Genomic DNA, 60,948 nt, shown 5'->3' with positions numbered 1-60,948 from the left:
CCAATGCCAGGTATTTTGTTCAAAATTTTAAATTATTTTATAACATAATTATGCGTATATCTGGGACAAAATATCCTACTATGAACATGTATTTCAAGGAGCTCTCGGGGTTTTATGATCACTTGCAACAGAGTTTTGCTGACAGTGTGAGTTTGTTGAATGCAATGACTATGAGGATGAAATATAAATATAATAAATATTGAGGGATGTGAAGAAGATAATAGATTATTATTTGTGGCTGTGATCTTTGACCCCGAAATAAGTTGACTGTTGTAGAATTTTGGATTAGGGATGTCCTCGATGATGAGGACGCTGATAAGTTTATTAGATCGCTTAAATGTGATATTATTGATTTATATAGCGATTACAACAACAATGGTAAGTCTTCAACCGAAGGTGGTAGCTCCTCACGCCCGATTGGCTCGACATCTTCTTGGGATGACACACATGCACAGAGTTCAAATGTTTTGATGCTACAATGGTTTCATCAAAACCGTGCATCAAGGAATATTATGTAGTGTAAGTCAAAGTTTGAGCATTACTTTATGGAAGATGTTGAGACACCCAGTGATACATTCTAGATATTAACTAGGTGGAAGGTGAATTCTGGCAAGTTTTCAGTCATTTCCTAAATAGTAAGGGATGTACTAGTCATTTCTATCACTACAGTTGTCTCTGACTCAGCATTTAGCACTGGAGATCGTGTCTTGAATGCTTATCGGAGTTCATTGTCTTTGACCACCGTCGAGATCCTCATTTGCACATATAACTAGTTAAGTTCAACGCCCATTGGAGTAGATATCATTGATGTCGAGAGCTATAAGCTTGAATCAGATAACGTTATAATTTTAAATGATTATTTACATAATTTTAATGTTTTCATTATTTAACTTATAATTTATATGATTTTATAGATTTAGCTATGAACCCCAGATTTCTTAATTGTGGATGACTGAGATGGATGCACCGTGGGATGACCCCTTTATTGGTGAGAAACTCAATACCATGATTAACCATCATACAAAAATCATCAGAGTTAGAGGTGGATGTGAGTTCATAATGAGTCATATTTTATGTTATATATCAATTGGCTGATGGTTTAGAAGACTATAGTTAAATAACTAAAGAAAAGATAATGCATCTGATCAATAAAACTTCATCTAGGAAAATTGGAAATCACTATCGAGTCATTGACTCAAATGCATGGACTGTCAAGATTGATGCGGGGGATTGTGGCTATTTGAATGAAATCTATGACATTATTAATATTTTGTTGCTGTAAATTTAAATTTATTGCGATTTGTAGTTTTAAATTTAAATTTATCATTTGCACACATTTGAATCACTTAATTTTGTATTATACATGATTTAGTCATTGTATTTAAATTTTAGTTTTTTAACTTATTTTTATAGTATTTTAGATTATTTTAATTATCTTTTTAGATTATTTTATTATTTTAAAATATTTAAACAATGGTGGTTCAATCTGAGTAGGACAACAGGGCAAGCCTACTTCAATTCCGATCGAAGCTTCGAGCTTCGAACTCTGACTCTGATCGAGTCGGAGTCGAAGCACATTTTGACCTCGAACCCCAATCGGAGTCGGAGGTTGGAGGTGGGCATTCCAACTCCGTCGGAGTCGGAGCCGGAGCCCACCCCTAATAAGATAATAAAGCAACAACTTAAAATTAAAATAAATGTAACACTTCTTGTCACAGTTAATGATCTTTTAAGCGCATATAATTCTCTAACCCAATCAGACCTACATAACAAAATTTGTGTAGTTTCAGTTGACAATGAAACTCAATAAGGATCAATAACTCTTCCACCTATGCTAAATGTTGAACCCTCTTCACACAAACACACACACACACACCCATATATATACACACACACTCTCCTTTAAATAATTTTTCAGTTCTTATTTGATTGCCTGCATTGTATCGATACTTCTAACAAAATATTTAAATAATTACTGGCCACTCTGCATGCTTCTCCCACCATTGGAGGAACTATTAGATAAGTTTGTTCGAGCATGTTCTTGCTCTGTTTATGCCTCAAGAGTTGAATTGTATTTTTTAACATACTTATCATACAACGCATGCAATACTTGAGATACATGCTCAACATTCTTGGAAGCTTTTAGCACCATATTGAATCTAGGGTCTAACACCACAGAAATTTTCATAAATAAATTACACTCCCACAATATTTTTCAAACTTAGAACTTATTTTTCTTATCACTGATTTCATGTACTCATTTTCATCTCTAGACTTCTTACTTAATATGTCTTTCATTCTTTCTATTTCATAAAGAAATATGTTTGTTGTTGGGCAATCACTTTCGGATACAATATTTTTTACTTTATTGAAAATAGCAAGTAGTTGACAGATATTTTCAACTTGCCCCAAATCTTCAATACTTAGAACCCATTCAAAACTATTATCTCTGTCACCATATTTGGGAAACACTTCTTTTAATTGAACAACAACATTCAACATTAAATGTGTTGTTACATCTTGTAGGCACATCTAAATTAGTATCTTTGAGGCAATTGCAACTGTTTTGCAACTTCACTAAACTGTTTTAGCCTACTCTTTGATGCTAATTTTATTCTTAATTTTCAATCTTGAAAACATTATTGTAAAATATCGGCAATAAGAAGGTCAGTATGTAAAGGTGTTACATTACAAAAGTTCAACATACGCCTATGAAGATTCCAATAAGATTTATAAAATGACATGTCACTATAATATATGAAAATTTTTTAGAAGAAGTCTACATGTCAGTTGTGATATGAACTTTGTTAACTAGTTTAAACAAAGCCTTTATCTTTATCTTTTCAGTCTCATAAGTTTTCATGCATTTATTCTTTGTAGCAATCTGAGACATTTTTTTTTCAATATGGAGTGTTTGCACTCATAAACTTATTAAATACCACATGCCCATAAAAGAGAATGGATATTCATGATAAAGTATCATATGAGAGGCAAGCTCTCTCACCCTATTACGATCAGAGGTAAAGTTTTATACCGTGAAGCTACCATTTGGCTCCTTAGACTTAACTGTTAAAACTTTCTACTTTTTCTTTGACCCTATGTATGACAAACAAGTTAATAAGTGGCAACGTAGTGTAGTCGTAGAACTTGGTCGAGATACTTTGAACAAAGTTTTACACCATTTGCATTGATGTTGTTTAGCACCATCTCATTCAATTTCAACAAAATCCTTCCATACAGTGGAAGTCCTATTTCTCTCATTTCTTTCATAAGCTACCGTTTGCACTTCTGTTGGGCCCTCATTAGTGATTATATTAGAGCATTCACATTCGATTCCCTGTAAATTTTCCTATAATTTAGCTAAAAAACACACTCCCTAAAATTTTTCCTTTAATTTTACTCATCTTTCAAAAACCTCCTACGTCATATTCCCTATTCCTTCTATATTATATTAAAATAATATTTCTCTATTTTGTCTTTATTACTTTTTTTTTTCTCTCACTTCCATTTACAAACTTAACTTCTCAATATTTTATATTTTTTCTTATGTTTTGAACTATTACTATCTAGTTGATCTTTTAAACAAAAATTTAAATTATTTTTTTTCGGGTACGATAATAATTTTAAAATTAGTTTTTTTACAACTTCGTAATTACTTAAATTATTTTTACAATTATTATTTAAAACTATAATAAATATAAGCATGAGAGAAAGTGTAAATAATTGGAAGAATAATTTATTTTATTTATTAGAATAAAATATTGATAAAAAATTATTTAAGGGATGAACAGTGGTTCAAATACTGTTCACATCCCAAAAACTTTCTCCAAAATAGGGATCCGGATGAAGGAGAGTTTGGGATGAAAACCTTAAACTTTCCTCCAAATTATAAGGGAAAAGAATGTTTAGGGCACCGAACGCGAATGCTCTTAAGGGCTTCAACATTTACAGTATCTCCATGATCATCAGATATGAGCTCTATTAAGCTAATCACAATGGAGTTTGCATTTTCATACTCCTCCACCGAGTCAAGTTCATTCATACGATCATCCATTTGCTAAAATAAATCATTTGTAAACACAAAACTAGAATGATTATATTAATAAATTAAATTATAAATTCCATTCAAACAAATTTGACCCAATACTTGTCAAAACAGCCTTGCCTCGATGGCTCGATGTGCCTCTAAAACCAAGGCACCTCCATAAACATAAAATAAGCATATAAATGTAGGACATATATTTTATATTAATCAACTAAAATAAAAAGTTAAACTCAAATCATCCTTGTCTCGATGACTCGATGTGCTTCCAGGAGCAAGGTTGATACTGTTTATACTAATCAACTAAAAGATATTATAGTCAAACAGATTTGACTTGAACAGTTTAAGCATACAACCTTGACTTGGTAGCTCGATGTGCCTCTAGAAGCAAGGCACCTCCAGAAACTTCAGCAAGAGTCCAAGATTATAATTTTTAAATGTAGAAGATTAATCAACCTAAATATGTTAAACAAAGCACCATTCGATACGTTAAGCAAGAATATACACATAGAACCATATAAGAAAAGATTAATCAATCCAAACACATTCAACTCAAACTGATTTTTAATTCTACTCATCAAAATAGAGCAAGAATATAAACACAAAATGAAATAAGAAAAGATTAATCATCGCAAACATATTAAACTCAAACTAATTTTATATGTTACTCATCAAAATAAAGCAAGAACATAAACATAGAACCAGATGGGATCAGATTAATCAATCCAAACATGTCAACTCGAACTGATTTCATATGCTACTCATCAAAACAGGGCAAGAATATAAACATAGAACCATATAGAAAAAGATTAATTAATCCAAACATGTTAAACTAAAACTGATTTTATATTTTGCTCATCAAAACAGAGAGTTGACTCTACGTGCCTCCATAAACAAAGCACCACTCGATACTTCAAGAAGAGCATGTTATAGAGAACCATATAGTTAATATTGTACAAACCAAAATCAATTAGGGATCAAATTGATTTTAGACAGCTTTATCAAAATAGAGCACCTCTGGTCCTTTATGTGTAGACATTGTCAACAAACACAACACCTCTAGAACTTCAAGCAAGAACATAAAATTGAAACCATATAGTTTATATTAATCAATAACAAATCTCTAGTCAACAATATGCACAAACAAGTCGAGAGAACTCATATAAGCAAATTAAATAAATTAAAATCTATATTAAAAAAAATATAAACATAGAATCAAGGAGGAGGAATGAGTGAAACTCACAGCACTATGGACTGGAGATTTTGCATCAAGCACAGATATGTAAATTCTTTCTTCTCACAAGGTTTTTTTTCCAAAATTTTTAGTATGAATAATAATAAGCTCGTGCAAGTAAAATATAGTTCAAACAATAGAGAGATCAAGGACTTATAAGACCATTTTCTGGCATTAGAAAAAAGAAAAAAAACTTTTATATCAATCATAGTGATAGATAGTCACAGAAGCATGCTTGGAGTTGTGACTGTTGATATATGCCAGCGCAGGGGTTGTATACTTCTCTTAGATGATTAGATCAACAAGAATACAATTTAGAAAGAGTTAGGAGAGAACCAGGGATGATGATTGGTACCAAATCTCCCAAATTCTATACAAAATGCTTAGAAACCTGAAAAGCTAGTTGCTACTCGACCGAGAGACGGATGATTCAACAAACAAGAGCACCAGAAACCAAAGAATCAAGGATTTAGTTGGTTGGGACTCATAAATGCTAGCATTTAATGACGTATATGCCGAGACCCAACTTCCATCTCTGAGACTGAAATTGCAACCACGACTCCTTGAAAATACAGCCGTCGGCTGCATTTGCTAGGGTTTCTCGTGGTCAGTATCAATCTCTCAAGACTCACTCTCAGTCTCTCGAGTTTTGACGGGCCAACGACTGCAAGCCTTCAAGAACTACAATTTTTTTTTATTATTTTTTTTAGAAAGAGTTAGGGTCATCTGTCCAAGAGTGACCCCTCCCCAAATTTATTAATAACCCTCACTTGTGGCGGAAGAAAACCGTGGTTATAAAAACAAGCATCTGGGGTACAAACAAAAAAACCCAGCATGCAGAAGAAAAACCAAGCTAGAATAAATAAAAAAATCATGGAAAACAAAATAAAACCCTAAAAAAAAAAACACATGAAACTAACTAAAACGAAACGAAGGCAACCCGGAGTAATCCATGCAGATAAGACCACACAGCGCTCGGGGAGTCTCCGTCAAATGGGAGACAACTAAATTGCTACCAGAAGCCCCATGTTTTGCTAACCAATCTGCAACTTTATTTTCCTCACGAAAAACATGATGAATCGACAAGTTATAGAGTTCATAATGTCCATAATTTCCTCCCATAAATCCTCCAGGTACCACACCCCACATCTTTTGCTCCTTCACTAGGAAATAACAGTCATAGAATCAAGTTCAATATCCACATAATTGAAAGATAAGGATTTACAAACCTGGAGTCCATGAAAAAGAGCTAAAAGTTCTGCCCGATTATTAGAACCTCAACCAATGAACGAAAAAAAAGCATGAATTAGCTTATCATGATTATTTCTAATAATCCCACCTATACCTGAGGCACCCGGATTACCCAAACTACTGCCATCTATGTTAAGCTTAACCCATCCTGCCGAAGGTCGTTGCCAAGCAATAACTTTGCAACACCGGATTGAGGGGAGATTGGGTTGGACATGCAAACTTTCAAGTACCTGCAGATCAAAACCATATATGTGAGAACTAGCATGCATATCGCGACAAATAAGACTAATCCACTGCCGAACAGAGTGAATAATGTTAGAGGCAGATTCAAAGTGACCCTCCAAACAGCGCCTCCGCCAGATTCTCCAAGTGATAATCACCGGGAGAATTCTCACAATAATGCCAACTTTAGACAGTAAAGCCCCACGACGAAACCAAATTTTCACCATGTCTTTCTAATTCCGGCCAATCGGGATCCCCAGGCTAGCCCCAAAATATCGTCAAGTGGTGTTCGCAATATCACCTGCAAAAAGAACATGATTTTGGTCCTCATAGTGACCGTTAGCACAACAATCACAATGAGAGATAATAGGAATGCCAATATGACGAAGATGATGATCGACACTAAGGGCCATATACCAAGCCGTCCACATATGGGTAGACATTTTAAGAGGAAGACTCTTATGCCACATCCAAGAGTGCCCCTTAATAGTATCATCCCTAATACGGACACAATCCCAAGCCGAGTTAGTGGAAATCAAACCATTATCATTATTGGTACAAATCAGAACATCCAAACCCGATTTAGCTTTACAAATATCCTCTAAAATACCATCAACGTGATCTAGCCCCACTAACTGTAGAATAAAATCACATCCCAATCATTATTTAATTTGTAATCCTTCACTTGAAGATGAGGATGCCCCACAATGTTCATATCATTAGCTAAAGGGCCTTTGTCCTACCATTTATCATACAAGAAGAAAACCTTACCATCTTTAATATGCCACTTAGAATTATCCAAGACCAAAGGAAGGGATTTAGCAATCATTTTCCAGAACCTTGTACCCTTAGTTGGATCAACCAAGGCCCAAGGTTTAGAACCCACATACTTACCCTTTAAAAAGTTAGCCCATAGAGAATTACCTTTAATAAGATTCCAAGCAAATCTAGCATGAAGGGCTTTTTGCATCGAGGTTCCTAAGAGCCAAGCCACCTTCCTCCACGAGACAGTAGATAGAATTCCAGGCCACCCATTTTTTCTTACCTTTGCTATTATCCTCCCCCCATAAGAAAGTACTCATCATACGATGAAGGGTTTTAATAGTAGATTGCGGAACCTGAAGAACGGCAAAAAGATGAAGAGCCATACTAGAAAGAACATGACAAAGTAAACTAAGATGTCCACCCGCCAAAAGAAATCTCATCTTCCACCCCGATATTTTCTTTTGAATATTAGACACCATATCTTCCTGATGCACCTGTTTGAGACAATCCAAAATAATAGGCACTCCAAGATATTTGAAAGGGAAAGATCCTTCTGAAAATCCAGTCTTCCGTAATAATAAGCTTTTCTGAGCAAAAGAAATTTTTTGAGAGCAGTGAATGGCAGATTTAGAGTGATTGATACACTGACCCGACCAATTCTCATATTTATGAAGCGTAGATAAAATCTCCCTTAGGGCTTTGAGAGCTACCATTAGAAAAAAGCACCACATCATCAGCATACATAAGATAAAACATTATGGGCGTACCTTGGGCATGTGAGAATTGACCAAATTTTCGAGCCTCCACACTTTGCTTGATCAATCTAGAGAGAATTTCTTAAAGGATAATAAAGAAATAGGGAGAAAGGGGATCACCTTGACGCAAGCCCCGGCCACTTTGAAAAAAACCTTTAATAGTGACATTCATCATAATAGAATACCAAGGAGTCGAGATCCATGTTCTGATAAGAGCATAAAAATTAGAGGAAAATCCAAAACAGCGAAAAACCTCCAGAAGAAATAGCCAGTCCACTTGATCATAAGCTTTAGCCATGTCTAGTTTAATCATGATATTACCACCATGGGCCTTCTTATTAATGAAGTCGACCACTTCTTGCATAATACTAATATTTTCAAAGATGCTTCTCCCCGAAATAAAAGCGCCTTGTTCCCATGAAATCATTCAAGAGAGGAGACCTGTCAAACAATTAACAACGATTTTGGAGCATATTTTATAGAACACCGAGCATAAACTGATAGGCCTAAACTTATCAAAACCAGAAGGTGTATCAACCTTTGGAATTAATACAAGAAAAGATGCAGTAAAAAATCTTGGAAGCTATCTAGAATTAAAAAAAATCAGATATGGCTTCCAAGACATCATCTTTCACAATGACACAATCTCCCAACAACTTTTGAAAAAACTAGAACCAAAGCAGGCCTTGGGGAGCTGTTAGAAGGAATAGAAGACAGAGCAGAGAACACTTCATTCATAGAAGGCACCGCACACAACATCGAGTTGTCAGAATCAGAAATAATAGGTGAGATAAGAGTCGACAAATCAGGTAACAATCTGGTCGGCGTGCCTTGCAACAAAGTAGAAAAGAAATCCACAGCCCCCTGATGAATACTCTCTGGCGAATTGAACACCATGCCATTCGATGATCTCATGTCCACCACTCTTTTACGCCGTTTATTAGCACGACAGGCATGAAAAAACTTCGTGTTACAATCACCCTAGCTTTACGCAATTTGTAGTTCTTGAATGTTTGACCTTGTCATAACTAATTCGTTATTCCGAAACTGCCCCTTACGTGCTCTGCTAGGGTTTTTCTTGTGTTTCCTTTTCCGTTTTACCTTCAGATTTCAAATGGTAATCCTTAAACTGAGGGAGCACATTCCTGGAGGGATATCGGGATCAGGCTCAGAAGCAATATCTTCAATGTTAGCAGATTCCTCAATTACTACAAATTGCGTAAAGCTAGGGTTTAGAAATGGATTGAGAAACTAAGAGTGAAACAGCTACAAGGTTGAGAGAGAGAAATGAGGATAGCATAGTGTAAGCCCAGGGTTTCCTTCAAAATGGACAACGAAAATAAACGACTGATATGAACGTTTTACAGATCCAAGGGCTTGCATGTTTCTACCAAGTCCTAAGTTCCCAAAACGACAATACGTACGCGAGGCCTAACACGTTACACGTTACGCATTACACACTTACACGGTATATTAACATGTTACATAAATTATAATAACATATATATATATATAAATATATATATATATATATGAACCATATGGTGTAATTTGTAAATTTGTAATGTTATATATTTGTGTTAGACTGTAAATTATAATACTAATAATACTATATATTTATTAATAAAACACTAATACACCACTATCTAATACTACAATACTAATACCATATACTAGTAGAAAGTAATAAGTATATTACTTATATAAAGTTATGAGATTAATAACTAGTAATAGTGTAATAGTACTTCATAGAATGATAGAAATAGAATCATAAGTGATAAGTTATAACTGTAGTCTATTGGTAATACTTTTATACTACTACAGTCTACTAACAACTGCGAATCTATTACACTGTCTATATATAAGTTGTAGGCATAAATTTTTATATCAAATTTGAATAGTTGATAAGATAAGTTGTAGCTGATATTGTATTCGTCATATATTCATAATATAATTACATATTATATATTAATCATAACTTCTAGTTCAATATATCTACGATATATTTTATATATAGTATTAGTATATGCATTGGACTATAAGGATTATAGTCTATAATTCTATAAAACTTTAAAACCTCGTTTGGTTTCACAGATGGTTTCAACCTATCTTATCACATTTAATCTCATCTCAACATTCAAACACTATTCAAACACAAACACTTTTTAATTTCAAATTTTAAAATTTTTAATTTTTTCATCTAATCATTACTTGATCATTACAACTTTCCCACACTTTCAAACAAAATACAAAAATAATTTAACTTTTTTATATCCCAAAACAAAAATTATATTAAAAAGTTATAAATTTTAACAATATTTTAAATTTATAATATTTTTATTCAACTTTATTTTTCTCAAAACCACATAAAATATCTTAACTCAAACAATTTTACTACTTTTCACAAACTATCTCGCTTCTATTAACATATTTCTTATTTCATTTCATCTGTATAACCAAACGAAACCTAATTCTATATACATAAAATTATAATTCATATATAATACAACATATAATATATATTGTGTTATATATATATATATATATATATATAAATATATACGAGTTTGGTCATGAACATTAATCGAGTCGGTTGAGTTTAATACGAGTTTGTATCGTTTCATTGTAACACCTATGTCCAGCACTAAGCAGCTTTTTGAAAAAAAAAATTATAAGGGATTTATACGTATGAAGAAGCCATTTAATTTTTGAGTATTATTTTTTTTATTGATTGCGGGTCCAAATTGTATTTTGGCGGATATCAAATATTTTTTTAATGAACTTGCTAGTTTAGTAATTTCCTTAAATATTTGTGGGTCGAATGGAAAATCTTTTATGGGCCGAGAAAATTATGAAATAAGTATATTTTTCTTAAGGATGGGTCGATGTCCAAAACTCAGGGAAGAACCCGTTTCTTCTTCATGCACGTTTGTTTTTGCTAGGATAAACGACAACACTTGATATTTACATGATACACAAGTGCATGCACAATGCCCACAAACTCCTCTTCATGCATGACTTCATGGCGATCGTTTTCCACAGCATGCATGATGCACAGCTCCTTCCTTCTCTAGGGTTTTTAGTAGTTTCCTATATATATATATATATATATATATATATATATATATATACATACATACATGCTACACACTTCACACACACACCCTTCACGTATATTATCTTCAACCTAAGCTAGAGTTGCAGTGAAGCAGCACCTCCATGTAATTGCCGCTAGCCCGCTACCCATCTCCGCTCAAAACCTACAACCACCAAGCCACCGTCCAACTTCAGTGCACCACTCACGGCCAGCAGAAGACAAGCACCACCACCGTAACCCAGCCGTGAACCCACAAGTCAAGGCACTGTGGGTCATCACGCAAGCCTCTGTTTGCACCACACCGTCCGAAACCTAGCTCCACGCCTCCACACACCACCACGTTGAAATTTTCCCCCACTTCAAAACTGTGCAACGAAAAGAGGGAGAGCTACCACGGGGCTATGTGCACACTCGGGGCTCTGATAATAATAAGGAAAAGATTTCACATTCTATTTCTGCTCTATTGGCTGCCGAGATTTGCATAACTCTACCTCAAAAGTTAAATATGGATTTTTGTTTTGATGTGATGTGTTAGTTAGATATGCTAAAGGAATTTTGAATAAGAATATTTTTCAAACTCTTACTCTGATATTTTTGGTAATATGTTCTGATTTTGATTTTGAAAACAAATGTTCTGATTATGAATTCTAAATTTAAAAATATTTTGTTTTGCATTCCGAATTCTGTAAATGTTTATGTTTATATACTAATATATGTTCTTTGCTTACTGAGTTGTTGATAACTCACTCTTTATCTCCACAATATTTTTTAGATAATTTTGATACCTTAGCTGGAAGTCAAGAGTATGAAGTGTTAGCAAGATTTAATGGTTGTAGATGAATAAGTGCCAAATGGTACAAATATTTATTGGAGAGCTTTATTTAGTAGATTTATTATTTTTATGTCATTTGATATTTTGAGTCATGGATAATTTCGATTTATTGTGGAGATTTTCATTTATTTCATTGAGGTATTTATCTAGTATCTCTAGTCTTGGTAGAGGAACATATATTTTTGGTTTTGAATAAATGAGTTTATACTTTATGGGAAATTTGGAGTTTATAAATATGTTATGAGAGAAGGTTTTTAGGCTATAAGAGCTAACTCTCGAGACCTTCGAGACCGGAGCCTTACATTAATAATCGAGCCTAATTCTTTATTTGCAAACGGCCCATTTAGGCTCCGTTTGGATCCTTGAATGCACTCAAATCATCTCAGTTAGGCTCAAATTTAGACCTACTAGAGCTTCTAAACACGCAAAAGTGCATAAACTGAACATAACTCTGTTTGAGTTTATACTATTCCATGATGGAACAACTAGCTGATACAAAAATGAATTTGTCAGTCTCTCTCTCTCTATCTCTCATGATTCCACACAGTATTTTCTTCTTCTTCCCCAAACCTTTGTAGCGGTGGGAGATTTTTTTTTTCTTCCGCACAGATTTTTGTACTACCTATTAAATAATATGTACACAAATAATGGAATAAGATGTGGGCATGATGCTATTGTCTTTTTATTGATCATTATTTTATTTTATTTTTTTATAAATTTCAAGTAAGAAAAAATTTGTATACAAAAAGTAGTGGGAACTTATTTTTTACATGCATTGAGGGAATTTATGTTATTTATTAGTAAAATATTTAATAAATTAATTATTCAATCATTACAATAATTTTTTAATTATTGGTGGAAATTATACTTTTTTCAACTTCACATAAATAAATTTAAATTTATCTTAACATCTAAATATATCTAAACTCATTTTAGATAAGTTTCACAAAATTTACTCTATCATCTCAATTAATTATATTTATAAATAACTTAACCAATCTCAAACTCAATATTCAAATATAGTCTAATTCGATTCAATTCGAGTTGAGTAACCTTATTCATTTTAAGACCCTATTCCTCGACTCTTTAATTTTCTTTTGGGATATATGATATTTAGACAGGACAATGCTACACCCACTAGTGTGTAGTAAAGAAAAGTCATTAAGAAGGTCAGTTGGTTTTTTTGTTTTTTAATCTTTTTATATATTTTAAAAAATTCACAATACCAATATAAAAAAATATATAATTGGAATCCGAGACACCAAATATTTTATATTTAAATATTATTTTTCTTGTAAAATACCACGTGGCAACGTCTGATTAAACGATAAATTTGGACCTAAATTAAACGATAAAGAAATGGCATTCGGTAAGATGGACTAATATTTAACGGAGACCCATGAAATTTAGAATGAATAGTAGTAGCTCTGGACAGTGTCAGCCTTTTGTTTTTTGTCACTTTGGCTGACACAAAGGGCCCCACCCCATGACTCCGTTCCTCCAATCACCTCTCACTCTGCCACCCACTCCTACTAGCTCTATTACCGGTTTCCCTGCAGAGTTCAGACCCAAACACAGCCAAACGGCCCTCCCTCCCTCCCTCCCTCATGCTCTGGTTCGTAGCAAAATAGATCATGGCGCGCCTTACCTGGTCTTCCTTTCTCTTTTTTCTTTATATCTTACATGTTTCTGGTAGGAAACTACTGTTTACTTTCTCATTTTCCGTTTCGTTTCTGTTTCTACAATGGTGGGATTTTTTTAGGAGAGAAAAAAAGAAAGGGAGAGTGCTTGTCAAGCAGATGGCTTGTCATGCATTTTTACATCTCTTCCTTGTTTTTCCCTCTTACTTCTTTCGTTTTACGTTGAAGCCAACAAATACGTCGCATTGTCGTACATTCTTCACCTTTGATACTATTCCATGTTGTGTTTGGTTTTCTTGATGCGCACATGTTCTACATTTTGCAGATGCCGGTTCCATCGGAGTGAACTACGGCCGTATCGCTAACAACCTTCCCTCGGCAGCAAAGGTTGTGGAGCTTCTCAAATCTTATGGCCTAGGACGTGTCAAGGTCTTCGACACCGACCCGGCAGTCCTCAAAGCCTTGTCCGGATCAGGAATCAGGGTCACGGTGGACCTTCCCAATGAGCTTCTCTTCGCCGCTGCCAGAAGCAAGTCCTTCGCCTCCACTTGGGTACAGAGTAACATTGCGGCGTACTACCCCGCCACCGAGATCGAAGCCATTGCCGTGGGAAACGAAGTCTTCGCGGACAAACGCAACACGACCCGGTTCCTCGTACCCGCGATGAAAAACATCCACGACGCTCTTGTCAAGTACAACATTAACAACGCCATAAAAGTCTCTTCCCCCATTGCCCTCAGCGCCCTCCAAAACTCTTACCCGTCTTCGGCCGGGTCGTTCAGGCCCGAACTAGTTGAACCCGTTTTCAGACCCATGTTGGACTTCCTCCGCCAAACCGGTTCGTTCCTTATGGTCAATGCGTACCCTTTCTTCGCCTACGAGTCAAACTCTGACGTGATCTCGCTGGACTACGCTCTGTTCCGTGAAAACCCGGGTGTGGTGGACTCCGGCAACGGGTTACGGTACTTCAGCTTATTTGACGCTCAGGTCGACGCCGTTTTTGCCGCCTTATCCGCATTGAAATACGACGACATCAAAATGGTCGTAACGGAAACTGGTTGGCCTTCTGAGGGGGACGAAAATGAGGTAGGTGCATCGATACAGAACGCGGCGGCGTACAACGGAAATCTGGTGCGTAGGATCTTGACAGGCGGCGGGACCCCTTTGAGACCCAAAGCAGATCTGACCGTCTATCTCTTCGCTCTCTTCAATGAGAATAAGAAAAACGGTCCCACGTCGGAGCGAAACTACGGGCTATTCTACCCGAACGAGCAGAAAGTTTACGACATACCGTTTACAGTGGAGGGCTTGAAGGATTACCACGATAACAGGCCACCGGCCCCAGGTAATCAACGGGTGACGACCCCGGTCAGCGGTGGAGGTGGAGTTTCGACGAGCTCTTCAGTGAACAGGTGGTGCGTGGCGAATGGTGAGATGGGGAAGGAGAAGCTGCAGGCGGCTCTAGACTTCGCATGTGGCGAAGGAGGGGCGGACTGCCGTCCGATCCAACCGGGTGCCTCGTGTTACGATCCCAACACACTCCACGCCCACGCTTCGTTCGCCTTCAACAGCTATTACCAGAAGAAGGGTCGTGCGGGAGGTAGTTGTTACTTTGGCGGCGCGGCGTACGTGGTCACGCAACAACCTAGTGCGTATTCTATTCCTGTCTCTCTGGCAAATCATTTCAATTTCATTTTTTTTTTAAATTTGTGAAATTATATACCTGCGCACTATTAGATTTGTACACGGTTTAGCAAAATGCTATGCGTGTTTGCTACCATGTGCCGGATTGAAATGGGTCCGGCGGTGGTGGAAGCTACGACAAAAAACAGGCAAGTCTGTGAATGCCGGAAGGAACAGTAGAAAGGTTAGCACACCTGTAAGTGAATACTTTTTCTTGCTGACGTGGCGTGAGAATATTGGATAAGACTCTGTTCTTGATAAGTAGGACCGTGTCACAGTGGAAACAGTCTTGAGTTCTTTGTTCCTAAGAAGAAAAGTCCAAATTCCGAACAATGAAGGAAGGGTTTTGTTTTGTCATTTGCTTGCTGAAAATAAGACTTGAACAATCCTTGTGTGATAGCTTTTGCTGCTTTTACTTCCTTGTGCATTTGGCTTAAAAAAAAGGGTGTTTGTGTGTGTGTTTTTGCAGAGTTCGGGAAGTGCGAGTATCCCACTGGGACTGGATACTGAAGAGAGAGCATGCAATGGGGAAACTGATAATGGTTGACCCAAGATGTTGCCATGTAAAAGAGTAGGGGAGAGAGAGAGAGAGAGGTGTTACAATAGCATTATTATTATTATTTATTGTAGTTGTTCAATCGGTAGTAATAATTTTGGGGTTTCTCAACTCTTTTTGTACTAAATGTCGGTAGGAATCGTACGTTGTTGTCAACAGACAATGAGCCGGGACTGTTTCGTCTGTAATTAATTTCCTCCATCAATCTCTACTATAGTTTATTGGTTTGGATGTTGCAAGTCACCTTGTCATGGCATTTTGAGGCTGTCACTTCCCTTAGATTATCGCTTTAAAAACATGTTGGGTTTCTTACCCTTCCTTTTTTCAAGAAATGATATTTCCCTCTCCATTTTACTTTCATTTCATTTGATTTCATTGTAAGGAGAGTTATACAATAATTATTTTTATTTAGCGGAATCTCATGAAGACACACCAGCTTTGTCCAGACTCCCAAACCCTCCCAAGAAATTTGAATGCTAGGAAGAGCGAAGAGGGAAAACAAATTAAGTGTACATTCGTGATGTACCAAGCACCTCATCTCTATTTACAGACTACAACAAGTCTCATGACTGATCAGCTGCAGAGTACAGATTCTTCCTGCCTCCTTGTTTTGGGCCTCTCTTCTGCAGACTCAGTCACATGCTGCATTATTGCTTCCAGTACTGCATATTTTGTCCTGACTTCATTTCCTACAGTGTAGATCCTGATTGGCGTGAGCTGGGAGAGCCCCCAAAAGGGAGGTTAGTAGTTCGAAACCCCTCCTCCACTCAAAATATATATATATATATATATATATATATATATATATAATGAAATTCATATGCGCTCACATGCATGAAAAATAAAACTTTAATGATTTCATCCTCAAAATGTGGAGAGTTTATTGTAACGATCGCTTGGGTAACAGATTTTAAAGCCTTCTATGGCTCTCCACCACCCAAAATAAACAGAAATTAAACATCATTGACAAAAAGAGAATCTCCTAAAGGGATCAAAACTTTCCTGGTAAATAACCTTTTCTTCTCCATCCAAACACGTGTGAACCTTCCTAGCTAGCTTCTTGTACAAACAACTCCAACCCGTCTGCAACTTTGCTCGATCCGCCAGGGAAGAAATCATGTGGAATGCATGCAACAATAAAAGCTCTCATTGTAAGAATCTAAACAAAGGCTACAAAGGTGATGATCAAGTCATGCAAATAAAATAGCTAGGGAGAGAATTATACGTACTGGGCTTGATCTGGTGTAGTACTGGTACTGGGACAAGATCAACGTACAACATGGCCGCAACGATGCCTAAGAAGATTAGAAAGGCAATTGGGGCAGTGAAAGACCAAACCAGCATTAGCCTGGCCAAGGTTTCCAGCACCAACGCTACAAAACTCGAGGTCTTGATCTTGAGGGCCACAACCCATGACGAAATCCCCATTGACGAGCGCTACGTGAATGACATCCTCCAACTCGTTTCCTCCAACAAAGTCTACGCTGCGACTTGTGCCCAGGCCCTTTCCAAACGCATTGGTAGGACTCGCAATTGGATCGTCGCTCTCAAGTCCCTCATGCTCGTCCTTCGAACTTTCCAAGACGGTGATCCGCATTTCCCTAGGGAAGTCCTTCATGCAATGAAACGTGGTGCAAAAATTCTTAACCTTTCTAGCTTCCGGGATGACTCTAATTCTAGCCCATGGGATTACACTGCCTTTGTCAGAACATTTGCTCTGTACCTCGATGAGCGCTTAGATTGCTTCCTCACCGGGAAGCTTCAACGACGTTTTACGTACAGGTCAACGGAAAGCAGTACCCACCAGAGCAGCCGACTCACGGCCTCGCCGGTGCGCGACATGAAACCGGCAATGCTGCTTGATAAAATCTCATACTGGCAGCGTTTGCTCGATAGAGCCATAGGCACAAGACCTACTGGTGCAGCCAAGAGCAATCGCCTAGTTCTGAATTCCCTCTACGCAATTGTCCTAGAGAGTTTTGATCTCTACCGTGACATTTCTGATGGGCTTGCGCTTCTTTTAGACAGCTTCTTTCATCTGCAATATCATTCCTGCGTCAAATCCTTTCAAGCTTGTGTTAAATCCACAAAACAACTGGAGGAGCTTTCTAGTTTCTATGATTTGTGCAAGGGAATTGGGGTAGGGAGGACCTCCGAGTACCCAAGCGTGCAAAAGATATCTGACGAGCTTATTGAAACATTACAGGAATTCTTGAAAGATCAAGCATCATTCCCTAGTCCTAATGGTCGATCCCCATTGCAACTTTCTGCGCCATCTACCAAGGACGACCCTGCTTCGAGTGGTGATGAGAAATTGGCTCGCGGTGATCAATCAGAAGAATCAATGCGGGTTTCATCACGGAGAGCACGGCGCCGGTCAGGATTTAGTTCACGTTGCACATCCTTGGAGGACCTTATGAGTCTTACAGAGCCCGGGAAAAGCCTTTTTACGTCCGCTGAGCAAGAGTGTTACTCGGAGGAGCAATTAGAGAAACAGTCTCCTCGTCTAGAGGATTTCTTTAGGTCTGGTGATCGAGATTACGGCTCAAACTATTCGTTCTCCCTTGAACAAGGATCGTATTCATGTTTTGACCTCGTGTCTTTGGATAATGACTGGCTAAAACATGAAGAGAAGCTAGAACAACAACAACAACTAGGACATGAAACCTCAGAGACATCAGATTTAGAACGGGACCGGCCGAGTAAAGGTTGGGAGCTCGTTTTGTTTGAGTCAGCAACCCAACACGAGCAACCTTCTACAAACCTAGCCAATGGCTTTGAACCCTCTGTTGTGAAGGACGTGTTCAGTCAAGCTTCACATCCTCAACACCAATACAATCCATTTCTACAAGACGAAGTAGAAGTTCCTGCAATTTTAGCCACTGCCCCTGCATCGGCTACCAATGAACCGACGTTTTTTTTGGCGGACAATACGTTCTCTGTTGCTCCCACGTTTCATGCAGCAGGACCAACTTTTTGCGTACAAATAGAAACAGAGACAGTACCAACATTTTGTGCTAAGGATTTTGAGGAGACGACGACGGTGGCTCCGACATTTCGTGTACTGAATTCTACTGAGACGTCGACGGAGGCACCGGCTGTTAGCGCAAATAATTACGTCCAGATGTTAGCAGCAGATCCAAACAAAAGTGACCCTTTTGAGTCTTACTGCCCTGTTGCGATGGGCGCCAGTCAGCATATACCTAATGGTTCAATGAATGAAGAAAGTCTGCTGCACGAGCAACGGATGTGGCTGGAGCACCAAAACAAGATCATAGCGAAGCGCATGACTTGATTTTGTGAAATAAAAGTTCCGGAAGTTTGTAAATTTGTATGTGATTGTACGTACGTGAATTATATATAGTAATGAATCTTCTTTAGGATGCTACCTTTTTTGCATTAGCGAATTTGTGTACGTTTTTGCAGCCTGAAAACTACGAGCATGTCTCTTTCTGCCCAAAAAGTTTCTATAATTTAAAGAGAGATAAATACACTTGCAGACTACTCATGAATAATGTTTAATTCAAAGGTTGATTGATTTGCTGTGGTCATTATGGTCAAAATAGACGATGTGGAGAAATGAAATTACTCAAATCAAAGGACCTGGTGTGGGCTTTAGAGATTTTAAATGTTTCAATATTGCTATGTTATCAAAGCAATGTTGCCGCATCTTAAAAAAATCAGATTCACTTTTAGCTCAAGTTTTCAAGCAAAAGTATTTTCCTCAATCATATATTCTTGATGCTAAATTGGGATATAAGCCTTCTTTTGTATGGAGAAGCATTCTGTCTGGTCATAAATTATTGAAGGCAGGTTTGGTTTGGAAAATTGGCAATGGTCAGAAGGTTAGAATTTGGGACGATAAATGGATCCCATGCTCCTATTACCACATGATCCATTCTCAAGGTCAAGATGCTGGAAACTATGAATTGGTGTCTGATATTATCAACTCTGACCTGAAGAAATGGAAAGAAGACATCCATCCTACCAAATATTTTCTCCCAATCAGATATTGATCTAATAAGGACTATACCAATTAGCCTTGGTGGAAGAGAAGATCAGTTGATCTAGTCATGTACACACAATGGAGTGTTTTCAGTAAAGAGTGCATACCATTTATAAAAAGAGTTGGAGATTTACAAGGAATGAGAACCTTCCCAAGGAAGGATGCAGAATGCTAATTGGAAGTCTATATGGAAGCTACAGGTGCCTAATGTTGTGATGATGTTCATGTGGAATGCTTGTAAAGATGCCTTACCCACCCTTTCTAATATGTGGAAGAGGAAAGTTATAAAAGTGGTTGAGTGCCCTATTTGTAAACAAGGTCCTGAAACTGTTGAGCATGTTCTTTGGGATTGTGAAGCTGCCAGGGATGTTTGGAGTCAAGGATGCAAGAGGATTCAGAAGATGTCAGGCTACAAAAGTTCCTTCTTAGAGGTATGGAGCCATATGATCTATAATCTACAGCAAGATGAATTAGATGAAGCTGCTGTAATGCTCGACCGATTTGGTTTAGAAGAAATAACTTTATACATGTGAAAGACTTCTCTCATCCAAGTTCTCTCATCAATAAAGCAAGAGAAGAGATCCAAAATTTTAAGCATAGTAAGGAAAGGCAACATAACACGAGCACTGCGAATGAAGAATCAGTTTGTTTAAGGAAAAAACCTCCTTAAGGCTTCTACAAGCTGAACTGGGATGCTACCATAGACAGTGCTGTTGGGAAAATTGGCAAAGGTGCTATAATTTGGGACTCATATGGCAATGTCATTGGCACACTTAGAGCTCCACGTTCCTTATATGCCAATTCCTTTACTGCAGAATCATATGCTCTGATGCTAGCAGCAATTTTCTGTCGAAATATGGGGTATTAAAGAAGTTGTCATGGAAGGTGATGCTCTCCAAGTGGTTAACATTCTTAGCAAGACTACTAATGATTGGAGTCAAGGGGGTCTGCTGATCGAAGATGCTAAAAACATTCTCAATTCCTTTGCTTCTTGGTCTGCTAACCATGTCAAGATTGATGCTATTAAGGCTACCCATAGTTTAGCTCGAAATGCGCTTAAGTTGAATCAAGACTTATATGATTTGGAAGAAATTCCTACTTGTATTAAGTCCATTGTATTAAGTGAAATGATGTAAGTAATTTTTTTTTTAGCAATAAAACATATGGTTTTTTTTTTTAAAAAAAAAAAAGTCTTCCACACTCTTTTTGAAAATAAAAAATAAAAAAATTCTTCCATTCTTTTTTGCAAAAAAAATATGAAAAAAAAGAACATCTGACATGCTGACAATGGTCTAAATACTATATCTATCTTTCTTTAAATTATATAAAAAAAAAAAAATGTTTGGATCTTGCAATTATAAGAAATCTGAATCCTAAGATGTAATTGTAGAAAACTTCTCCATTTGATATCTTAACCCCAAATTGTATTCTACTTGGTGATGCCAAATTATAGCAAAAGGCCCATTAACGTTCGGAGATGTTAAATGCTTAATGAGCCGAAGAGTCCTTCTCGATAGCAACAGGCCCATTAGCACCACTGAAATTTTAAGGAACCCTTTTATGTGAAAAAATTAATATAGCCTTCTTCATAAGCACAAGTCAATTAGGCTTGGCTGGCACCATTTTTTCAACTCTCATCTTTAAAATTTGAATTTCGAAAAAAAATTCATGAGCCTAATTCATCTTATAAAATTGATTCTATAAGAGAAGATTATTCATTTCTTATAAACATGCTTAAGACTTTGTCCACATAAAATGTGAGATTATTCCCAACACCCTCTCTCATGTGCAGATTAATATTTTTCCTGGTCTGTTTGGAGATGTTATATGCTTAAAAAAAAAGGGACATTAATAGTGCCTAAGGTAATTAACACAACTCTTTACACAGAATCCTAATAACAATAAATGAATGGTGCATAAGAGTAATATACTTTATAATTTTTTTCTTTTCATTCACTGTTCATAATGGATTTAGTAATCATACATTAAATAGGAATGTAATGCGTCACGAACACATCAAATTAATTATACATTAAAAAAAAAAAGAAATAAAAAATACCAACCTCATGCAATCGAATTTCAAGTGTCTTTCGATATTTACCAAATATTCAAGGAAAGCAAGTATAAGTACATATCCATAACTCCATAGGAAGAAATGTCCCTAAGAATAAATTTTGTAGTATTAAGGTCAAACAATTACTTGCAAGCAAGGCAAGCATGTTGTTTGGGATAGAACAAAAGCATTTCTTTAATTTGCAGGCTTAAATTGACTGACTAATTAATTAGACTATTCCTCTAAAGAACCAACTCCTTTATATTCTTGATCATATGCCAAATTATTTGATTTTCATGCATGCTTTTAAGGCTTTTCTCTTGTTAATTAACAACTTGAATTCCATCTCTATGACTATATATATATGTTTCTGTCATAGGTTGTTAGGCATGTGATCAAGAAATTTAATTAGATCACGTGTGACCAACAGATCATGTCCCAATTAATTAATTAATTCCTCCTAAATATTTTTGAGAAAATGAACAAGAACTGTGAAACCTGTTTATCGAGGAAATTAATAGGTGTGCATGATAGTTGAAATGATGTCTTTGAGGATACATGAAGAGTATTACTAGATCCAAAACATTCATTATCTGTTTTTTTGGGACAAAGAAAATACGTCAATATATATAATTGGATATTTACAATCTTAGAGTATGTAAATCTTGTATAATATATTTAAAAAAATAAATAAATTTAAGACCTTATAAAAAACTTCACTTTTATTCTATTGTAGACTTTTAAATTTCAAAAAATTCTCGGTTTTTGGAGCTATATATATATATATAATTAATATTAAGAAGTAATTTAATAAAAGTTGTACAAGTAACTCGAATTCTTGGAGTGTTGTCCATCCGTAACAGTATTACTATTGTACGTCTTTCCTTTCTTTATGACTATTAAGTAGATCAGAATCTAATTCCGTGTTTTCGGCGTCGTAATTCCAAATCGAATGATATGATTATGACGTTTCATGGTGTTGAACACACGGATCGACCATGAATTCCTTCATTTACATTCATCAAATTCATCCGGATGCTTTAATTTAGAGCATGCATAAATGCTTTTCAACACTCCTACAATAAATTTGCATGTGGAACATTAAATGGGGTCGTGTTGGGTCATTTACTTTCAACAACTTTAATTTGCCTGTTTGTTTCTTTGTTTGAATAATAAGAAATTAAATACAATTAGCGTGCTTAACAGTTTTTAGGCTTCTGTTCAACCCCGGCCATCTTATTAATGCTCATGGGAAAAGTGTAGGTGTGCGTGTATAATCCAAATTTTCTGTAGGATCGAGTGACACGTCCTTGACGTACACATTAAGTTTCCAGGCAACAACCCTAGCTAGCTAAATTGAAAGACATAGGCTTAGGGTTCATTTGAACACTAAGAATATTTCAGAATATAAGTGAATAGTAATGAGATGGTTTGTGAAGACTAATTAAGTTGGTCAGCTCCCATTTTGGTCCTTCCTGTTCTATCTCCATCAATGCCTATATATATAAGAACTCCATTCTTTCTGAAATTGTTAAGGACAGATCTCAAATATACAAGTCTCACACGTACATTTTATAAAAAAGTGGAATATCCTACCAAGAACATTCGAGTTTTTACACATTTTTTCATGGTGTGGTCCATTTTTTATATTTTTGGAATAAAAAGCTTACATGAAAGTTGTATATTTGAGATTTGTATATATCATTCATTCTGTAATTCACCATGTGATGAATTCAATAACTACTCCATATAGCTCAAACTCACGAAAAATTAGCAAACCCTAAATTAGAAATTGTCCATGTGCCAAATGTACGTAGGTACGATACCAACCCAAAGTTACCTCTTATAAGTGTGCGTATAACAATATGATCAGCTTGTACTCATTTTATGCATGCATGCATTTTACCACAATAAACGGCGCACTTATAAACATCACCATTTTCCATTTTTGAGTGGTAAAAGTAAAAGATCATATGTAACATTTACAAGTAAATTGATAATGAGGTATGCGGAGGTTAAATACAAGATGTAAATGAGTACTATTCTAAGAAGGACGAACTCATTTTAATTTACACGTACGCATTTTGAAAAATGTATAAGAATTATAACTTATCTTTAAAATTTTAATTGATAAAAATAAATGAATTTACATGATCAATGCCAATTAAACAAGATCTTGAGCTTTTCATCATGAAAATCTTGGATTTGAAATCATGGTTAATTGATTTGAGATTCAAATCTAAATCTGATTCTTCTATCTAAACATACGTAACCTTACGGAATTCCATCCGAACAAGCAATATACGGCACAAAAAGGTAAAGATCGAGTGATCCTTGACTATGGGGCCACATACTGATCATGATAAAAAAAAAGGTGGATAATTGATAGCCATCACCAAGTTGGTAATTAACAGTAACAATATGCATGCCACTCATGAATATGTATGAAGATGGAAGCAAAGTTTAAACCGTAGATAATTTCATTTAGGATAAAATAAAATAGAAATAATATTTGCAGTCATAAAATGCGTAAGCGCTGCATGCTCATTTTGAAAAAAATAAGTAAATATAACTCACATGAAAAAATTACTTTTGTAATGTGGACTCCACTATTTTTTAAAAAGAATGCGTGGCGTTTGTACAATCCATGACTGTACCTAATATTACTCAAAATAAAATAACCAGTTTAGTAGGAGTGGCCACCGTCATGATGAGCATATATTGCACATGAAAAATAATGATCATGAAATTACTCCACTAGCTAGTCTAATTTTGACCTTAATTAATAACGTTAATAGTGCAACATTTGATTCTAATTTCTTAATTGTTATTGTCTTTTGAACTTCCAACGCAGAGCAAAAGGTCAACAACAATGGAAAAGGGAAAAGAAATTAAGTCATGAATAAATTGACAGATGAAGTTTCCAGGCAACAACACATGAAGCTAGCTAGTCGGATAGATCCCTTCCCGCTTCTTTTACGAAGAAGATGGCATGCATATATGGGTCTGGTCAAAGGAATTGCAAACATTTATTTTGTGATTTGAAATTTAGAAAGAAGTACGCATGTATCGATACATGCAAAAGTTTATACGGCGGCCACTTGCATAATTTATTATAAAGTAATTTTATATTCAGTAGTAGATTGTGCAAGTCTAATATATTCACTTTAAAAAAGATTCTGAATTATTATTAAAAAATTAATTTTTTCATGTGAATTTTATATATATTCATTTTTTTTAAAGTAATTACATGACACTTGCGCACTCACGACTGCAACTATCATTTTTTTTTTTTTTATTATATGGATCAAGTTGGTCAGCTAGTTCTATATATTTTTGGTCCTTGGTCTGTCTCCATCAATGCCTACCAATATCGAAGGAGGACTCCATTCAATAATTCACCATGTGATTATTTCAATAACATCTGCTCCATATATAGCTCAAACTAGTGAAAAGTTAGCAAACCCTAGACTAGAAGTACTATCCATGTGCCAAATGTAAGATACCAAGCCTAAAAATTACCTCTTAATATGGGTATAACATAGGCAGACTCTTCCATTAGGCAATTTAAAAAGTACCCAATTAAAATTATTAATTAACTCAATAAGAGAACATCAAAAGTATCAAATATATATTACTTCATTATTAGTTTTAAAAGTATCCCACATAATAATTATTTCAATTACTCTCTTAAGAATATACTTCTCTTTTGTCATTATTAATTTAATATATAATGTGAAAATTATAAATAGCAAAATCTAATTTTCGAGTGTTCATAAATTTTTTTTGTATGATTCATTGAAGAGGCAAGGGGCTACTTTTTTTTTTTTTTTTCCAAATGTATAGGTTATTTATAGAATTTTATTGATAATAATGATTATAACTGCTTCTAGGGCTGTTTAGATATTAAGAATATCTTATAATATCTGTGAATAATAGTGAAATAGTTTGAATTAAGATGTTTTATTGAGTTTTGAGAAATGAGAGAGAAAAAGTTGAATTTGAGAATATCTGAAAATACCTGAGAATAGTTGTGTTCCCAAATGGCAACTAAAGAGTCTAAAGCACATCTTGTAAAACTAGATTTGATAAAATCCTCTCTCAATCGAAAGTTTTCTAATAAAGATTAGGTCGATTATTAGTTGAAAATGTAGTATAAAATCTTAATCAATAAATTTATTTTGCAAAACGAATGAAATTATTTTTAAATAAAAATGAAATGTAAAAATTAAAATTAAACTAAATTTATTTAATTTTACTTTATTAGAATAAAAACCTCAATCAGAATTTTAGCCTTAGGCACTTGAACCTATTGAGCCGACCCTGGTATAACAGTACTCATTTTATGCATGCAGACATACGTATTTTACCACCCTATTAAGGCCACAGCTGAGCTGCCACAACAAATGCTCAAGGAAAACACTCCAGAAGGCACTGGAGGTGCCATTGGACGTGCCTCTACTTAACCGAATAGAGTGGTCCCTGTTTGTTACTAAATTCAAATGAAATTTGCTTCAAATGTATTGATAAATGCACTGTTGGTTACTTTGATTGAGTTGTATAAATATGGCCTCAGGCCTTTTGTAATAGTGAGTAGAAAACAATATATTCAGAAATACGAAGCCCTCTGAGCCATTCATTCAAGCACCTACTGTGTGTAGACTTTTCTTCAGTATGGTATCTAGAGCCCCTTAGGACAAATTTCCATCTTCTTCATCTCCACCACAAAATGACCACCAAAACAACTACCAATCCTATCCCTCCCTCTCCGACTTCCTCCATTGTTGCTTCTACTTCTTAGTTCATAACTATAAAATTATCTAATCAAAATTACCTTCTCTGGCGTGCGCAGGTCGTCGCCTTCCTCAAAGCTCATCAGCTCTATGGTCACATTGATGGCTCTGTTCCTCCTCCACCACCTATTGTTAATGATGCTCCCAATCCCAATCATGCTCGTTGGCTCCTTCACGATCAGCTTTCGTCTCTTTACTCTTCCCTTACAGACTCGGTTCTCTCCCATGTTCTGAATTGCACTTCGTCTCGTCATATTTGGACTACCCTTCAAGATCTTTATGCTGCCCAGTCCTCAGCCCATGTAATCCAAACCCAATTCCAATTAGCCACCCTTAAGAAGGGCTTTGAATCCATGGCTAACTACTATAATCACGCTATCTCTATGGTGGCCTCTCTTGGAGCCGCCGGTCATCCTCTCCCTCCCTCGTAGTTTGCTTTATATCTTCTTGCAGGACTTGGCTCAGATTATGAGTCCGTAGTCTCTGCTATAACCACTCGAATAGATCCCAATTGTCCCCAACAAATATACAGCTTTTGAATCATGAAGCCCGTCTGACTCACCAACATAATACTCTGCTTTCTGGTTCCTCCATTGTTGCCCATGCCAACAACATTTCTTCCTCCTGCCTCATTCAATAGAGGTCACAACTCAGCCTCAAATCGAGGTGGTCGAGGAAGGGGTGGGCAACATTCAAGCTCCTCTCGGCCTACTTGTCAGGTTTGCCATAAGCAGGGACATACTGCCGCAACATGCTACTATCGCTATGAAGAAAATTACCAACCATCCCCACCTACTTCTTCCACTTATTCAACCAACCTCACCACCACTTCTCCCAACCCAGAACCTTCGATAAATTCTTGGTTCCCAGATATGGCTGCCACCAACCACTTCACCTCAGACTTTGCAAATCTCTCCATGGAATCTACTCCATACAGTGGCCGAGACAGTGTTAACATCGATGATGGCTCCTTGCTTCCAATTCACAACACTGATTCTAGTCAATTCTCCACTCCTATTGGCAATTATTTTCTCAATAAAATTCTTCATGTCCCCTCTATTACGAAAAATCTTCTCTCGGTTCGACAATTTTGTATTGACAATCCTGTTTTTTTTGAATTTCATGCTCAGTTTTTTGATGTGAAGGATTCTCGCACTCGGGTGGAACTTCTTCGGGGCAATGTGGATAATGGACTCTATATTCTACCGGTGCTGTTGCCTCAGTTGGAAGTCTTTACTACTCCTATGGCCTACTTGGGTGAACGCACCACTTCCTCCATTTGGCATGCTCGTCTTGGACATCCTAAGTACAAGACTACCCAGTTTACATTAAGTCAATTTCATCTTTCTTTTACTCCCAGTCCCCTTGTCTCCCCGTGTCCTTCATGTATTCAAGCTAAGTGTCACACCTTTCCCCACCCCCCATCACCCTCCGTCTCTACCAAACCTTTTTAGTTATTGTTCTTAGATTTGTGGGGACCTGCGCCTGTGCTTTCCTCCTTAGGGCGTCGTTTTTACTTTTCAATAGTGGATGTTTTAGCAAATATATTTTGGATGTTCCCTCTTCAAACCAAATCAAGTGCTTCTTAAGTTTTTCTTGCATTCAATAAATTTGTTACTAATACTTTTTCCACCAATATTTGTGCAGCTCAATCAGATTTAAATTTCGCCTCCTCAAATCTGTTCTTTATTCTCTTGGCATTTCATAGGGTCACGTGTCCCTACTCTCATGCTTAAAATGGCACCGTTTAGAGACGTCACCGTCATATTGTTGAGACGGGATTATCTCTCATGGCTCATGCTTCTATTCTACAAAAATTTTGGGTTGAAGCCTTTCAAACAGCGGTCTATTTGATTAATTGCATGCCAACACCCATCCTTAAAAACTCCTCTCCATTTCAAAAATTATTTGGAAACACTCAAGAATATAATTTTTTAAGAGTTTTTGGAGTGGTATGCTGGCCCAACTTAAGGCCTTTCAATAAACATAAAATGGACCTTCGCTCTCAACATTGTGTCTTTATGGGCTATAGCCCAGACCATAAAGGGTATGTCTGTCTTCACTTGCCTATAGGCAAAACTTATATATCCCGTGATGTTGTCTTCTCTGAAACAGACTTTCCATTTGCAACACATAGTTCAAATTCGGCCCCTCCCACTTCCACCCTGCCTAGCCCACATATCAATTCACCTCTCTTCCATTTACCATATCATCACCACTTAGACTCTACCTTATCCACAAGCCCAGACACTTCTCTAGACTTAGGCCCAGCCCTTCCTTCCTTCCCTCACTCGTCCAACTCACCTTATACAACTCATCACTCTGCCTTACCCGCAAGCCCAGACACTTATTCTACCTGAACACCAAGCCCATCCCTCACAACCCAGACTCACACGCCTGCCTCATCTCCTTCTCCTTCGATACCTAACCCTAATGTCCTTATCTCTCTCACGCAGCCTCCCTCTCCCACACAGCCTCTCTCTCCCACGTAGCCATCTTTGCCCATTTTTCATAATGCCTCTAAGATTTTGGTTCCTCTCTCGGTCCAACCTCCTCTCTGCACCCTATGGCCACTCGCTCAAAAGCCTCCATTCATTGCCCACTAATCTGAACGGATGGCACCGTTCCATGGCCACACGAAAAGCCGTCGGTCTCCTTTGCCCTGTCCTCATCTTCATCTATTCCAAAAGAACCCTCCTCATTCACTGAAGCTTCCAAATACCCGGAACGGCTTGCTGCTATGGCTGGCGAATTTCATGGCCTTCTCGCCAATAACACTTGGGTCCTTGTTCCTTCCTCTTCTTCTACAAATGCTTGGGTCTAAATGGGTCCTAAACACCAAACGAAGGGCTGATGGAACCTTAGAATGGAGAAAGGCTTGTCTGGTTGCCAAGGGTTTCCATCAGCAACCTTGGATCAATTACTCAGAGACCTTCAGTCCCGTAGTAAAGCCTGTTATGATTCGGTTGATCCTGTCTTTGGCCGTGACTTCCAGCTGGGTGCTGCATCAACTGGACATTCAGAACGCATTTTAGCACGGTAACCTTGAAGAAGATGTTTACATGCAATAGCCATCCGGGTTCATGAATCTAGACCTTCCCTCTCATATATGTAAGTTAACTAAATCCATCTATGGGTTGAAACAAGCCCCTAGGGCTTGGTTCTCCAAACTTACTAATCGTATTTTTTCGCTTGGTTTTCATTGTTCAAAATTTGATTCTTCATTGTTTATTCGGTGTACTGCCTCTATCTCTATGTATGTCTTAGTTTATGTAGATGATATTGTAGTAACCTGTTCACATGATCATTTGGTCACTGAATTCATTTGTGAACTCGGCACTACATTTCCTGTCAAAGACCTTGGCCCGTTTCATTACTTTTTAGGCATTGAGGTCACTCGTAAGTCATCTGGCTTATATCTTTTCCAGTCTAAATATATTGCTGATATGCTTGTCTGGACTAATATGCATCAAGCTAAACCAGTGTCCACCCATATGTGTTCATCAACTAAACTCAATGCACTAGATGGACCCTCTCTTGAGGATCCCCATCTTTATCGCAGTGTGGTGGGTAGTCTTCAGTACCTTGCTTTTACTAGGCCAGATATTTCCTTTGCTGTCAATCGAGTGTGTCAATATATGCATTATCCACGGCTGCCCCACTGACAAGCCATCATAAGAATTTTGCGCTATCTTGGTCATACTCAACAGTATGGCCTCCATTTTAGTCCCAAGTCTTCTTTCCACTTAAATGCTTTCTCCGATGCTGACGGGCTGGTTGCCCTGATGACTGTCGATCTACATGAGGTTTTTACATTTTCTTTGGTACCCACCTTATTTCTTGGAGCTCTAAGAAACAACCAATAATTGCACGCTCCTCAACAGAGGCTGAATACAAAGCTGTAGCCAATACAACCTATGAAATCATTTGGCAACAATCTCTTTTAAAAGAGCTTGGTGTGAATCTTAAGGCTGCCCCCACACTCTGGTGCGATAATTTGGGGGCTACATATCTATCTTATAATCCTATTCTGCATGCTAGAACTAAACATGTTGAACTTGATTATCATTTTGTTAGAGAACGTGTAGTTAACAAATCTCTTCAAGTCTCCTTTGTTTCCTCTAAAGATCAGATTGTAGATTTGTTCACCATGCCTCTCTCTTCCTCTCGGTTTGCTCAACTTCGATCCAGCCTAACAATTGCTTCATTGATTCTTGGATCGCAGGGGAGTATTAAGGCCACAGCTGAGTTGCCACAACAAATGCTCAAGGAAAACACTCATGAAGGCACTGGAGGTGCCACTAGATGTGCCTCTACTTAACCGAATAGAGTGGTCCCTGTTTGTTACTAAATTCAAATGAAATTTGCTTGAAATGTATTGATAAATGCATTGTTGGTTACTTTGATTGAGTTGTATAAATATGGCCTCAGGCCTTTTGTAATAGTGAGTAGAAAACAAAATATTCAGAAATACGAAGCCCTCTGAGGCATTCTTTCAAGCACCTACTGTGCGTAGACTTTTCTTTAGTACACCTTAAATGACACACTACATCATGAGGAGCTATGCGATTGGTTGATCATCATCACCAATATTTCCCATTCTTGTGTGATAAACGTAAAATACATATATAAATGAGTAGATGTAAATGATGGATGCAGAGTAGAATACTAGATGTAAATGAGTACTATTCTAAGAATTTGGACAAACTCACATTTTAATTTACTCATGCATGTTTTGGAAAATGCATATAAGAATTATCACTTAACTTAAAAACTAAATTCATAACAATAAATGACAAAAGTGCATATTCTTTCCAGACGACATGGTTAGGGCTTGATTAATGTTTCTTATAATTAAGGTCGCACATTAATTTAATGGCGATGATCATTGTGGATACAGAGATTACTCTGTCAAATTCCTTGGTTTAGCTGTATAAAATTTTGCAAAACCGTATATGTAAAATATGGTTTCAAAAAAATTCAAAACTAAGCATGTACATTTCAATTATCATTACCTACAATCTAGGCAATCCCAAAAACCCAAAACATATATAAAATAAATCAACTACTTATGATTAATATCGAAGTAGCAATTGTAAAAGGCATGACAAAACATTCCTAGAGAGAGAGTAGGCCATTTTATCTTGGGGTCGGGAGGGTAGCACCCTCCCTTGCACCCTACACCCGCATAGGCGGGGTGGAAAATGTCGAGCAGGTACAACCCTTTCATGCCCCCCGCACTCGCACCCGCATGAGTGGGGTGGCCATTTTTCACCCCACCTTTGAGTTGTTGTCTGTCCACCCATGTCTAACGGATGAGCGAATTTTTCAAACTATCGTCCGTACTTCGCCCAACAAAACTCCAAATAGACAAACCCACAAATCCAATCCCAAGTCTTCAGATCCATATCTCAGGTCTTCACATTCAAATCTCAAAATATAGATCAAACTTCAAATACATAGATCTAACTAGAAATTAAAAAGAAAACAATGAAAGAAAAACATAGCCATGACTGTGCCTTGGCTGTGGGTTCTTACAAAGATACAGAAGGCCAAACCAGGGCCATGGCTCGCAGACACTCACTACTATGGCTTGGTTGTTGGTTGCAAAAACTCACAGTCATGACTTGGCCCAGGGTTGCAAAAACCCACGATCACGGCTTGACTGTGAGGCTTTAAAGACCCATAGTGCCACCCATAGTCACGAATTGGTCATAGGTCCCACAAAGATCCACGACCAAGTCATGGCCGTAGGTTGTAGAGACCGACAACCAGCTTGAGTGGCCACAACCATAGATCTGCAAGAAGAAATCTAGAAGAAGGAGAAGGAGAATGAGAATGAGAGAAGGAGAAGAATAAGAGAGCTGGAGCAGACAAAGAACGAAAGAAGAAGATGAAGTTTGAGCAGCAGGAGAGATTGAGAGTATGGAAGAGAGAATAGGAATGAGGTTAAATTAGGGCTTTTACACTTACATAGTAGGGGACGGGCGGGCGGGCAGGTGGGTACCATGCCCACCCAGTCTGCTTTTCTATTTTAAAAATTTTGATCCATCCGCTTGCTTGATATTAGCTAGCGGGCAGTCTGCCCAGTAGCTTGTGGTTTGGGCAAATAGGCCGACGACTCAGGTACAATGGCTCACCCATGAAACCTAATTTTATTCAATGAATCGAGTTTCCTCGAATTCATGTAGATATGCCATCAAACGTCCGATGGATATAAAATTTGTATTCTACAAAATTGTTAGAATATTAGAGTGAGTGAGATCAATGTGAGAGAGAAGCCTAACTAAAGTATCCAACTGTCTCCCACTAAGATCTCGTCATGGAAAACCATGCATGCATATAATATATGTTAAAAGAGTTAATTAATTCGGAGTTTGAGCAACTTCTATATCAGACGAATGGGATTCATTCCCTTTGGTTGCTTACCAAAAAGCCCTATAATATATTTTTTTAAGACTTTTCATCACTTGGAAGAAAATGATTAATCCTCACCAAAGACATTCATGTCCAATGTTGGCCATATAGGTAGGCCTACCTATTTTTCTCCCAATGCCCACAATGAATTAATTGATTAATTAGAAGACGTTGAAAGGTTATGATTTTTTTTTTTTTAAATATGCTAATTAGTTATTCAATCTGTGCCCCATAAGGAAAGGGAAACTATTAATGAATGTTCTGTTGAAATAATACTAGACCCGTATAGCGAGAATGATCATTATTAGAAGACGAGGGCTTTCACTTCTGTAGATTGCTGTGAGACTGTATCGAAGAACAATGTTTTCTTCACCATAGGTACTACAGAATTACGTTAACTCCTAAATTTAGTGATAACATGGGTTGGAACAACATATCAAATTGGCGAAAAACTCATCAATTCCTAAAGAAATGAAGGAGTTCGTGCGCTATTGTTAAGATAATAATATAAATTTGGAAGGATTATATATAAATTGACGTAGTTTCATGTGATCTATTAATATATCTATTCTATAATAAAAATAACTTTTTATAATTCTGACGTATCTATTAAATCACGTCATTATATAGATTTATTTTTGTGTAATTTTTTTGTTATCAAATATTTCATATTTAGAAGAAGTATTGGTGGCAAGCTATGGACCTTAGAGAATTGGCAATGATTAAGTCTAAATTTTGACTAAAACTTGAGGTTTTCTAGCTAGTCAAAATCTTTGAAGAGGTTAATCCACGTTAGACTAACTATTTTAAAGTTATAATAATAATATAATATTATATATTTTAATAATTTTATTTAATTTTTTTATATCTTACAAATACACTCCATAATTAATTAATAATTTAATGTTTGACGTCCAAATAAATTATTTAAGATGAAGAAATGAATTAGAGAAATGAAGAAGAAAGGAAGAGAGAGGGAAGGAAGGGACAGAGGAGACGGGTGAGTGAGTGAAAAAAGTGAAAATATTTTTTTAATAAAATATTATTTTGGTTGGTGAACAGTAACTCACTAAATATGACTTTAGTTTTACATTTATTGTACTTCATAACTTAACATGGGTGGGAACAACAGATCAAATTGGCCAAGACTTCATCAATTCCTAAAGAAATGCAAGAGTTCGTGCTATTGTTAAGATAATAATATCATTTTAGAAGGATTACACATAAATTGATATAATTTTATGTGATCCATTAGATCTATTTTATAATAAAATTAATTTTACAATTTGACGTATCATATCAAATCACATCACTTTATAAATTTATTTTTATTATCAAATATTTTATACTTAAAAGAAGAAAAATTCTTCTTATCAATCACTATTCATCATTTTACACTTTATATCTTATAAAAAATATCTTTATATTTTATTAAAAAGGAAATGAATATGAAAAGTACGAATGAATAGTAATTATAAGAAGAAGTGGTCGCAAGCTATGTGGACCTATGGTTTGTGATCGGTCAAAATTGGAGACAGGAAGGTGGGGTCCAACCAAATTACGTAGGAGACGGTTCAACAAAGCAAAGCGACCTCTGCAGGTTCGTACAATTAATTCCAATGGTAAAATACTACTTGAGTTTGCTTTAGAATAATAAGTCACGTCGTCGATTAAAGATGATAAAATATATGGATAGCACCCGAGTTCCAGTTCACAGCTGTTCTTTTTCCTCACGACTCCCTTTGCATTTAACCCCTATAAATACCACCAAACTCTCACACCACAGCATCGAACACAGCTTGCTTGCTTATAGAGAAAAAAAAAACACAGTTTGCTTGCTTATAGAGAAAAAAAAAAAACACAGTTTGCTTGCTTTAGGAGGAGAGAGAGCGAGAGAGAGAGAGAGAGATGGAGAACTTCCCAGTGATAAACTTGGAGAAGCTTAACGGTGAGGAGAGAGGAGCAACCATGGAGAAGATCAAAGATGCATGCGAAAACTGGGGTTTCTTTGAGGTACCTATCGGTATCAGTACTCTGCTGGAGCTAAGCCTTGCTAATCATCCATTATTGAGTTGCTTATTAATTTACAATTCCAGTTATGGGTTTATAAGTACTGTTTTGCGTTCCTTTCTGAAATTTCTATATGTATATGCAGTTGCTTAATCATGGCATATCCCATGAGTTAATGGACGCTGTGGAGAGGTTGACTAAGGAGCACTACAAGAAGTGCATGGAGCAAAGGTTCAAGCAACTGATGGCAAGCAAGGGTCTAGAGGGTGTTCAGGCTGAGGTCCATGACATGGATTGGGAGAGCACCTTCCACTTACGCCATCTCCCCTACTCCAATATCTCTGAGATTCCAGACCTTCAAGAAGATTACAGGTAGGTAAAGAGTCTGCAATTTGTGTACGCCTGAACTACCCACCAAATATCTGAGATGACTTCCAGTCATGTACTCTGAAGTGTTTTGAACATCCAAAATAATATTTAGAACATCTCAAATATGAATAATATTGCAGGAAGATCATGAAGGAATTTGCAGTGAAGTTGGAAAAACTGGCAGAGGAACTCCTAGAGCTGTTAGATGAGAATCTTGGACTTGAAAAAGGTTACCTCAAAAAGGCATTGTGTGGATCAAAAGGTCCAAGTTTTGGAACCAAGGTTAGCAACTACCCTCCATGCCCAAAGCCAGAGCTGATCAAGGGTCTCCGTGCCCACACCGATGCTGGTGGCATTATCCTTCTCTTCCAGGATGACAAGGTCAGCGGTCTCCAGCTTCTCAAAGATGGTCACTGGATTGACGTGCCTCCTATGCGCCATTCCATTGTCATCAACCTTGGTGACCAGCTCGAGGTATATATATAAGAAATTAAGTTTTATAATAATTTATTGTAATAAGAGAAAAAAAAAAAAACAGAACTTTTTAAGGAACACATGATCAATAATCAACAAGTTATCTTACCAGGATCTCATGCAAGTCTGTTTATCGACACACCCAACACACACCACATTGGCTAGCCTATAATGAGTCCCAGCACAATTAATATGATGACATTAAACTGATCTTGAATGTATATGCATAGGTCATCACTAATGGGAAGTACAAGAGTGTGCTGCACAGAGTGATAGCGCAAACTGATGGGAACAGAATGTCAATAGCTTCATTCTACAACCCTGGCAGTGATGCTGTAATTTATCCAGCACCAGCACTGGTAGAGAAAGAGGGAGATGATGAGGAGAAGAACCATGTTTACCCAAAATTCGTGTTTGACGACTACATGAAGCTGTATGCTGGCCTCAAGTTCCAGGCCAAGGAGCCAAGATTTGAAGCCATGAGGGCAACAAGTGGCTTGGGTCCAATTGCATCAGCTTGAGAGAAAATTTTCTAGTTGAAGAGAAAATGAATAGTTGTCTTATATTATATATGTGGTGACTTCCTAAACATACTTTGAAGTTTATGAATTGATTATTTGTAGAATGTGACTTTGTTAACATTGTCTTGTGGGAACAACTGGTTCGATGTTTGTTATCTGTCACTCTCTCCATCTTTCTATCTTATAATATTTGTGGTATATGACCCAACAAAATAATATTAAAATTTGATAACAATGTTATTATTTACAATTAATGTTGTCATCCTCAATCACACTTATTGATCATGCGGTACATTTTAATTAATTTTATACGTCAACAACGTATAATACACCACAGTTCTCACCGGAAACAAAGTAATATCACTCTGAAATTTTTTCGGGAGATCGATCTAGCGTTTCTGTCTTTGTTATCTCTCTTCTTTTATATTGTTAATGAGCAACAACCGAAGAGAATGACATCAAAATAATGGGTGTTTTGTGGGGGATAGAGGTGAAATCATGGTAGAAAATTTGTTTTGGAATCAAATTCAAGAGGGTCATACTCCCACCCCACAAACATGATTTGTGGTTTGAGGATAGGAGATGCTGGGTATCCATAATTGTTGATTCGATGGTCCATAAAGCACTACCGCTAGCATTTCTACAAATTCCCACTATGGTTGCCAATTTTGCTTCTTGATCATATCCGCACTATTGAGGAGTCCACATCTAATCTACCTTGATCTTCTCCTTCGAGCATGGATGTTTTCACAAATACAGATCCTCCTTAATCATCTAATTAATTTGGATAACCTCATGTGGGTCTTATAATATTTAATTTTGCTTACAGAGGAATTTTGGATAACGTGGACTCCACACACGTTTTGGTATTGACCATCCAATTCGGTCAAGCAATTAGAATTCCACCTACTCACTCTTTGGATACTTCTAGGCCAAGATCTCCGTCTCTTGAGCTGCCTCCCTGTCTGATTGAAATCCCTATTCCTGCCGTGCTTGCAGATCACACAACTGACATTTCCCTTCACCGTTCTTCTAGGGTAAGATCTCTTCCAACTGATCATCTACATGATTTTCATTACTACATTGCGCTTACTATTATGCATGAGCCTCATTCCTATCGTGAGGCCTCCACTAATCCCTAATTGCAAGATGCAATGATTGAGAATCTTGATGCATTATTTAATAACCATACATGAGATCTGGTTGTGGAAAGTCTATGATTAGTTGTAAGTGGATCTCTAAGGTCAAGACTCGCTCAGATGATTCTATTGATTTGCCATGAATTTTTTTTTCCAAGATATACACTCGTCGTAAGTAATTTCCTAATGACACAAAAACAGTTCGTGGGTAAAAAAATGACCTTTTACCATGACATAGCATCGACAAATACAACTTTGTGGGATAAAAAAATTTTGCGGTGACTTTTTCTCATCGCAAATAGTATGGCCAAAAATATGGTTTGGTCATGGGTTATCTGTTTTGCGACGGGCTATTTAGCTCTTGCGGCGACTTTATCTCGTTGCAAATAAACTTACCTATTTTTTTTTCTTTTCTAGGGTGATTTGTTGTTGTGGCGAGAAAATGGTATTTTGTGGCGATAAAAACAGGCCACAAAAAGCTATCAAGAATAAAACACTTCGTTTTGCCCTTATTCATTTCTTCCCCCACCTGCGATACTCACCACTCTCTCTCTACCCCCGCGGGCGCGTCCACACCTCTCTCTCCCCCCTGCCACCTAGTCACCCAGAGCCAGTCCTCCCCACAACCGTGGAACCTCACACAGTCAACCACCCTTCCCCAACCACCTCTGCAGGCTGTAGTCCACAGTAAGCCTCTTTCTCTCTTCTCTCTTCGTCTTCTCATCTTCTTTTCTGTATCTGAGTTGATTTCTGTGTAATTTGGTAGTATAAATAGAAAGTAGAAAATGTGAATTTGTGTAATTTGTGATGATATAATTGCGTAAAATTTTTGTAATTTTGTGATGATTTGGTTGTGTAAAATCTATGTAATGTTGTGATGATATGGCTGTGTAAAATCTATGTAATTTCGTGTTGATGAGTTTGTGTAAAATCTGTATAATTTTGTGATGATGAGTTTGTGTAAAATATGTGTAACTAAAATAGGATTGATGTTGCAGCTGATGAGCTTATGTAAAATCTGTGTAGGACCACACCTTGAGTTTGCTTGAGAGACATGGAAGTTATGAATTTGATATGATAATGGTAATAGTAGTGAGGTGATGTTGTAGAAGTGAGTAGGTAATTAAGATAGAGAGGGGTGATAATAGCAACTTTTGTATTTCCCACATATTTTGGTGTGTGTAGTGAGCTAGGGTGATCCCATATATGTATGATAACTGAGCGAATTAATTAATGTAACACCCATTAGATTTGTAACATGTCATGATTTGCCATGTCATGTTATATAGACAAAAAAATAATGTTGGAAGTACAAAGATTTACTACATATATAGGCTTTACAAATTGAAGTGCGGTCAATTAGAAGTTACTATAAAAAAATAGTCAAATTAATGTTTATTAATTACATGTTTGTTTACATGTGTGATCATGACCAATCACAAGGGAAGCTTGTAATTATTAGATTTTATGGTACTTTGCCTGCAAGACTAACTACCCTTAATGGAGAAACCACCCCCAACATGATATTCTTCTCCTTCAAGATCAGTTCAATGAGGCCGGGACTGTGTGTGTGTGTGTGTTTAAGATATGTAGAATTTATATATATATATGCTAATATCATAATTAATATAGCAAACAAGAAATGATCTGAAGTGAACTAGTTGACTTGATCATGAAGATGCCTCTGCCACTGTAAAAAAGCCCCATGATATCAATTTCATGAAGCTACAAATTAAGCCATGCCCCACACCTACACATGAATTCAAAACACTGCTAATGGAAACGACACTTTCATCTATCTAGTCATGTAACTAGCAAACATCTGGCTGCTTTGTTTACAACTTTATATTAGTCTGTTAAGTCATGGCAAGTTGAATATCCAGCTAGCCTATTCATGAAACAACTTTATAGGGTTGAGACTTACATCGATCTCTTCTAGCTTTCTACTCGAATTTGATCATCCAATTAATTCAAGAAAGACTTGATATTAAATGTCCAAGTGGAACTTACATAGTCTAGCTACAAGTGACCTAATTTGCTTGCATGTTTGGAACAACATAAAATGTTACACATTAATTAGTGGAGTTAATTAATGTGTATATATTAATATATATATATATAAGATATGTTGGATCATTCAATCCGAATTTTTACCCGCGATTTAGAAGCCAACTTATAATTAAGAAGAACATATATAAATATATATATATCTTTCTATTATAATAAGCAGCTATCCAGCTGCTACAAGAATGAATAGTAAATCCATTGTCCTTGTGTTCTGTCTGTGTTTATTTCTCACTCTTTTATTTTATTCCATTTACAGATCGTGTAAGTCAGTTTATTTTATACGCGTTTTTTGATTATGAGTGATGGCTTGTGTCAGTCAGTTTGTTTTATTTTTATATATGTGTTTTTCTTCTGGAGTACGTCTATACAACTGCCTTGACTTTTCCAACACCACACACCGGCCTATGTGGCATTTTTTTTTTTCAAATGAAACGAAAGTTTTATTAATTTACTGTCTTCCTCCGCACGTTTCCTTCGAAAATTTCTCCTCCCCCGCGTCTCTCCTCTCCAGCGTTGCTCCTTTGGCCAACTGTGCTTCGTTCTTTCTGTCACTGTGTTGTGCTGCCATAGACGCCGTCCGGCCATCTCTCTCACTATATATGGTGTTGGGTTATTTTTAGAGATATTTTACAGATCCTCTCTTTCTTTCAAGTGTTTGTATTTATTTGCATAGAAGTCGTTTGACTGATTTCTTATTGTATTTATCTATCCTCTTTGTTTGCGATCATTATAATTTTAAGAGAATGAAGGAAATGGATATGGAATAACCTGCAAAATGTTGAGAAACTGGGAACGAGAGGGCCAAAGAGTGAAGGAAACACACGGGTGGAACCTCCAAAATGTTGAGAAATTGCTTAGGGAAAACAGACGCTTGGTGGGTGTGGAGCCTTTGCTCGCACCGCGATGCAGCGGATCTCAGCTAGGGAAAAGAGAGGCTTGGTGGGTGCGGGTCGAGAAATGGCCTAGGGAAAACAGAGGCTTGGTCCGTGCGACGCCTTAGAGAGGCTTTGTGGGTGAGGCGCCTTAGAGAGGCTTGGTGGGTGCGGTGCGGTGCGGGTCCTTTTCTCGTAGCAGCCGATGAAACAAACTCTGCGATTTTGGAGCATTTTGGTTACGGACAGAGGGAAACATACTCGACGGGGAGGAAACTCTGTGTCCTGTGAAGGGACGAAGTGAGGGAGACGAACTTGAGGAGGAATGAATCTGCGAAGGACGAATCTCATCTGCGTGGGAAGCGTAAAACCGTGACGTGGTGACCAGACCGGATTCGCCACGTCACAGTGTGTGGTGTTGGTAAATTCAACCGGCTTAGGATTAGATTTTTCCTTTCTTCTGAGTGATGGATTATGCCAGCGCAAAAGTGTGTTTCCTGATTCTGTGTGGGTGTGCGAGTGGTGGGTTGTGTTAGTGATTTAATTTCTGTGATTTTCCATTGGTTGCATCAATGCATGCATACAGATAATGGCAATTCATCAGAGATGCGTACAGGTAATTATGCCGGTTTACATATTTAAATATTTATTAAAGAGCTGTAAAAAAAACCCATGCTCATGACGGAAGAAGGAAAAAAAAAAGATGCATGTCTCATCTGAAAAAATCACAAATATTTAAAAAATCTAAAAAACAATAAAAATCTAAAAAACAAATAAAAAATCACTAAAACCAGTAAACAATATTCTTAATCAGTGGGTATAAAAATTCTTCCTCATTACTGAAAAAAAATAAAATGAAATCCATGCATGTCTTCTGCCTGTTCATGGTCCTTTTAATGGGTCAATCTTCTACCAACGCTTTATTTATCTGATACTCCAAATTGAACTTTCCTACAAAGTAAAATAAAATACATGTCAGAGAGATTTTTAAAAAGAATACACCTAAGTGGGTAAACAAAACTGTACTCACTACTGTAGGAAAAAAACAAAAGAAATCAAGTTATTTTGGAAGTTTTTAACTGTGCTCATTACTGAACAAAAAAAAAAAAACAAATATACGCATGCATGATTTCGCCAGTTTTTTCCCATATCTGGTTTGGAAGTCTTTCCTTTCCCATATTTGGTTTGATTGGTTTTGCAGTAGTCTGATGGGTGATAGGATGCCTGGGAGAAGAGTTTAGGGGACATTGCATGTTAAAAGGGTATTTAAAGGTTATTTTCCTTTACCTGCTTATTTTGTTTGGTGATTTCTTTCAAGCCTCAAGATTTCCTCACATTTCCTTCTTGGGTTATTTTCCTTCCCCTATTTTCTTTTTGTTTTTTTTCTAATGTTTAATGCTGGTTTTTATGGTGATTTCTTTTTAAGTCTTCTTGGTTGAAGACTTTCAGAGTTCAAATTTCTGATTTTTATCTTTGTAAGTGTTCTGATTTCTTTTCATTTGCTGTTGTTCAGATTTATGTTGTTTTCTGGTTTGGTTCATGCTGGTTCATGCTTGTATATAAAAAGGTTCAAAATATGGAAAGATTAAAAAGATAATGTGTTGTGTTGTATTTGTTTTCTTGATTCTTTCCATTTTTTTGGTGTAATTTATTTTGTTATCTTCCTCTTTTCAATTCCTTTCATTTGCGGTTGTTCAAATTTATATTGTTTTCTAGCTTGGTTAATGTTGTATTTAAGGATACTACTGTGTTCAAATATACTATATAATATAAGAATGTACCTTTCATATCCAAAGATCTAAAAATAAAAATGTGATATTGTTTTCAGATCTAAAAAATGTGTTCAAACCTCTAAACAATGTTGTTTAGATTCCAATATATATATATTGTTTTTCGATCTAAAAAATTTGTTAAAACCTCTAAACGAAGTTGTTCAGATTTATGCTGTTTTCTGGCCTGTTGATGTTGTATTTAAGGATACTGCTGTGTTGAAACACTGAAAAACATAAAGAAGACCTTGATATATTTTCAACCACATGAACTGATCACAGTCAAACCAGATGAAGTAATCACAATCAAACTAGATGAGGTAATCACAGTCAAACCAGATCACACAATAAAAAACTAAGTAAATAAAGTTTGAGTTAGTGTTTTGAATACCAAAAAAAAAAAAAAGAACAAAAGGTCCAAAACATATTTCATTGATAATTTTGTACCATCATGGTTTTGATACACTGAAAACATAAAGAATACCATAATATATTTTCAACCACATGAACTAATCACAGTCAAACCAGATGAACTAATCACAATCAAACCAGATGAGGTAATCACAGTCAAACCAGATCACACAATAAGAAAACTAAGTAAATAAAGTTTGAGTTAGTGTTTTGAGTACAAAAAGAACAAGAACAAAATAAAAAATAAAAATAAAAATGTGTTTCAATATATATATTGTTTTCAGATCTAAAAAATGTGTTCAAACCTATTTTTTTTTTCAGATTCCAATATCTATACTGTTTTCAAATCTAAAAATGTGTTCAAACCTCTAAAAAATGTTGTTCAGATTTATACTGTTTTCTGGCTTGGTTAAATAAAGTTTAAGTCAGTGTTTTGAACACAAAAAAAACAAGAACAAAAGGTACAGAACATCTTTCATTGATAATTTTGTACCATCATGGTTTTGATACACTGAAAACATAAAGAAGACCATGATATATTTTCAACCACATGAACTAATCACAGTCAAACCAGATGAAGTAACCATAGTCAAACCAGATCAAGTAATCACAGTCAAACCAAATGAAGTAATCATAGTCAAACCAGTAAATCACAATACAACATGCTTAATTTATAGGAGTACACATAAACTCACAACTCCAGAAATTAAATAAATATTTATATAATTCCTAGAGCCGAATAGTGATAAGAAGAAGGAAAACATATATGAGACCCGGGCTTGTGTTTTTTGACCCTTTGATACATATCCATGGTTGATTCCATAATTGCCGATTTTTTTTATGAGTAGCCCTAGCCTTGCAAAAAACAAACTAATAAGTTTCAAAACAAAAAAAAACCACAAGGTGAATCACAAAAGGTTTCACTTTTTGTTGTCTATTCACTTATCCTCTAAATTTCTTCAATTTCTTGGGTAATATTACAGTGTTAAGATGTTCACATCCTTATAATTGGAATCACAACAAGAACCCTTCATAAGCTCCAAAATAGAACAACAGGCACACATAGACGGAATTAAATAAATTCTTAAAACATTTGTAGTGATGGAGCACAAAATCATAAGTAACCAAAAACAAATCACAAGGTGAATTACAAAAGGTTTCACTTTTTGTTGTCTCTTCACTTTTCCTCAAATTTTCTTCAGTTTGATATTACAGTGTTAAGATATTCACATCCTTATAAATGGAATCACATCAAGAACCCTTCATAAGCTCCAGAACAGAACAAACATAGCAGGCACACATAGACAAAATTAAATAAATTCTTAAAACTTTTGTAGTGATGGAGCACAAAATGATAAGTAACAAAAAACAAATCACCACATGGAAAGCTCAAAAACAAATAAAACCTAATTCCTATAGCCATACAATAAAAATAAGAAAAATATAGCAGAAATAACTAAAAAAGCAACCACAAAAACTAAGCAAAAAAAAGGAAGCTACGTGGAGAAACCTAATACCCCAACCATTTTTTTTAAACAAGAAAAATAGGAGAGATAGAAACTCCACATCATGGAAAATTCCGAGTTCTAAACTCTGGCCACTGAGACCAAGCAGCTAAATAAAATAATATCAATAATTATAAAACAAACAACAAAGTGGGTGTTTATACATGAGCACCATTCAAGGAGCTTAGATCGTGACCAGATTCAAGAAAAGGTGGAGCTTTCGATCTGCTGGGCCACTATCTTTCTCTCTCAAAGAATAGAGTTTTGAGAGAGAGAAAGCTTCCTCTTTTTTTCTTTTAGAGAGAGAGGAAGGGAGAGAAATCTTCACACTAACAAACGACCTTCGTTGCTTTTGTTACAGATATTAAAATATATATTCCTAAGGCATTAACAATTTAGAGTATCATTTTAGTCTAGATCTGTTGGTGTTTGTGAAGAACAAAAAATAATGTTGTTTTCTCCATAGCTAAGAGGTAAAAATCGTAAAACTAAAGAATATATACACAAAAAAAGGAAAAATATGAAGCGAGTTGAACCAAATAAAATACTGTATCCGCTATCTTCTAAAACAAACATACGAGAGAGAGAGAGAGAGAGAGACCGACGCTCAGTGGAAGCCATCTTCATGCTGTTTATTCGAAGACAAAAAGCATGGAGGTCAAACCGAAAATGGAGATCAATGGAGCCATTTTTATTGCATTTTCGACAAAGAGAGGTTTATGGATTGGATTGTCTGTTTTGGTTCGAGAGAGAGAGGTGGGTTCGTGAAGGAGAGGAAGAGGAAATGAGATGCTAGGGTTCAAGATTCTCAGAAAATGGTGAAGGTGTTAGGGTTCGTGAAGGAAAAGGGAAGAGAGCAGGGGTGGATCCGAGAGAGGTGAAGAAGGGAGTGAAATGGGAAATGCGTGTGCGGCACCGGGGGTTGGGGGGGAAGAAGGAAAAGATAGGGTTTTTACCTTTAATTCAAAACGACAGCGTTTAGAGAGAGGGCCTGAGTTCCCCTTTAGCACACGAGCTGGGCCCTTCACACACACACACTCGGCTCAACAATAATAAAACTCACCCAAACACTACTCACAACCCACAGCACAAAAGGCCCTATCCGAAAAGCCAAAATAAAATATAAAAAAACACCTTAACACAAAATACACAACAACTTTTACAATAGTGAAATAAAATAATGAAATCCATTATAATAATAATAATAAATTGAAATTAAAGAGCCAATAATAATATAAAATATTATTTTAAATTGAGGTTTATATAATATATTATTGTGATAAAACATGATAAGTGTAAAAAAAAATTCTTATGTCCCCATTGGGTTTGGGATTAATGAGAAAGTTTTGAATAAAATACTAGAAACAAGTTTTAAAAGTAGTTTAAATTTTTTTACATCATTCCAAAATGTTTGCAAAAAACATATTTGAACAACCTTTTTATACTTATTCTAAATAAGTATAAAAAAATTCAAACCATTCTTATAATGTTTTGTCTTTAATTTTTCTTATCTTTGTCATTAATCCCTTTCTCTTTGAGTACATAATAAACATTTTAGCCTTTCAACTTTCCTTATTTCATTGCAGTAGTATAATTATGGGTTTTTGCAGAGAATGATTTTTTTTGAATTTGTTAATTTGCTACATTATTAAAAAAAACAAAATTTATATTGCAAGATTAATGTTATATGGGTAATGATTCAATTGTATAATTTGAGTTTAACTACCTAAACAAAATTTCGCATTTAATATAATTCTCTTTTCTGTATGTTTGATATTATGTTCTTTAATTTATTGTGTTATTTAATTCTCTTAGCAATTTTTTTTTTTTTAAATTAAGTATTGGGTTTACTATACTTACACATTTAATATCTTTGTATGTGAACAACTTTAAATATGCGGACGGTTTATACCTCGATAAAAGATATCCCTCCTAGTACAAGGAATTGAAAAATCAAAATGATCGTGGCAGACAAGTCACCCAAACAGGTAGGCCAACGCTCACCAGTGAAGTAGTACCATAGCCTAACATTGATTTAAGCTTTGTTTTTTCTATTTTTTTACTACTAATTTGTTGTGTAACGCCCCGATCCCGGATGGATTGGAAAGTTACCTCCTAACACTTAAAATCATATCTCATTGTACAAATATAAACTCAAATTTCTCAATTACTCATAGACCTCATTGCTTTATACCATTTATTTCAAAATAAAGAACTAGGAATACGACGAAGTCTAAAAAAAAATGTGAAGTTCCCAAGGTACTAAGTCAATAGAGCAAAACGAAACTATTCAATAAAAATTTTTCCAATAACAAGTACCCTCTTTGTATTTAATATACTATGCTCACAAAGTCTTACCCATGCTTTCTATTCTTGAACCTCCGTTGAAGTATCCAAAATATATTAAAATTGTTGGGGAGATACAAGGCGAGTTATCCACAACTCAGTAAGTAGAGAATATATGCTAGCGTGCAAATATGAGCACTTACAAAGTACAGTATGTAGAACAAAATATTGTCTGGAGTTATCAAGCAGAACAAAACATATTTTCAAACGTAACAGAGTGACAACTTTAAAACAAGTAAAACCCAGAGTACTTTGGTAATACATAACCTGAGTATCATCATCACATCAAAACAGAGCATCTCACAAAGTAAAGACCATATTTCACCCTCGAGGTAGGGTTGTGCTAACCCCGGTGGCTAAACCGGGCAGAGAAAGAGGTGAAATCTTTCCCTTATTCTTCTCGAAGCCCCGAGTGTGTACACAAGAAAGATCACAATAAAACCACTTTGTTTCCAAAGTGGGTGCACTCAAAGATAGAGAAGTTGGTACCAACCCAAACAGAGTTGAGTATAATAGAGCAGAGCAAAGACAGAGTCAGATATAAAATCAGTACACCATGCTAAAGGCTTTCAGATGCCATATCAAAATAAAACAGAGTACCAAAACATAATCAGATCCTTCTCACATATTGAAAACAAAAGTCGGAGCATCTTTTTAAATCAATGCACAATATTTCAGATTCTCAATATCGCACTTTCTCAGATTTTAGAAACATCATGACAAAATTTGGCTCATGTTTACACAATGCATGTCAGAAATTATTTTTCATTTTTTCGTACAGATTTCATGAGTAATGCATATAAACGATCGAGGTTGGTTTTTTCCAAGTTCTCATTTCATCACAAAATATGCAAAGTTTTTAGAAAGTCAACCTTAGTCTCAATAATTCATATAAAACCTAGCATAGGAACCCCTCTTACCTGGATTTTTTAGCTTTTCTGAATCTTTCCATAATCGCGCCGAAAAAATACCAATTTTCACCTATACGGAATACTAAACTTCTAAAAGAACTGCTAAAACTCTCTATCTACTTAAATTCATAATACGGAAATGGCTTTGATAACTGTATAGTTATCATAAATCTAATAAATATATTATCATTAAAAATAACCTTAACTTATTATAATATAATTTTAACTTGGCAAAACAACTTAAACTCATTTCGAAAATTAAAATAATCATAATTAAAACTCATATCTCGATAAACTATTATTAATACACTAACTTAATACTGCCAACATATAATCTAGTAGGAAGTCATAAATTTCTTAATCAATATTAATTCATAAAATATTCTTAATAATGCTTATATTAAAAATCATCATAAAATTATACTCATCATATCTAATTTAAAACTATCCAAGATTTATTTCATATAAAAGGCTTTAAAGTGTTTTTTTAAATAATTTTAAACAATTACAATTTTCTACCAAAATTAAACCTTAAAATTAATACCTGATAATATAATTAAAGTCTTTATATATTTTCTATGAAATCAAGTTTAACATAAAAATATGCCTTTTGGACCATTTGCTGACAAGGGTGTTTAGGGAAAATAAAAAATATATACAAGGGCTCTTTGGGTAAAGCATGCATGGTTACAACAAAGAAAGAGCTATGAGATTATTACTTCTAGAATTAAACGAGTCAATACTCATCGAGAGGGGTGGCTAGGGACGACGGAAGCGGCGACTGGACTAGATCTACGGTGTACGGCTTGGCTGAAGTGCACTGACAGCGGGAGAGAAAGAGATAGAATCCAAGAGAAAGAGGGAGAGGGAGTTACGGACCATGCAACTTGGGGGCTGCAGTTCGACCATGGAGTCTTGCCCGTGATTTGTGGTGGCTCGACTTGCGGGTTCATTGCTGGGTTACGGCGCACGGACGACAAGTGACCGTGCAGCTAGCATGGAAGCTATGTTTAATGGAACCATGCTCTTGGTGATGGGTTGTTGCGGTAGTTCAGTGATGGGCAACAATGTGGTGGTTGAGCAACGACGGTGACCTACATTCATTTGGCGTGTAGGGGCAATGACAACAGAGAGATGAGGAGAGGGAAATTGATAGGAACCAAACACAGAGGGGGAAAAATTTCAGAGAGTGGGTGCTCTGTTCGGCTTGACCAAAACAAAGGTCGTTGTACGTGCGTTGAGCCGTGTGCCTAGGCTGTTTCCATGGTGGTCAACGGCGGAGGGAGAAGCTTCGGTTGGGGTATAAAGTAGGGGGCAGGTGACCACAGCGTGAAGGGAAGGGAAGATGGCGGCTTATACTCGGTGATGCATGGTGTTTTTCGGGTGGCTGCACAGTGTTAGTGCAAGATGGCAGCAGTGAGAAGAATGTTGACGTTTCACGGTGGCAATCAGAGGGAGATAGCTTGTTCTGAAGAGGGGAGTTGTGATATGAGGATAAGGATTAGAAGAGAAACCGTAGAGACGTGGAGGTTTTGGAAACCGGGGTGGAGCAAACTTCGGGAGTAAAGAAAACTGAAAGGGAAGAGAAGAAATCAGGGAAAACAATTGAAATGTGAGGAGGAAGATCTTGCTAAAACGGCTTCATTCCCTTATGAAAGGTTGGGCTTCCATACTGTTTGGGCTTGGGTTTCAGGGGTTGGGTATTACATGTTGGGTCTTTCGATGTTTGATTTTTTAAATATTTTCATATTATATAAATGTCGATGATGTTCCGTTCATTTAGTTATCTTCATGTAACACATTTAAAAAGTATTATTTTTTTAAAACCCGAAAACAATTTACAATCAAACAAAATTATTATACTCAATTATTCATTACAACTTTTTTTTTGTAAATTATTTGTTACAATTTTTTATATTATACAGGGAAATCGATTGCAAGTTACGATGTTTGATAAATATATTAACTCACGAGATGATACTTTACACATTTTCTGGTCATATTACATCAGCAATGCATATGTGAGGCCATTGGATCCGAAGTATAGAATTGAAACACATGAATATCAATGGATCTTAAATTATAGAACCATAATTGAGGAAGTTCCAAAGCATGAAGAACAATTGGAGCCACTAAAGTACCAACTCATTCCGTTCAATGAATTAGAAGCTTACAAAGACTCAATTGCATAAATAGTTAATTCAATCTTTATTTTAGAATCTTCAATTATCAATGTATTAAAAATTTAAATCTTATTTGTCAAATGTTTTAGTTGTTGCAATCCATATCAAGCCATGTAGAGAGATAACTTCAGCGTATGGGCTAACAACTATTCAAAAAATATATGTTATTGATCAAAAGTAAAAATATTTTTTTGGTAGTCCACTCTTTTAGAATTATGTTTCAGTCTTTATTTCTTACATATTCTATTAATTCTTTTTTTACTCCAATTTTGTAGCTTAAACCCCATATGTTTAACTATGTGGGGTCGATTTGTGCAAGGTCAATGTAAAAAATCTCAGAAATAATTAGACAAATCCAGTTATACTTGGAACAAGGATAAGAGTTGGTTCTTATAATGATATTTTTAATAATTAACAATCTTATATTTTCTTTTATATTGTATATGCTTGCATTAATCATGATCTCTATTTCCAATGAAGGATGATCTCTTTCATCACATCCGAAAAGTAAATTTATGATCAATCATGTTTTTCCTTAAGGCAAATTCATTGCAAGAGTGGTAATTGTCACAAGTAAGTCATTATTTGTTTCATGCCACTTGAATATTGAAATCTCCATATTTTTATTTGTTATGTTGTATTTGTTTTTATGAATTTTAAGGGCGGTGATTAATGATTCATTATAGGACTGAAAATTGATGAGTTCGGTGCGGTTTTGGTGCCAAACCAATGCCGAACTGACGTCTGCCATGAGAGGAAATAACCGGCCGAAACCGGTCGATTAGGGGAGAGAAAATTTATATTATCGATCTCGACGCAGTGCGGTTCGGTTCCTCTGTTTGGCATCTCTGTGACAGAGGAGGGATATGTTGACGTTTACCATAACAGGGTAGAAGAAAGTTGTAGGTGAAATGGAGGAAGGAAGATGACGCGAGGAAGAAGAAGGAGAGGGCAAGGGGTTTATTAAATCCATTTTGAAATGGAGTTATTTGGCTTTAAGCCAAACGGCGCCATTTATGTTCTAAGGGAAAAACGACACTGTTTTATATACATATATTTAATATATATATATATATATATATATAAAGGGTCGGCCGGTTTAGCGATTTTCCAAGGGTTCGAATCAGTGCCAAACTGACTGATATCGATTTTCATCAATTCCTACCGCCTGTCGACCAGTTCCTTGTCGGTTTCGGCTGGTTCCTTACTTTGGCAGTTGGTCTGATCAGTTTCCGACCAGTTTAGGCTGTTTTTGTACACCCCTAATTCATTACTTGAGAGTATGATTGCAAAATGCTAGACATATCCGTCTTCATCTCTGTCTTCTGTTGGTATTTGAGAAATAATCAAGAATTTTGATGTTGTTGAGTTGATCAAAAGTCTGCAACCTATGGCGGTAAAATCATATTCTTAGTAACAAATTCAGATATTTATACAATCAATTCATCTAAAATATTGTTTCTAATGTAATGTAGAAAGCAAAATTTTGGATAAAGGAGAAGATAATTATGGTTGACTTGTGCCAGATATTTTTTTTACATGTCATGTATTGGCTGTAATAAAGGAATTGAGCATGATTACAATAATAGCTTCCTTTGTTACCATTGGAAACACCAAAGCATTTCCCAACCACGGTATATATCTTTCAAATTTTTTGTTTGATAATTTATGTGATAGATTTAATGTATTTTTTTTATTGATTCTAATTTAAAATGATATTTCTATCAAATTTATAGTTGCCGAGCATATGTTGAACTTAATGATGGTACATGAAGACTATCTATTATTTTGTTTGGTGAAGTTATAGAAGAAGCATTTGGTTGTTCGGCAGTTGAGGTTACGAATCATACTAGGGATGTATGTTTTCTTATTTTCTATTGCCTTTATTGTTGCGAGTAAAAAAGTCCATCTTAGAATTTTGACATGTTTACTACATTATCTATAAGTACATTGAGGTTTATATTAAAAAAAAACTATTAAAAGCAAATTATAAGAAAAATTATTTAAATTGACTTTTATATACTTGTCTGTTATGCATAGTAATTTAATTAAAGCATTACATTCGAAGATTTGTGTTAATTTACAAGACATCAATTTCCAGCATATAAGTTCTTTAAATTTTTATTAATCATGCAAAGCTATTAAAAATTTTCTTTGCAGAAACATTTGTCATATATAGAAAATCTTGTAGCACAAGCTTCGTAGAAAGAGTGAATAATTGGACTTTTAGTAGACCCAGATTGACTTAACCAACAATAGCACATGAATTACAATGGCGTCTCTATCGATGCTATACAAGATGACACAAAATGATGGATCACAGTAAAAAAATCAAAGGACTCATATTTTTGAACTGATGTTTTTGTTGGGCTTGTTGCTAAAACTGTCGATGTTATAAATATGTGTTGGACTATGTTATATTTTGAACTAATGTTTTTATTGGGCTTGTATTAAACTTATCGCTTTCAATTTTGCTAAAACTATCGATGTTATAAATATGTGTTGGACTATGTTATATTTTGAACTAATATTTTTTGTTGGGCTTGTATTAAACTTATCGTTTTCAATTTTGCTAAAACTATCGATGTTATAAATATGTGTTGGACTATATTATATTTTGAACTAATGTTTTTATCTTCCAATCTATGCAAGCATGCAATTATTATACCTTACTTAACTATCATTACCCCTAAATATTTGCTAGATTTCACATTTTTTCGCATATGCCTTAAACTATTTTTTTAAAATACCTATTTCACGGAACTAGCTAGGCAAATGTGCTTTGCACGTTGTTTCGACCTAATGTGTGTGTGTGTGTGTATATATATATATATGTTTATTATACCTGCTTGTTACAGCTTGGATCCGTTTGTAAAGGTGAAGATGGCTTCAAGTCATGTTCATGGCATGGTCTTCCATGATTTCCAACCTAGATTGTAGTAAAAGGAGACAAAAATAAAAGACTCTGAGATTTTTTTTATGTCAATGATAAGTAAGAAGTAAACATGATAAGGAAACGTAATAGAGTTTCATAAAAGAAGCACAATCGATTTATAGCCACTGATTCTAGTAAAAACAAATCTCTACACTGAAACAAGAGCACTTGATATTAAAGAAACATGGTATAAGAGAAGTAAATTTTTAGTTCTAGCATCGTTTCCTCACAATCCTCAAATATTCTTTGATAACCAATTTTCCTCCAAATAGAGTTTAAAGACAGATAGGTACAGCAAACATACTACTGCCATTTTTCAAAGGCGGATATGATGTTGGGAGTATGTTGTATAGCATATATTTTGTGTTGGGAGTATGTAACTTGGTATCTTCATGGAAGTAGCTACAATAGTTTGGTGCTGGCCGTGTAATGCAGGTAATGGTGTTTGTGATGATGTGAGTTGTCTTCTCTCATAAAATCATAACAGTGGTTTGTGAAAGCTGATTTAATTTTTTACCTGAGTCCAGTTGGGTAAAAATGAGGATTTTTTTGTTGCAGGGCTACATGACAAGCATGCATGATTCTTGCCATGCATTGACAAGGGTTCCAAGTAGTAAAAATTGGGCTTGATGGAACAGCTCAGTGTCTAACCAGATGGAGAGAATTGGCAAGTTGTATCTGCATATGCATATTGATGACCCTCTTGCCATTCCCACTCAGAAAACATTAATCATGTATTTGCATGACCTTAATTGAACACTGGTCCATGTTAGAATGTTATAACATATTGATATGGAATTATGTTATATGGCTGTGAGTGTTTATTGTAGTATGTTATATAACATATTTAATTTGATACCTAGGTAAGTACATAATTTGAGTGTTTGCATAGATTATTGTTGTCTTCAGTGAAAATGCAAAGCTTGATTGCATTGATATAATAATGCCTATAAAAGCATTCATTGGCTAACAATTTGTGAGAAATGCCACAAATCAAGGCTAATGTTTATGTACGATATTAGTAGGAAAAAAATTATTCCCGACGAGTGCACGGGTTTGTGGGAAAAAACTGGTTTAGGTTTATGAAAAACTATTAGCTACAAATCGCAATCATGGAAATTACACTCTCAACCTACGAAAGCCTTGGTGGGGAAAAGTGCGGTCAATACTTGTACTGATAATACAAGCTGGTGGAGGAAAGTGTTTTTCCCACAACTTAATATATTGCATAATACTAATACCCACGAGAAGCTCATGTCGTAATGGAACATATTCCCACAAGCATAAACACCCACGAGAAGCTCATGTCGTAATGGAACATATTCCCACAAGCATAAACGAAAATGGATATCCTTTTGCAGCAAACTTCATCGGCTCTTGCTGCGAGAAGCGTCGTGGGAAAAGATAGGTATATATTGGCCACAATTTAAATCTTTCGTGGGCTATAATATTTTTTTTCCGACAAGTTTTATCCCATGAGCTTCTCACAACAAAATTGTGGGAATAGAGATGTTTTTCTCACAAAAAGTCTGCTTTCTGCCACAAAACTCATTCATGGAAAATTGCAGCGTCTATTGCAGTAGCCATTTATCCAGTAGTACTGCATTGATCAGTTTCCACGAATTGATCATGTAAAAATGCCATCGAACTTTCGATCATAGATTAAAATTTATAATATACAAAATTGTTGGAATATAATAGTGATCAGTGAGATGAATGGGAGAGAGAAGCCTAATTAATAAAGTATCGAACTCATGTCTTCCACTAAGATCCAATCATATGGAAAACCACGCATGAATTCCTTCATTTACATTAAAATTCATCCGGATGCTTGAGATCAGATTTTCTTGTAGTGATCGATCATGCATTCTTTTCAATACTGCTACAATAAATTTGCATGTGGGACATTAAATTAGGTCATGTTGGGTCGTTTACTGAACAACTTTGCCTGTTTGTTTGTTTGAATAAGAACTTCCCAATGTCCCATTTGTGACCACCTAGTACTGACAAAATACAAGCGTACTTAACAGTTTTTAGACTTGTGATCAACCCCATCTTATTAATTAATCCTCATAGGAAGTACTGTCTCGATGATATATTAAATTTTGGATTTGGATTTACACCAATATTGCCAATTAAACAAGCAATATATGGCACAAAAAGGTAGGATCGAGTGATCCTTGACTATGGGGCCACATACTGATTATGATTAAAAAAAGGTGGATAATTGATAGCCATCACCAAGTTGGTAACAGTTACAATGTGCATGCATGCCACTGAATATATATGTATAAAGATGGAAGCAAAATTTATACAGTAGATAATTTAATTTAGAATAAAATAAAAGAGAAATGATATTTGAAGTCATAAACTAATGTAAGTGTCGCATACTCATTTTGAAAAAGTGAGTAAGTAAATTTAAAACTCACATGTAAAAAATTAATTTTATAATATGGATCCGGCCATTCTTTTAATTTCAAAAGGAATGCATAGCATTTGTACAACCCATAATTATATATATATATATATATATCTAACATTTTCAAAATAAAATAACCAGTTTAGTAGGTTGGCCGGCCACCGTCATGATGAGCATATATATATATATTGCACATGAAAAATAATGATCAGGAAACTCCATGATTAATGACGTTTTAACCTTGATTAATGACGTTAATTAATAGTGCAACATTTGCATCTAATTTCTTAATTCATGTTATTATCTTTTGAACTTCCGACGTCATGATGACACAGAGCAAAAGATCAACAACCATGGAAAAGGGAAAAGAAATGAAGTCATGAATAAATTGACAGATGAAGTTTCCTTCCAGCTTCTTATACGAAGTTTTGTGATGGCATGCAAACATGATCTATACATACAAAAGTTTATACGGCGGCCACTTGCCTAATTTATAAGGATCAAGTTGGTCATGAGCTAGTTCTATTTAATTTGGTCACATCAATGCCTACCAATATCGAAGGACTCCATTCAGTAATTCACCATGTGATTATTTGATGAATAACATCTACTCCATAGCTCAAACAAGTACAAGTACGAAGTTGTTCTTGTCGACGCTATGTCATGGTAAAATGTCATTTTTTTTCCACGAACAGTTTTGGTGAGATTAGGTATTTATTTGCCATGAGTTTATATTGGAAAAAAAAAAATTAATAGCAAAAGATCATATTCTTGTAGTGTCACCAAAGACATTCATGTCCAATGTAGGCCATATAGGTAGACCTACCTATTTTTCTCCCAATCCCCACAATGAATTAATTGATTAATTAGAAGCCGTTGAAAGGTTATGATTTTTTTTTTTTTTTTTTAAATATATGCTGATTAGTTCAATCATTGACCCGTATAGCAAGAATGATCATTGTTAACCTGTGTACGTATTTATTCACTACAAGAAATAACGTCTTTTTCAGCGATTTTACTATCGCCGCCAAAAAAATCGCTGCAATTACCCCTTATTTGCGGCAATTTTCCTATCGTTACTGAAATCTAAAGCAATGTATACAAAATTTGATGTTGCAATTACTGTTCACTCATTTGCGGCGACTATTTGATCTTTTGTGGCGATTTTTTATCGCCGCAAATAATATTAGAAACTGTAGCCATATTTTAATTGAGGCGAATGGGAAAATGCCATAATAACTAGTTTTGCAGCGAATAAAAAACGCTAGAAATAGTCTTCTAGAAAATTTAGGTCTTTCCCAACGATTTTAATATCGTTGCAACAAAAATACCACTAATAAACATTATTTCTAACGATTTCTAAGTCGCTGCTTGCTTTCCTTCTCAAAATTTTCAAATGATGGAAAAGAAATTACTCTTACTTTTTGCAGCGATTTTAATATCGTCGCAAATTGAATAACAGATACTATTTGCGATGAAAATATTCATCGTATTTTCGCCGCAAGAGCATATCTAGTAAATTATATACTATTAGCAGCAAATCAAATCGCCAGAAAAGTGAAATTAAATTTAAACAACCCGCCTTACCATTTCCCACATTTCTTTCCCTCCATTTTTTCTTTCCTCTCATTTTCTTTTCTCTTTCTTTTCTTTTTCCTTATTTCTCCTTCGATTCTCTTCCCGCGCGCAACCCAGCTCCCCCTCCCTCTCTCCGTCCGTTGCCTTCTTCACCACCCAGCGCCGCCGTGAGCTGGCGGTGGCCTTCACCGCCCAGCCCGTTAGCTTCCCCAGCCGCCAGCGACCCTACCCCACCAACCTCAGCTCCATTCGCGCCGCCGTTAGCCACCACGAGCCCATTGAAGCTGCGGCACTCTTTCCGCCGCTGCGACGCCGTCACACCACCATTGGCCACCATCTTCTCACCACTTCATCCTCGACTTCCTAGCAACCCATTGTACCCAACCCCACCTCCGATCCGTCGCCGGTGAAGCACAACCAACCCCATTTCTGATTTTGGTGGTTTTGGTCTTCTACTGCCGCCCACGCCACCAACCACGGGCAACCTTCACCACCACTAGCTTCACCGACCTCTCTAGGCCCTACCCTATCAATTTTGGGTCTTCGTTTGCCTCCGTTGAAAAGTGGGTATCTGTGACCCACGGCCACAGTGTATTTTATACTGTTCTGCAGCTGTTTTTCCACTTCTTGCAGCTTCGTGATCCTTCGAAAATTGCTATATAGCGCTGTAAGTATTTTTCAAAAAATTCTTGTGAATTTAATGTATTTTTTCATTTCATAATATAATTGATATTAAAGGATTGTAGTTATTTTGACAGTATGAGAAGTTGTTTTTCTCTATTAATAATAGCTTTCATTTGTTGGGTATGATAAGATGTTCTCATTTGTTGGGTAGTTATTTCATTTCATAATATAATTGATATTAAAGGTGTGTGAAGTGCTCTCAGCAAATCCGGGCAGCAGCTATTGGAGGGGCGTTTTGGTTGTTAAGGTCACACTTCAATCTTGGGAAGGTTTTATATATGGTGTCTCTTGGGGTTTGTACCCCAAGAGACACCATCTTAACATCTATGATATTTGTTTTCAATGACATCATTCTAGAATTTGGTTTGTCTTTACTGAATATGAACTTTGTAAAATGGCTTTATCAGCATTTTTTTGTGAGCTGAGAATAGAAGTACTAGAAGTGGGTGGTGCATTATGGACTTATAGTAAATGGGATGTAATACGAGATGAAAGTGCATGCTAGATGAGAATTTTCCCCAACATTTTTTAGAAGCTTTTAATCTTGATGACTTATAGAACTTCCTGTTTCCATGAAGTTTTCTGATGCATTCTAAATGTTCTTCCCTCTTGTTATGAAGTTTTGAATTGAATGCCTTTTCCTTTGAGGAGATGGCCTTACTGTGCAACCGAGATAGCATGGAATAAGAGAAGAAGAGAATGGGTAGGTGACCACTCAAAATGTTCACAAAGGGCACCTAGAAAACCAACTATGAGGTAGCTGCTTCTTTCAAAATTGATGGTTAAAAGTTAAAATAATTGATGGTGGGTGCGAGTTCTGTAGTGTCTAATATAGTACTGGGGTCCCACTATTTTTATAAAACATTATAAAAGCTATTTTAAAGTTTTCATAACTTTCAAGAAAACACCTAGCTCCCTAGTGTCTTCCTTAACTGATGCATGAATACTGATCTAGATATATATCTTCCAAATGAAGAATCAGCATTAAAAATTCTAAGACGGTAAGTAATTGTCTTTTCGATAAATAATAATATATAGAAAATGAAATTGTTTCATAATTCATATCCTTGTGATTCTTTAATGTGCATTTTGTATTATGCTTTATCTTTCACAATCCTGGTTCTAGTTCTATGATGTCACTAGCACATGGGGACTACTTTCATATTATGCTTGTAGAAGTGTCTTTATGTAATAGCGGATTATGTCTCTATATTGAACTATTTTCATTGGAAGTCTTCCAAAATGTTTATGATATCATACAAAACAATCATAATATGTCATGATTAACAATGGAAGGTCTTATATTGCTTAATTGCGGGTTTATAATTTTTGAAACTTTGCACCAAATATATCTACATAAGTGGGACATGATTCCTGCTTCATACATTAGTTTGGCTCTTAATAATGTTGTCAGATTAGATGACCCTTGATGTCTTTAGTCTTGGGATGGTTGAGAGTATTTCGGCTGTTATCCACTGGCAAGTGGATCTGTTTATAAAATCATGAGAAATACTTTGCATTATCTACAACAGCAGAGCTGAAATGAGAGAAAATGACTCTAGTAAGCTGAAAATATTCTATAGATGTAGAATACATTTTCATATTTTTATGCAACCGACAGGCTGATATATCTGATGTTGTGTCTTTGCAGATGCACAAAGTATTGATTTTGTTCTTTCTTTCATTGGCTATAACACCCTGTACTCATAGCCTGGGAGGTGGCAGGGCAGATAAACACTTGAATCGGATTCTTAAGGTTGGTCTGCGACTCTGTTCTGGAATTTTTCGTCGTGTATTAGTTTGTATCTGCATGGCATTGATTGCAATCTCTTAATTGGCAGATGGTTCCTGAAATTGCTTTTGGCCAAAAGACCCAAGTAGCCTTGGATGTTGAGAGTGGAGTAGCAGATTTTGGTGCCTTTTTGATGCAGCATAATGTGACTGCTCTGAATAAACATGAAGGGTACTTTGTGTGGGTAGGAGAGCCGGTTTATAAACATGAAGAGAACCTACAGAAACAATGGAAAGGTGACTCATCATGAAATTTTTACTCTGAATATACATTTTCAAGTTGCTATTGATCATTAGTGTGTTGTTATACAATTTAATAATCTTTGTTTAAAATGTCTTTCCCGAGGATGATCTTGCACATCCAAGAGCTTCCTTTTTATTTTTTACCGCCTTCTCTTCTGGTGATACCGGTTTTGTTAGCACCATTGTCATCATCCTTTGCTATTGAGGAACAGAGTTCTGTTATATCTTTGCATTCAAATATTCATCCTTGTGGCTTATAAACAATGTTGAATACTTCGTTTTGCAGACTTTGAAGCCGACTGTGGCTTCGAATTAATTCATCAGAATTAATTCTATGGAATTTTTTTTTTTTTTATTTTGTGAAATATCTTTTCTGGCGATTAAAATTCGCCCGCAAATGTTTTTTCCCCAGCTAAAGTTATTTGCGGCGATTATATATCGCAGGAAAGTTTTTTCCCGGCATTTTAGGGTATTAGCGGCGAATAATATTCGATGGAAATAAGCTTCAGCAACGATTTTCTGAAATCGCTGCTATTGACTAAAATGTTTTGAAACAACAATTGCAGCGTTAAAAATGTGCCAATATAGATCAATACCAGCGATGTTATGATCGCTGCAATTGAGTTCTAAAACAATAACTCAATTGCATCGATTTTTAAATCGATGGAATTGATCTATACCGGCACATTTTTATCGCCGCAATTTCTATTTCACAACATTTTAGTCAATAACAGCGATTTCAAAAAATCGCTGCTGAATCTTATTTCCAACGATTAAATGTTTGAATTGTATCTTGCAATTGCGGCGATAAAAGGTCCTTTTACCGGTGAATAAAAATCGCCGGTAAAGAAAATCATGTCCCGGCGATTTTTGGCTTCCGTTAGAATAGATCAAAAGTGGGGGTTTAATACCGACGAACATCCAGCGATTTATAAATCGCTGGGAAATGTGATAGGCAGCAATTTTATAATTTTTTCCAGCGAAAATGAATCGTTGGGAAAGGTGATTCCCCTTGTAGTGATTAACGTGTGATGAGGTGAATACGAGGGCTTTCTCTTATGTAGAACAATGTTTTCTTCACCATAGGTACTACAGAATTACGTTAACTCCAAAATTTAGTGATAACATGGGTTGGAATAACATATCAAATTGGCGAAAAATTCATCAATTCCTAAAAAAATGAAAGAGTTGGTGCAATTGTTAAGATAATAATATCAATTTGGAAGGATTACATATAAATTGATATAGTTTATATGATCCATTAATAGATCTATTTAATAATAAAAATAACTTTACATAAATCTGACGTATCATATCAAATCATGTCACTTTATAGATTTATTTTTGTTATTAAATATTTTATATTTAATAAAAA

The 60,948-nt window shown here is 35.9% G+C and overlaps 3 protein-coding genes across 3 annotated transcripts; all 3 read left to right on the top strand.

The window, feature by feature from the left end:
- The first annotated feature begins 13,737 nt into the window (after positions 1-13,737).
- LOC108993966 (glucan endo-1,3-beta-glucosidase 12-like) lies at positions 13,738-16,320 on the top strand. The gene is made up of 3 exons (XM_018969037.2): positions 13,738-13,890; positions 14,164-15,486; positions 15,991-16,320. The coding sequence occupies exons 1-3, from the start codon at positions 13,833-13,835 to the stop codon at positions 16,029-16,031; spliced, it is 1,422 nt and encodes a 473-aa protein (XP_018824582.2). The 5' UTR covers positions 13,738-13,832; the 3' UTR covers positions 16,032-16,320.
- Positions 16,321-16,948: 628 nt separating this feature from the next.
- LOC108993965 (clathrin coat assembly protein AP180) lies at positions 16,949-19,560 on the top strand. The gene has a single exon (XM_018969035.2). It carries the CDS (start codon positions 17,357-17,359, stop codon positions 19,370-19,372), a length of 2,016 nt encoding a protein of 671 aa, XP_018824580.1. The 5' UTR covers positions 16,949-17,356; the 3' UTR covers positions 19,373-19,560.
- Positions 19,561-35,123: 15,563 nt separating this feature from the next.
- On the top strand, positions 35,124-36,946 carry LOC108993967 (1-aminocyclopropane-1-carboxylate oxidase 3-like). Its single transcript, XM_035694302.1, has 4 exons — positions 35,124-35,359; positions 35,502-35,728; positions 35,866-36,199; positions 36,430-36,946. The coding sequence occupies exons 1-4, from the start codon at positions 35,255-35,257 to the stop codon at positions 36,718-36,720; spliced, it is 957 nt and encodes a 318-aa protein (XP_035550195.1). The 5' UTR covers positions 35,124-35,254; the 3' UTR covers positions 36,721-36,946.
- Positions 36,947-60,948: the final 24,002 nt, after the last annotated feature.

Source organism: Juglans regia, chromosome 10, assembly GCF_001411555.2.
Source record: "Juglans regia cultivar Chandler chromosome 10, Walnut 2.0, whole genome shotgun sequence".
In the NCBI taxonomy this organism is placed as follows: domain Eukaryota; kingdom Viridiplantae; phylum Streptophyta; class Magnoliopsida; order Fagales; family Juglandaceae; genus Juglans; species Juglans regia.
The sequence above is the reverse complement of the archived record's forward strand: the minus strand, read 5'-3'. Positions and strand labels throughout refer to the sequence as shown.

Excerpts from the sequence above, each read along its gene's own strand:
- LOC108993966 (XM_018969037.2), top strand. The coding sequence starts at position 13,833 with ATGGCGCGCCTTACCTGGTCTTCCTTTCTCTTTTTTCTTTATATCTTA. Across the intron at positions 13,891-14,163 it reads TTATATCTTACATGTTTCTG|ATGCCGGTTCCATCGGAGTG; the intron begins GTAGGAAACTAC and ends TACATTTTGCAG. Across the intron at positions 15,487-15,990 it reads CGTGGTCACGCAACAACCTA|AGTTCGGGAAGTGCGAGTAT; the intron begins GTGCGTATTCTA and ends GTGTTTTTGCAG.
- LOC108993965 (XM_018969035.2), top strand. The coding sequence starts at position 17,357 with ATGGCCGCAACGATGCCTAAGAAGATTAGAAAGGCAATTGGGGCAGTG.
- LOC108993967 (XM_035694302.1), top strand. The coding sequence starts at position 35,255 with ATGGAGAACTTCCCAGTGATAAACTTGGAGAAGCTTAACGGTGAGGAG. Across the intron at positions 35,729-35,865 it reads GACCTTCAAGAAGATTACAG|GAAGATCATGAAGGAATTTG; the intron begins GTAGGTAAAGAG and ends ATAATATTGCAG. Across the intron at positions 36,200-36,429 it reads ACCTTGGTGACCAGCTCGAG|GTCATCACTAATGGGAAGTA; the intron begins GTATATATATAA and ends GTATATGCATAG.